The 72,089-nt window shown below is 38.1% G+C and overlaps 2 non-coding genes across 2 annotated transcripts; one reads left to right on the top strand and one right to left on the bottom strand.

Annotated features, from left to right (window-relative positions):
* Window positions 1–16,141: 16,141 nt before the first annotated feature.
* LOC136210206 (small nucleolar RNA Z247) lies at window positions 16,142–16,278 on the bottom strand. The gene has a single exon (XR_010677916.1). It is a non-coding gene; the product is annotated as a small nucleolar RNA Z247 (small nucleolar RNA).
* A 33,390-nt stretch (window positions 16,279–49,668) lies between these two features.
* On the top strand, window positions 49,669–49,775 carry LOC136210051 (small nucleolar RNA R71). Its single transcript, XR_010677762.1, has one exon. It is a non-coding gene; the product is annotated as a small nucleolar RNA R71 (small nucleolar RNA).
* The last annotated feature ends 22,314 nt before the right edge of the window (window positions 49,776–72,089 follow it).

Below are 72,089 nucleotides of genomic sequence, written 5' to 3'. Positions count from 1 at the left end.
ATTAGTTCCAAGGGGGGGTTAGGAACTAATATAACTTTTTAAAATTTGATTAAGCTGACTTAATATATTTTCTTAAGTTTGTCAACTCAGCTTTGGTCAGCACGGCCGATTGTAACGTAAGATAGCTTTAGCCAGATATTGACTAGAACTATTTTACATATAAGTTAGGAATTGACACTTTTGTGGTCAGCTTCCAACTTAGCACTCTTATTTACTCAATATCAATTTAGACAATTTATATGCTGAGTAAATATAACAAGCAACACATACAGATATATATATATATTGAGAGAGTTAGAGATTACTCAGCACGACTTATCCTGGTTCGGCCTCTCCGCCTACGTCCAGTCCCCAGAGTGCCTCCGCGTTTTTGAAATCCAATACTGAGCTCTTTAAAGGTAGAGCACAAACCGTTTACAAGGCAGTTAAATATGCAAGAGTACCGTCCTCTATTCGTCTACTCAACTCCACTAAGCGCTACAACCCAGCACTTAGATTTCTCTACCACTGAGTACCAAACCAAGTACTCAGCACAATTCTCTCAATAATACAATTGATACAGACTTGTTCTTTTTCAGACAAAGAACACTTTAGATGATTACAAAAATCACTCTAGCTTTTACACAAGAATGGACTTCTCCGAATGTCCTCTTGGAATTTTTATTTCTTTAGGCAATGTTGAGTTGTCTAAAATAGGTGTTTCTACAATATCTGCAGGAATAGATTGGTTAGCAAAGGTAATTTCAGGTTCGTGTTTACCTTTGGTCAGCCCTTGTACTGATGACTCAGTAGCTCCTGTTTGGTGAGCGGAAGCTGAGCTTGGTTCATCTTCGGCAGACTGAGTTGTCTTTCCTGCAGGGTCAGTTTCATCGAACTCTATATGGACAGACTCTTCAACAACTTGAGTTCCTTTATTATATGATCTATATGCTTTACTGTTAGTTGAGTACCCTAAAAAGATCGCTTCGTCAGCTTTAACATCAAATTTAGCAAGGTTATCTTTTGTATTGAGTATAAAACATTTACACCCAAAGGCACGAAAGTAGTCAATGTTGGGCTTTCGTCTTTTCCAAAGTTCGTATGGGGTTTTCTTAAGAATAGGTCTAACTAAAGCCCTATTGAGTATGTAGCATGTTGTTTGGACAGCTTCACCCCAGAAATACTTTGGAAGCCTATTTTCACTCAGCATTGTCCTAGCAATTTCGACAATTGTTCTGTTATTCCTTTCAACCACCCCATTTTGTTGAGGCGTTCTAGGAGCTGAGAAGTTGTGGTCAATACCACTGGTTTCACAGAATTCGTCAAACTATTGGTTTTTGAATTCTCCACCATTGTCGCTTCTAATATGAGCTACTTTTAGGTCTTTGTCATTTTCAAGCTTTTTAATCAATGTGGTGAACATCTCAAAAGTTTCATCCTTGCTACTCAGCAAGATGATCCAAGTATACCGAGAGAAATCATCTACAATGACTAAGGAAAATTTCTTACCGCCCAAGCTGAGTGGCTGGACAGGTCCGAAAAGGTCCAAATGTAGTAATTCCAATGGTCTTTTGGTTGAGACAATGTTTTTACTTTGAAAAGACTTTTTCGTTTGTTTACCTTGCTGACAAGCATTACACAATTGATCTTTTTCAAATTTCAATTTGGGCAATCCCTCAACTAATTTCTTTCTAGCTAATTTGGCAAGGAGGTCCATGCTTACATGAGCAAGTCTCCTATGCCATAGCCAGGAGTTATCCTCTTTAGATACTAAGCATATATTTTTGGAAAACTATTTTTCTAAACTCATTGTCAACACGAGGGGCAGTTAAAATCAAGTTATTTGTTTTTCCCTCGAGTATCCGACACTGAGTAGCATCAAATATAACCTGTCTACCGTTATCACAAAGCTGAGCTGCGCTCAATAGGTTATATTTGAGACACTTAACTAAGGAGACTGACTCAATAGTGGGGTTACTTCCGATAGTACCTGATCCTACTGTCTTACCCTTCTTATTGTCTCCAAAGCTTACGTTTCCACCTCGTTTAAGCTCAAGTGTGATGAACTGAGTTTCATCACCAGTCATATGCCTCGAGCATGCGCTATCAATATACCACAGTTTTGACTTCTCCACGCACCTCAGGCTCACCTGCATTTTGAATCATTCATCTTTAGGTACCCAATTCTTTTTGGGTCCTCGTTTGTTAGCATAAACAGGTGCAAAGTCATGTTTTAATTTGTGACGACATATATTTATAGTGTGGCCTTGTTTACCACAAAAGTCACCATGAGTTACCCTTTTTGAATGACTCTGTTTTTGGTCAGCACCATTGTGCTGAGCATGCCAACATACCTTAGTGGTATGCCCTTTCTTTCCGCAGAAGTCAAATTGGACAATCCGCTTGTTATACCAACACACATCTCTTGTGTGTCCCCTTTTTCCACAACAGTCACATTAAGTGAACTGTCTATGCTGACTAGTACCTGAGTACTCAGCATGGGATTTATTTTTGTTTGAGCCTTTAGTTTGGCTCTGAAGATTTGTCACATCCTTTCTTAGTTTCTTTGAATCTGATTGGACCTCCGAGACAAACTTATGCATAATTTCCATGTTGCTATGCAAAGTTGAGTTGTCTTGGAGAAGATATCGGAGGTCACTAAGTTTGACCTCTTCAATCTCGTCACACCGCCTGCTGAGTGCCTTTATTTTCTTGTTACACTTTTTAGTTAGTGTATATAAATCACTCAGGGCGTTAATCATTTCTTTTCTAAGCGAATGTAAGGATGTTACCTCATTTGAGTATTCCTCCTGTTCAGATTCTTCAGAGAGGTCAGCATGCTCAGATTGAGTGTGGTCAGCAGCGTCATCGGCCATGAAGCATATGTTTGCCGACTCAGTGGCTTCAGCTTCTGACGATGTTGAGTCGTCGCTGTCACTCCATGTGGCCACCATTGCCTTTTTACATCCCTTCTTGTCTTTCTTTAGATTAGGGCAGCTTGACTTAATGTGCCCAGTTTGATGGCACTCAAAGCATGTGACAGATTTGGAGCTGTCCTTTTTGTATTTGTCACTGGACTCAGCTTTGTACCTGTCGCCTCTTCTGAATGGCCTCTTGCTGTTCTTTTCATTCTTTCTAAACAGCTTCTTCATCTTCCTTATGAACATGGCCATTTCCTCATCGTCCGATGAGTCAGCTTCGGTTGAGTCAGCTTTCATGACAAGTGATTTTTGCTTCTTGTCTTCTGACTTTTCTTTTGCTTCAAAATTTTTCATAGAGATCTCATTAGTCAGCAGAGATCCGATCAGCTCGTCATATTTATATGTGGTCAAGTCTTGAGCCTCCTCCACGACAGTTTTCTTAGCTTGCCAAATCTTTGGTAAGCTTCTCATGATTTTCTTCACCTGCTCTTCTTCAGTGAAGTTCTTGCCGAGCCTCTTTAGCTCATTTATGATGTTGGTGAATCTAGCGTTCATTCCAGAGATGTCCTCATTTTCGTTCATCTCGAACAGTTCATATAATCTCATATGTTGGTTCACCTTTGACTCCTTGACCTTGCTTGTACCTTCGTAGGTTACTTCGAGCTTCTTCCAAATTTCCTGTGCTGACTCGCAACATGAAATCTTATTGTATTCTGCAGCATCTAACGCACAGTGAAGCATATTGATAGCCGAAGCATTGTTTTATAATTTTTTAAGGTCATCTTCTGACCACTCAGTTTCACTCTTAACAATTTTCTCATTGTCAACAGTTTTATAAGGCACATATGGGCCTCGAACTATTGCAAGCCATGCACTCATGTTTGTGGCTTGAATGAAGTTCTTCATCCTATTCTTCCAAAACGTATAATTAGATCCAAAGAATAGGGGAGGCCGACTAATTGATAATCCCTCTGGGAGTATCTGTGTTGTTTGGTTCCCGGGAAGGAAACGAGTGTTGTTCTCAGCCATTTATCAGGATCAGCTTAAGATTGTTAAATCTTTGAGTAGTGAGCTATATGGCTCTGATACCACTTGTTGGTCCCGTGTGATTAGTTCCAAGGGGGGGGGGGGGGGTTAGAAACTAATATAACTTTTGAAAATTTGATTAAGCTGACTTAATATATTTTCTTAAGTTTATCAACTCAGCTTTGGTCAGCACGGCCGATTGTAACGTAAGATAGCTTTAGCCAGATATTGACTAAAACTATTTTACATATAAGTTGGGAATTGACACTTTTGTGGTCAGCTTCCAACTTAGCACTCTTATTTACTCAATATCAATTTAGACAATTTATATGCTGAGTAAATATAACAAGCAACACATACAGATATATATATATATATATATATATATATATATATATATATATATATATATATATATATATTGAGAGAGCTAGAGATTACTCAGCATGACTTATCCTGGTTCGGCCTCTCCGCCTACGTCCAGTCCCCAGAGTCCCTTCAGGCTTTTGAAATCCAATACTGAGCTCTTTAAAGGTAGAGCACAAACCGTTTACAAGGCAGTTGAATATGCAAGAGTACCGTCCTCTATTCGTCTACTCAACTCCACTAAGCGCTACAACCCAGCACTTAGATTTCTCTACCACTGAGTACCAAACCAAGTACTCAGCACAATTCTCTCAATAATACAATTGATACAGACTTGTTCTTTTTCAGACAAAGAACACTTTAGATGATTACAAAAATCACTCTAGCTTTTACCCAAGAATAGAAAGTTGGTGTAAGATCTATTTTTGTTTTGATGTGCTTTTTACTTGTATTTTTCTCTCTTGTATTTTCTGTAATTCGGCTATGATCCAAGAGGTATACTTGTCCCTTTATAGTTGCAATCTGAAGATCAAATCATTTGAATTTGATTTGCCCGTTGAATCCAAAATGGCTCTTTTGGGGACAATGTTCTGGTCAGCTTCAGATATGCAGGCCAATCCTGTCGTCTGAATTCTACAGTCGTCAGGTTTGTCTTCTTCTAGCAGGTTTCGTCTTTTTGTGCCAGTTTGTCTTTTAGCAACGGAACAGTTGACCCATGCATCTCGAAATTGGATTTTGCGTAATTCCAAGGTTTCTATTATTGGTGCAGACAGTTGTCGGGCTTGTCTTTTAGCTAACGGATCATTCATGCTGTCCTGAAGATTACTCAGCTTGACTTTGATGTCCGTTGTCTTTGATTGTTGCCAATTCAGATACTGAGTTCTCTTTTACTCAGCTTCTATGGTCAGCTTCGTTCTGCAAGACATAGTTCTGACGAAGACTCTTCTATTTTTGATACTGAGTTTCGTTCCACTCAGCTTCTTGATCTTTAAGCTTCTGTTCTAAAGATGACTTATCTTCTGTCATGCTGAGTTCCACTCTACTCAGCTTGTGCTGTGATCTTATGATGACTTCGTCCTGTCTTACTTTTTATTTCTATTTGTATTTATTTTTATACTCAACATTATACAAACATATTAGTACAATTAAATCAAAGCACTTAAATTTAATTGTCCCTTAATCATGGATTAACTTAAATGATTTTGTCAAATCAAAATCATGTGGAAAGGTGTTTCAACAAACTCCCCCATTTTGATGTTGGTAAAATATTTAATTGATGGAACTCAGCATTGAGATTCCCCATAATTGAAATTCTTTTTATTGCTTCTGAAATTACTCCCCCGTAAGGGTTGCATCTATTGACTTAACTTAACTCTAAACCTTCTAAGATTCAATTGAGTAAAATTAAGGCATGCTTATACTGACTTAGTTCAATTCTAGACCTTCCAAGATCTAATTCAGATGAGCCTAGGTCAGCTTTTCAGAAGAGGTTAAAGTGTGGAATATGTTTTGATTCAGTTTTGATACATGGTTGGTTTGATAACAGAGTTATGGGAAAACTTTTTCAGAGCAAATGTATCAAGTCTAATGTGTACTGAGTTTATTCCTTTTTCTTTTGTTTGTTTGTTCAATTAAGACAGATCAGCATAAAACACAATACGTAAGTAAGCATCGCATACGATTAATCAATTTGGAATAAAAGATGCATAATTTATAGATAGTCAGCAAGACAAAATACGCATAGAAAATACAAGTGAAGAATAAACCCTAGCAAATCTAGCCAGACTATTTCTTCCTATTGACTTGGACTTGGGCAGGATTGATTTTGCCTTTTCCCTTTTGTTGATGCTGACTACCAGAAGCTTCTCATGTGTGCTGAGTTCTATCCGCTTGTTCTTTCTCCCCCGTTTTGCCACCATCGGGCGGAGGAGGAACGAACGTGTCGTTGACAGCAGCACGATTTAATCGGACTGAATACGCCTTGAGCCTTTTCGTGCTTTCCCATAGACCATCAAAAACTGGAATACCATCGTCCAAGGTATCACGGGGAATTCGGATGGAGGCACTGAACATACTCAATATATATTCTTGAGATTTTCCTACCCATGTAATGGTGTCAGTTAGCATGGCATATGCTTGATGGTACATCTTAAGCAAAGCCGAATCATAAAACTGACGTTGAGCATTTGTGTGGCGCACATGTTTGTAGGTGGCTCTGGAGTATTGCAACAGCTCATTCGTCTTGAGTTGATCAGTTTCCATTTCCTCCTTACTCAAGTTGAGTAAACGGACAGCTTCGCTAATTTGTTCGATCGAACATTGAGAAGTTGAGGAGATTAGCTCGCGAGTGCCGGTCAGCTCGGAGTTCAACTTGGTAAAATGTTGATTCAACTCAGCAGAGGTAGCATAGCCTGTGTTAACTGTAGAAAGAGCATTACTTTGGCCTTGAAGGGAAACCATATGATTCACCATCATTAACTGCAGTTCGGCCAGCTTGACGATGGATTCTTGCTTGGGTTGCTGTGTTTGGACCGTTGCCATTACACTTACCAGATCTTTGAGACCATTGATCTCATTGAGGAGCCGAGTGATAGATGAGATTTGTGGTGGCTCAACATTTGCAGACCCAGCAGCATCGGCATGAGAAGTATTCAAATCATGAAGAATAGTTTGAGCGGACTCAATAATGCGACGCTCGGACTCAATAGTATGAAGATAGGCATATGTGGTTTCAGGAATTGTCTCAGGTGCCGGAATTCGAGTAGAATCAGAGGGGCCAGCATGGTCAACAACTGGGCTTTTATTTAGGTCAGCTACAGGGACTGGCTTATCAACATTCTGCGATATTGGAGTGGAAGGAGGGGGATCAGCAGAAGTATTGGCCTGCTCAATGTTGGTTTGAGTTGGTGCAGGAGGAGTCAACTCAGTTTGAGCAGGAATTTCCTTTGCATGCTTTTCATGTTGAGCAGCTTGGACTTCGAGCTCTTGCTCGGCAGGAATTGGATTTTCTGGAGACTTGGCTTGTTCCTCAGGATGAGTAACAGAGGCTTGTTTTTCTGAAGTTCTGCTAGAGAAGGCTCGGTAGGGTTGGAGAAGAATTTAAACTGCATGTTCGATAGATCAGTAATGGGATCCCGCAGAGGAGAATCGTCCAGAAGGTCAATAACTGGCGATTTGTGGGCCTTTTTGTTAAGTCTTCTCAATTTCTTAGCCTTTGGAGGAGAGGGGTCAGCTTGAATAGATTCAAGAGATTCGGAAGGTGAGTTTACCCCTAGGCCAGCATGTTCCTTTGCTGTGGGCTCAGCTTGTTCTTTAACCAGCTCAGTATTAACTCCCTCATATTGCTCAACATTTGCTGTCTCCTTGGCATGATCTTCTTGACATGGCTCAACATCATCATGCTGACCTTCATCGTTTCTTAGTTCTTCTGCTTCTTGGTCAGCAGGGATTTTCTCAATGTCAATCTCTTGGCTTCTAATGAAGTGGGAATCATCAGAAACAGCAAAACCAAGAGGGACATCATCAATTGGACTTAAACCAGAGGATCTCTTCTTCTTCTTTTTCTGCAATGGTTGCTCTGGAGTTTCCTCACTCTCTTCTTCAGTCTCAACTTGCCTTTTTCTTTTCTCTGCTGACTTAGTTGTGTCCTGAGTTTGTCCAGCATCAACTTTCTTCCCCTTAGATACAATCCGGATTTTCTTTGGAACAACATCAACATCTTTGGAACAGGTTTGTATTGCTTTCCTCTTCTTCTCTCGTTTAGCTTGGTCAGCAGGTTCAGTCACGGTGTTTTTCCCTTCTTTGGATTGCACATCCTGTACATCATCAACTCGTTCCTCATTTTCCTCGATGACCTCTTTTCCCTTCTTAGACTTGAGGGGTTGGTCGTATACTAACCCGAACAGCAGAGCCGCTGTGATTTCAGTTCCGCAAGACTCAGTCTCATTAATCAAGTCTATTTGATGATCTTCAAGGATTCTGGTAATGAGGGACCCCAACCTGAGTTTCCCAGTACTTCGTTGAAGTGCACCAATAAGAAACACCAGCATGTTGAGTGGTTGATAGGTCAGTATGTGCCAGATGAAGCACTGTTCGAAGTTTGAAGTTGATGATGCTGAGTTGATTTTTGGGAAGATAAAGTTAGTCAAGAGGTAGTGAGCCATCTTTTGATTCTGACCCATGCATATGCTCGCTATTTCCCTTTTGTGGTCTGCTGGCTTATAGAACGTCACGACGTGGTCAAGTTTCTCTTTTGTGGTTCTGAATTCTTTCCCTTTGGCTGGCAGGTTTAGCAGAGTTGCTAGATAGGATGGGGTAATCGTTATCTTTTGGCCTTTGACATGGGTTACCAGATGGTCAGCATCTTCTTCGTCAACACAGAGGTTGGAATAGAATTCCCTTACTAACCTATGGTAGGCTTTACCAGGAAGGGAGAAGAGTCCGGCCTATTCATTCTTCGAGATCCATTCACAGAACGGTTGCTCAACTATTACGAAGCTCGGAGAAAACCATCGACAGCGAAGTACCTCATGGTTCTTAACACTTTTGTAGACTTTGAGGAAAAACTTTTCCTTGGGCTGCTTGTCCTTCTTTTTCTTCTTCTTTTTCGAAGAGGTTGCGAGGTCAGCTTGAGGGCTTCTTGGAGTTTGGTCATGCTGACCTTGTCCTTTGGAGGGTGTCTCGCTAAATTCTTGCTAAGGATGAGACTTAGGGTTTTCATCTGAGTGATTCTTATCGTAATCACCACCGGAGATATTCTGAGAATCCGACATGATTTTCTCAGAGATTTTCGAGAGGTTTTGGAATTTGGAGAGCGAAAGATTTGAATGCCAGAGAATTCGAGTGTAAAGAAAGTTAAGTGGGAAATCTTCCACTATTTATAGAGGTTCGAATTGATCCTATTCGTTGAACTAGCCGTTTTACCTCGAGATGATCAATCGACAAAGATCCTGGCATTTATGACATATTCTGCGCATATGTTTTCTCATTGTTTCTTACGTCATCTTAGGTGGCTATTTAATTCGCGTGCTAGCATTTAATGTTGCAAGTGGGTTTTACTCAGTTTGTTAGAATACTAAACGTTTGTGGTACTGAGTGCACGATTTTACATAGAGGGTTTTCATACTGCTTTAGTAACTCAGCCTAAGATAATCACTCAGCATGTATGTCTTACTCAGCATAAGGTGACTTTCTATAACACATTTTAAGCTCAGCATGTAGAAGTTACTAAATTTTCACAAGTTACTCAGCATGGTAATCACTCAGCATTCAATTAAGCACATAGTATTATTGAAGAGGATTAGACATACCGATTGCTTCCCTTAATATGCTGAATTGCTCACGAGCTAAAGGCTTAGTGAAGATATCTGCAAGTTGTTCATCTGTTGGTATATAGGTCAGCTTGATCTGACCCTTGAGTACATGATCTCTAATGAAGTGATGCCTTATGCTGACATGCTTCATCCTGTTGTGTTGGATTGGATTTTTAGATAGGTCAATAGCGCTTTTGTTATCGCATTTGACTTCAATTGTCTCTGTTTTGACTCCGTAATCCTTAAGCTGTTGCTTAATCCATAGGACTTGAGCCACACAGCTTCCAGCAGCAATGTACTCAACTTCAGTTGTAGACAGGGCAACTGATGACTGCTTCTTGCTGAACCAAGATACTAGACAACTTCCAAGGAAGTGACATCCTCCTGAAGTACTCTTACGTTCTAGCTTATCTCGTCCATAGTCAGCATCAGTGTATCCAATGAGTGTGAAGTCATTTGAATTTGGATACCATAAACCTGCATAAACTGAGCTCTGCAAATATCTAAAAATTCATTTTACAGCTACAAGGTGAGATTCCCTAGGGTCAGCTTGATATCTAGCGCAATAGCATATTGAGTACTGAATATCAGGTCTACTAGTAGTAAGATAGAGTAAAGAGCCAATCATACCTCGATATAGTTTACTATCTACTGACTTACCTTTCTCATCCGTGTATAGGACAGTGTCAGTACCCATTGGGGTTGATATGGGTTTACAATCTTTCATATCGAACTTTTTGAGCATTTCCTTTGCGTACTTGGACTGACTAATAAAGATGACATTCTTACCTTGCTTGATTTGAAGTCTAAGGAAGAAGTTGAGTTCGCCCATCATAGATATCTCGAACTCAGTTTGCATCTGTTTACTAAATTTTTTGCGCATAGATTCGTCAGTAGCACCAAAGATTATATCATCTACGTAAATTTGTGCTAGCAATGTATTTTTACCCTTTTTCTTAATGAACAAGGTTATGTCAGCTTTGCCTCTGATATAGTTCCTGGTCAGCAGGAAGTTGGTCAACCTCTCATACCAAGCACGTGGTGCTTGCTTTAGGCCGTACAGGGCCTTCTTGAGTTTATAAACGTGGTTTGGAAATTTTGGATCTTCAAACCCTGGAGGCTGACTAACATATACCTCTTCGTTTATAAAGCCATTAAGAAAAGCACTTTTAACATCCATTTGATATAGTTTAAAATTCATATAGCTAGCCTATGCACACAATATACGTATAGCCTCTAACCTAGCAACAGAAGCAAAGGTCTCACCATAGTCAATGCCCTCTTGCTGACTATAGCCTTGGGCTACGAGTCGGGCTTTGTTTCTGACTACGTTGCCTTGCTCATCTAGTTTATTTCTAAAGACCCACTTAGTTCCTATAGTCTTTTGATTCCTAGGTTTTGGTACTAAATCCCATACCTCATTTCTTGTGAATTGATCAAGCTCCTCTTGCATAGCATTGATCCAATATTCATCGTGCTCAACATCGGCGAAGTTCTTTGGCTCATTTACTGAGACAAATGCAACATTCTCGAGATACTTTCTAAGCTGATCTCTCGTCATCAGCTTGTTATCAGCGGCATCAAGAATGGACTTCTCCGAATGTCCTCTTGGAATTTTTATTTCTTTAGGCAATGTTGAGTTGTCTAAAATAGGTGTTTCTACAATATCTGCAGGAATAGATTGGTTAGCAAAGGTAATTTCAGGTTCGTGTTTACCTTTGGTCAGCCCTTGTACTGATGACTCAGTAGCTCCTGTTTGGTGAGCGGAAGCTGAGCTTGGTTCATCTTCGGCAGACTGAGTTGTCTTTCCTGCAGGGTCAGTTTCATCGAACTCTATATGGACAGACTCTTCAACAACTTGAGTTCCTTTATTATATGATCTATATGCTTTACTGTTAGTTGAGTACCCTAAAAAGATCGCTTCGTCAGCTTTAACATCAAATTTAGCAAGGTTATCTTTTGTATTGAGTATAAAACATTTACACCCAAAGGCACGAAAGTAGTCAATGTTGGGCTTTCGTCTTTTCCAAAGTTCGTATGGGGTTTTCTTAAGAATAGGTCTAACTAAAGCCCTATTGAGTATGTAGCATGTTGTTTGGACAGCTTCACCCCAGAAATACTTTGGAAGCCTATTTTCACTCAGCATTGTCCTAGCAATTTCGACAATTGTTCTGTTATTCCTTTCAACCACCCCATTTTGTTGAGGCGTTCTAGGAGCTGAGAAGTTGTGGTCAATACCACTGGTTTCACAGAATTCGTCAAACTATTGGTTTTTGAATTCTCCACCATTGTCGCTTCTAATATGAGCTACTTTTAGGTCTTTGTCATTTTCAAGCTTTTTAATCAATGTGGTGAACATCTCAAAAGTTTCATCCTTGCTACTCAGCAAGATGATCCAAGTATACCGAGAGAAATCATCTACAATGACTAAGGAAAATTTCTTACCGCCCAAGCTGAGTGGCTGGACAGGTCCGAAAAGGTCCAAATGTAGTAATTCCAATGGTCTTTTGGTTGAGACAATGTTTTTACTTTGAAAAGACTTTTTCGTTTGTTTACCTTGCTGACAAGCATTACACAATTGATCTTTTTCAAATTTCAATTTGGGCAATCCCTCAACTAATTTCTTTCTAGCTAATTTGGCAAGGAGGTCCATGCTTACATGAGCAAGTCTCCTATGCCATAGCCAGGAGTTATCCTCTTTAGATACTAAGCATATATTTTTGGAAAACTATTTTTCTAAACTCATTGTCAACACGAGGGGCAGTTAAAATCAAGTTATTTGTTTTTCCCTCGAGTATCCGACACTGAGTAGCATCAAATATAACCTGTCTACCGTTATCACAAAGCTGAGCTGCGCTCAATAGGTTATATTTGAGACACTTAACTAAGGAGACTGACTCAATAGTGGGGTTACTTCCGATAGTACCTGATCCTACTGTCTTACCCTTCTTATTGTCTCCAAAGCTTACGTTTCCACCTCGTTTAAGCTCAAGTGTGATGAACTGAGTTTCATCACCAGTCATATGCCTCGAGCATGCGCTATCAATATACCACAGTTTTGACTTCTCCACGCACCTCAGGCTCACCTGCATTTTGAATCATTCATCTTTAGGTACCCAATTCTTTTTGGGTCCTCGTTTGTTAGCATAAACAGGTGCAAAGTCATGTTTTAATTTGTGACGACATATATTTATAGTGTGGCCTTGTTTACCACAAAAGTCACCATGAGTTACCCTTTTTGAATGACTCTGTTTTTTGTCAGCACCATTGTGCTGAGCATGCCAACATACCTTAGTGGTATGCCCTTTCTTTCCGCAGAAGTCAAATTGGACAATCCGCTTGTTATACCAACACACATCTCTTGTGTGTCCCCTTTTTCCACAACAGTCACATTAAGTGAACTGTCTATGCTGACTAGTACCTGAGTACTCAGCATGGGATTTATTTTTGTTTGAGCCTTTAGTTTGGCTCTGAAGATTTGTCACATCCTTTCTTAGTTTCTTTGAATCTGATTGGACCTCCGAGACAAACTTATGCATAATTTCCATGTTGCTATGCAAAGTTGAGTTGTCTTGGAGAAGATATCGGAGGTCACTAAGTTTGACCTCTTCAATCTCGTCACACCGCCTGCTGAGTGCCTTTATTTTCTTGTTACACTTTTTAGTTAGTGTATATAAATCACTCAGGGCGTTAATCATTTCTTTTCTAAGCGAATGTAAGGATGTTACCTCATTTGAGTATTCCTCCTGTTCAGATTCTTCAGAGAGGTCAGCATGCTCAGATTGAGTGTGGTCAGCAGCGTCATCGGCCATGAAGCATATGTTTGCCGACTCAGTGGCTTCAGCTTCTGACGATGTTGAGTCGTCGCTGTCACTCCATGTGGCCACCATTGCCTTTTTACATCCCTTCTTGTCTTTCTTTAGATTAGGGCAGCTTGACTTAATGTGCCCAGTTTGATGGCACTCAAAGCATGTGACAGATTTGGAGCTGTCCTTTTTGTATTTGTCACTGGACTCAGCTTTGTACCTGTCGCCTCTTCTGAATGGCCTCTTGCTGTTCTTTTCATTCTTTCTAAACAGCTTCTTCATCTTCCTTATGAACATGGCCATTTCCTCATCGTCCGATGAGTCAGCTTCGGTTGAGTCAGCTTTCATGACAAGTGATTTTTGCTTCTTGTCTTCTGACTTTTCTTTTGCTTCAAAATTTTTCATAGAGATCTCATTAGTCAGCAGAGATCCGATCAGCTCGTCATATTTATATGTGGTCAAGTCTTGAGCCTCCTCCACGACAGTTTTCTTAGCTTGCCAAATCTTTGGTAAGCTTCTCATGATTTTCTTCACCTGCTCTTCTTCAGTGAAGTTCTTGCCGAGCCTCTTTAGCTCATTTATGATGTTGGTGAATCTAGCGTTCATTCCAGAGATGTCCTCATTTTCGTTCATCTCGAACAGTTCATATAATCTCATATGTTGGTTCACCTTTGACTCCTTGACCTTGCTTGTACCTTCGTAGGTTACTTCGAGCTTCTTCCAAATTTCCTGTGCTGACTCGCAACATGAAATCTTATTGTATTCTGCAGCATCTAACGCACAGTGAAGCATATTGATAGCCGAAGCATTGTTTTATAATTTTTTAAGGTCATCTTCTGACCACTCAGTTTCACTCTTAACAATTTTCTCATTGTCAACAGTTTTATAAGGCACATATGGGCCTCGAACTATTGCAAGCCATGCACTCATGTTTGTGGCTTGAATGAAGTTCTTCATCCTATTCTTCCAAAACGTATAATTAGATCCAAAGAATAGGGGAGGCCGACTAATTGATAATCCCTCTGGGAGTATCTGTGTTGTTTGGTTCCCGGGAAGGAAACGAGTGTTGTTCTCAGCCATTTATCAGGATCAGCTTAAGATTGTTAAATCTTTGAGTAGTGAGCTATATGGCTCTGATACCACTTGTTGGTCCCGTGTGATTAGTTCCAAGGGGGGGGGGGTTAGAAACTAATATAACTTTTGAAAATTTGATTAAGCTGACTTAATATATTTTCTTAAGTTTATCAACTCAGCTTTGGTCAGCACGGCCGATTGTAACGTAAGATAGCTTTAGCCAGATATTGACTAAAACTATTTTACATATAAGTTGGGAATTGACACTTTTGTGGTCAGCTTCCAACTTAGCACTCTTATTTACTCAATATCAATTTAGACAATTTATATGCTGAGTAAATATAACAAGCAACACATACAGATATATATATATATATATATATATATATATATATATATATATATATATTGAGAGAGCTAGAGATTACTCAGCATGACTTATCCTGGTTCGGCCTCTCCGCCTACGTCCAGTCCCCAGAGTCCCTTCAGGCTTTTGAAATCCAATACTGAGCTCTTTAAAGGTAGAGCACAAACCGTTTACAAGGCAGTTGAATATGCAAGAGTACCGTCCTCTATTCGTCTACTCAACTCCACTAAGCGCTACAACCCAGCACTTAGATTTCTCTACCACTGAGTACCAAACCAAGTACTCAGCACAATTCTCTCAATAATACAATTGATACAGACTTGTTCTTTTTCAGACAAAGAACACTTTAGATGATTACAAAAATCACTCTAGCTTTTACCCAAGAATAGAAAGTTGGTGTAAGATCTCTTTTTGTTTTGATGTGCTTTTTACTTGTATTTTTCTCTCTTGTATTTTCTGTAATTCGGCTATGATCCAAGAGGTATACTTGTCCCTTTATAGTTGCAATCTGAAGATCAAATCATTTGAATTTGATTTGCCCGTTGAATCCAAAATGGCTCTTTTGGGGACAATGTTCTGGTCAGCTTCAGATATGCAGGCCAATCCTGTCGTCTGAATTCTACAGTCGTCAGGTTTGTCTTCTTCTAGCAGGTTTCGTCTTTTTGTGCCAGTTTGTCTTTTAGCAACGGAACAGTTGACCCATGCATCTCGAAATTGGATTTTGCGTAATTCCAAGGTTTCTATTATTGGTGCAGACAGTTGTCGGGCTTGTCTTTTAGCTAACGGATCATTCATGCTGTCCTGAAGATTACTCAGCTTGACTTTGATGTCCGTTGTCTTTGATTGTTGCCAATTCAGATACTGAGTTCTCTTTTACTCAGCTTCTATGGTCAGCTTCGTTCTGCAAGACATAGTTCTGACGAAGACTCTTCTATTTTTGATACTGAGTTTCGTTCCACTCAGCTTCTTGATCTTTAAGCTCCTGTTCTAAAGATGACTTATCTTCTGTCATGCTGAGTTCCACTCTACTCAGCTTGTGCTGTGATCTTATGATGACTTCGTCCTGTCTTACTTTTTATTTCTATTTGTATTTATTTTTATACTCAACATTGTACAAACATATTAGTATAATTAAATCAAAGCACTTAAATTTAATTGTCCCTTAATCATGGATTAACTTAAATGATTTTGTCAAATCAAAATCATGTGGAAAGGTGTTTCAACAGGGAGGTGGCAGCAAAAGCAGTGGCGAGAAGAGAAGAGTTATGATGACTTTGCTTAATACTAAGTTCTCGATTTATCAGCTGCTCATGTAGTTCATCAAAAGAAATAGGATTGTCTCTTGCATTAACAGACTCAATTACAGAGTTGTAATTAGTGTCAAGACCATGGAGAACGCGATCAATGAGATCCTTATGTTCAATAGTCTTGCTCCAGGAAGCAAGCTAGTCTGCACAAGCTTTAATAGTCTGCATATATTCCGTGATGGTGTTGTTGCCTTTTGAGATTCGGTGAAATTGGTCTTTCAATTGTTTGATGGGGCCCCTGCTGGGTTTGGCGTATGTATTTGCAAGGATATCCCAGATATCTTTGGTAGTTTTGGCATTAGAAATTAATGGAATAAGAGATTGGGAAAGAGAACCAACCAAGGCACCAAATAGAAGTTTGTCTTGTCGATTCCAGAATTTGAGGGCTGGATTTGATTTCCCAACCCCATCGATAGCAATAGTAGCAGGAGGAGAGGGAAGACTGCTGTAGGTGCCACGGCCTCGCCCGGGCAGACCGGGGGGTGGACACCGTCGACGACAGATGCTGTGATTGGTGCCAAAAGCAACCAATCGCGGAATCAAGCTGCTCGGCAGGGCTGGAGCTCGGAGTATGGAAGAGTCGCCACCCACGAATGGGAAAATGAACACCGATCCCTTGCGGGAGACCGGTGAGGGTTCGTGAAACTTAGGTACGAGTCGAGAAGGCTAGCTCCTTTCCGGAGAAAGGCTGCTAGGCACCCCGACATCGCCCGATTATGAACCACCGGCCTCCTACTTAGCGTGTTAGGCGATAACGGACTAATCGTATATTTATTTAAGTTTAAAATTCATTTGAAACCTTTTCTTTCTCGCTTTGAAAACCATTTTGAGCATGTTATTGAAAGCCATTTTAGTAAAGAATAACCCATTTTGCATGAATTTAAAGTATATAGGAGAGAGAGGGAGATAGAAGGAAGAATTGATTTATTTACAGTGTGATTTTATGCTTTATATTATACATTAAATCTACACTAATCTCACTCTCCCAAAAACGAGTTTATTTACATGGTTCGTACCTTAATCGTCGTTGGAACGATTTAAGTATGTTTCAAAACCCCGTTAATTTATATGATGTTCGCTCGAATCGCCGTTGGAACGACTCGAGCATTTGAAAACGTTGAACAAAAAGATTTAACCAAAAACGTGATTAAGCATACAAGTCCATTTATTTTTGTACAAAGCCGTTTATTTAGGAAAACGATTCAAAACTCTATTATTTACAATGAAAACGATTTTAATTATAAGGTTCACTTAATCCGTCGTTGGAACGAATTAAGGTTTTAAAACGTGATGTTTTAGGAAGTCGTTTGAAAATGATAAAGAACTAAAAGCCTTTTATTTACATTAGGAACCTCTAGAAACTTTAGTTTAAATAACCAAATTGAAATCTTTTTGTGGTTTACTTCTCCCATTTTCACTCACTTTAATCCTCACTTCCGTTTACTCAATGCCAACATAATTACAACAATTAGCAAATCAAGTCCAAAACTCACACCTTACTAATACATTTGAAATATATCTATATAAAAATCAAAAGAAATATATATATATATATATATATATATATATATATATATATATATATATAGTAAAAATGGTAATTATATCTATAGATTAAAAGTGAGGTAAATAATATATACTATGATTGTTAATAGGTAAAAATAGTAATAATATTCACAAAGGATAAAAAAATAACTTTTAACCCGAACTAGTTTTTACATAATAGATTCATAGAAAATAACCTCCAAAATAGTTTTTCCTACTAAATGTGCTAAACTAATCAACTAAATACTCCTCAAACATCAATAAATCCCAAAAGTAGTTAGAATGAAAAAGGCCCAAAAACAATACTATTCACACTATTAAATATATGTATATAACCAAGAAAAAGATTAAAACACAAAATAATACTCTAATATACCCTTATCTATAGATTTATCCCTAAAACACATCCTACAAACTAATAAAAGAACTCAACAACCAATAAAATGTAAAATATCCAAAACAGTCACTCCTCTCACAACAAATCCGAAAAGGACCCAAAATACCCAACCTAACTAAACCCATATATAAAATAAATATATACTACCCTTATACCCATACACAAATTAAATCACCTAAACTAATCACCTACATATAGTATAAATATATGACCAGTACCGCAGAAATGGAAAAAATCAGGATTAGTCCCTGTTTTTATTTTAAAAATAGAAAAATTGAACTAATCTATACTATTACAACTAAATCCCCCCATGATTAAATTTTGTCATTTAATCACACCATATACGTATATACATATATATATATATATATAAACAATACAACCAAAAAATGCCAAAATTCAAGATCAGTCCTTCCCTTTTTCAGATTTGTCAAAACTTGTTAGATCTACTCTATTTCATCGTTTTGATCCCCGAACTACCCAAATCGGGTCATGGTTTGTAACGGGGGACCTCAAAACGAAGTTTTATTCCCAAAAACAGTTTGAAAACATTTATAAACACACGGATCTACGACGCTTTAATCCCGAACTACCCCTAAATCGGGTCACGGTTCGTATTGGGATTTAAAACAAAGTTTTATTTTAGATCCAAACCCAAATATTAGTAGAATCAAAACAGAAAATTAATTTCACAAATCTAAACAATAAAAGAGTAAATGAAGAGATCTAAATAACAAAGATACAATGAAAGAGTAAACGGGTCTAGTTCCTCGGATTATTACCTCTCAATCGGTAATGGAAATGCCAAATCAAGTCGATTGATAGTGTTTTGAGTCGGATTTTTTTGTATTTTTTGCTTTGTTCGGGTCTCGTGGAATTTTTCCAGAGATTCCAGTGTCTTTTTTTCCTCCCCTATACCTTGGGCTCCATCCTATTTATAGGTAAATGGAGCCCCAAAAATATAATTTACCTTTGCTTGGAGCCAAGGTAGGCTCCAAGCAAAGGTTGGCAGCTCACCCTTACCTTGGAGCCAAGGGTAAGCTGCCAACATTTCATTTTAATTTTTTTTTTTTTTTAATATAAGGAAATTTGCACTTGGCTTCGGCCAAGTGCAGCAAAAATGCACTTGGCCAAAGCCAAGTGCCATGGGGCTGGCCGTCACGGGCCGTCCAACGGCCCGTGACAAAAATAGCGGTCCCCGACGGGACCACATTTGTATAAAAATAACTAAATAAATAAAATACACTTAAAATAACCAAAACTAAAAAATATGATTTTTATCAAAAATGATTTTTACCAAAACCGATTTTATAAAATTAGCTTTTATAAAATCGGTGTTTTTACAAAACTCTCTTTTTATTTTTCGAGTTCTAAAACAAAACCCTTATTGATCCGAAATTTTATTAATAAGAAAATGGCACGGAATACTCCGAGCTCTGCGAGACGGTTTAAGATTTCATTCGCGGAACTGATTCGACCGTCGCTCGATTTAATTTCCGAATTCAATCAAGCCGGCTTCCACGATTCCTTCGAACAACGTTTTTACTTATTATTTTTATTGACTCATCGTTTATTTTAATCGACTAATTTGGATCCCTTTTTATAATTTTTTTCATCGGTCCTCCAACCCCGGTGTCTACAACTGCCATCAACGAATTGATAGAGGTGATGCCCTATTAAAATGGCTTGGATTTGCAATGGTAGAGGTGAGCTTGATTGTGTTTGAGATGGTTATGAAGGTAAAAGGTTTGGTGGGATCATCTTTGTTGGGAATTAGGGAAGATGAGATGCTGTTGGCCATGGAGGTTACATGAGATTTGATGGAAGAAGATGAAGAAGAATTTTTCAAGAGAGAAAGAGGATCAAAAAATTCTGATGCCATATAGGGAAATTGAAGAAGTGATTATTATTGATCGTAAATAAAGTATAAATAGAGGTACAACCATAGAGGAACCCTGGAGGATACAGAGAGATAAGCTAGAATAACAGAAAGATATTACAACTGGTTACATTAGATAAATACAATATAAAATAATATATTTAATAGATAAAATAATAATAGAATTAGTTTGATTTGATTTGTTAATCCTTATCACTATCATCCTAAACTCTGTTGACTTGTGTATTATTGTGGCGTCGCCGGTCAACGGCTTCGTCTTGATCTTTTTTCTGTCTTGCTTCAGCCAAGTAGTTCCCATCGTTGTCGGAGCACTACCGCACACATTCACTTTTATCAAATTGGTACATTGAGCATCGATCGAACCAAATAAGCGACTATGGCTCATAAGGAAAATTTAACAGACTTATTGTCCTCACGATGTACCCAGGAACCTAGAACACCATTTGACACTAGTGGTAATCCATGAGGTCTCCTCCAAGTCTCCCATGACCTCAATAAATGTATCGAGGAGTGCTTGGATCCTTGTAGTAGGGAATTCATGGGGCGTACAACCAATCAGTTTCTTTATAATGTTAGCATCGTGCAACATGCCACGAATGAGAACGCTATAGCGGTGGCTAAATTACAAGAAAAGTTAGACACCATTGAGGAAGCTATTAGGTTGGAAAAAAATACAAGTCTTTATTGCTTGTTCTACCAGAAAGCACACTGTTTGTAGTTGTCCTAATAGGAAGAACTGGTTGCTAGAATAACGACGGGAGGAGAAAAAGAGCCAAAGAGAAACAACGAACTCCTCGTAAAAATTATCACACTTGGTCGCTCTCTTCCTCCCTCCCCCCCAAAGCCTGTCGTGGAAAGATGCGGTCGGGTCTAAATCCCCTTCAGATCTGATTGTATTGGAATAAAACACATGCGGGACACATGGATCCATAAGATGCATTATGAATCCTCTTCAAATCATGACCTTTGATTCACGCATAGGATTAAGGAATCTAAATTTCGTTATATTACTAACTCCTAAAATATGTCCACCACTCGAAAGCCAACATTTGATCTCCAAGGAAGTTATGGCGAACATCTTCACTGACTACCAGATTTTTCCTAGACACCCTATAAATAGAATGTGACTTCATAGTATACAGACATCTATTACAATTTACTCTCAATTATTCAGTCATCTCATCTAAAACTCTGCTAACTTAGATATCAGAGTGGAGTCGTCGGCCAATGAACTCATCTTGATCCTTTTTCAGTCTTGCTTCACGCATCAAAAGAGTTCTCACCTTTGTCAGAGCACTATCGCACAAATTTAGTCGTATAACTTACATAAAGAGCATTTTATTCACTCTTCACTAAGACGATTTCGCATACTAGCAGGCAACCTGGTCCTTAGGAGGCTGGAATAGTGGCTCCTTGCATTATCTCGAATTTGGGTACATGAGAGGCTCAACGTCTCGACAAGAATTAGGATCAGAGTATCGAGGTGGACTTAAATTTGAGTAAGCAGTGGAATATCCATTGGAGCAATATGGAGTCGCTAAACACCAACACTTATTGGAGATGTCAGATTCTCTTTTCTCTCAGCATATACTAATATCAAGGTTGTAAAAAATAATAGGCGATATTCGAGCAGATAAGGGCTTTAAAATTACTCGGAAATTAGACAGGAATTAATCAGATTTGTATTTCTTATTCATAAATTATTATATAAAAGTAATTAAAATATGTATTATGTTATTTATAAGAAATAATTTAATATAGAAAAATTAATTGATTGATTTTGTGGTTTGAGATTGGGAATACTCTCACTTGTTTATCAAGATTCATGCTTTTCTACAATTCAAAATAATCCACTTCAAATTTAACATTCTAAGGAAAAGCATAAATGGAGCTTTCTTGGGCTCTCCCAAACCAGGCTTCAAAGATAGAAATTGAGGAATAGAAGAAAGGGAAAATTACACAGAAATTCATCTTTTAAAAACTATTTACAACTATGTCAAGTCATAATTTTGTATTATATCAAACTAGTAAAATCAGTACTTTTAATATATTTTAAGGATTGAAATTTATAAATTAGAAGTCTAGAATATATTTTCTAGACTTTATGATTTATGAATTGGAGTCTAGAGTTCTTAAATTATGGTATAAAATCATAATATATAGAGAATAATGACATATTAAGAATTAAATTTGGTGATATGATTTAATTGTAATTTTGTACTTAATTATGATATTCATGTATTTGACTCATAGAAGAAACCAAGCCCTATTTATCATAATTTATAAGATCCAACATGACTAGTTACAAAGAAATAAATAAATGCATAAGCACAGTCACGAATCCACGTCCCAGGAGGCTAATTTTAACCCTATCATTTGGAGAGAAATTTTGTTCGGAAACAATTTTTTTAGATTTCAGCAATCTAAAATTTCATCATTTTAACGACTTCATTAAAAGTAATTAATAATAATAACATACTTATTTACTACCCTTCCTGTTTCCCCTAGTTTCATCTCTCATCTTCTCTTAGAAGATAGGATTGGGGTTAGCTTCTCTAGGCTAATTCCTGGGTAGTTTGTTGTTGTTCGTTTTTCTTTTCCTTTTCTACCAAAAAAAAGATATAATTATTAACTTATCATCTAAAAAAAAAAAGAAGAATTTATGACTCTTTACATTAAAATAACGCAACCCTAGACAGACTCCGCTAATAAACACAGTTACGCATCAATAGCTTAAGGGGAAAAAAAGCAGAGTCCGAAAAATGGAAATTCTATAGAGATTACAGATTGCCATTTTTTGTCAAAGTTATTGTACATTTGTCAGGCTCGGCCTTGGGCCTTTGATTCATGGGATGCAGGCCCAGGACCCAGAAATTTAAGGGCTCAAAAGAATTTAATTTACTTTATAGAGAAAATTACGTGCAATGCAAGGAAATTTTAAACTGCATCTCATTGTAATTTGGGTTAATTTCAAATAAAACCTATGTGATTTCATATTTCTGCAAATTGGTACTTGTAGTTTTTTTTACAAAACAAACCATGCGTTGACATCGTTAGCTATTTTGGGTTCAGTTTGCCAATTTTATCCGATAATAATCTTAAAATAAAAAATTTTAAGAATTAAAGTTGTTTAGTATCATATTTACTATGAAACCACATTTTTTATTTTTCAAAATCATCATGTTGGAGTTTTCTCTCTCTAAATATTAAATACCTAAATGACCTCAAATCTAAAAAATTGAAGAACTAAAATTGCTTAAAATAGCATTTAATTTTTTAAAATTTTCATTTTGATATCGTTATCGGTCAAATTTAGAAAATTCAACCTAAAATGGCTAACGATGCCAACACATGATTTGTTGTGTAACAAAAAAAAAACCACGACGTGAAACCACAGAAGTTTTATTTGAATTTAACCCTTAAAATTTTGCAGTGTTTACGGTTCTAAACTATACCAAAATTGGTAAAATAAACTGTGTTAAAAGTAATTTTTTTCATAATTGAGAAAAGAAGTACTATATCAAATTTCACAAACATTAAAGGATTTTACAGAGATGAAACTAATTTCTATGAGAAAAAAATTGAGAGAGAAAATTTTCAAATCCAAACCGATTTATGGGTGTGGCAATATTTATCGCTTTTTTTGTTTTTAGATTTGTGTGGACTTTTAAAGACATCAGATTCGTGGGTGCTTGACTCGTTGATCACATATCAAAACTTTTCAAATATCTGTGCTACCAGATGTAAACATAAAAAACTAGAATACTTTAATTGGTTTTATCATTTGACAAATAAAATTGGATGCGTGATATTTAATTGGTAGGGCTGACTCTAGAGGGAGCCGGCATAGACAGCCGTTTAGGACCTTTTATTTATGAGAGCGGGGTCTCCAGTTTAAAAGTTATTTCATTTGCCGCTTTATCAGGTGTTATGTTAACTTTTGAATTTACTTAAAATGTATACTCGTCATTTGAATTTATTTAAAATGATATACGGTATTTTTCTAACGTAAAAACCTCATACATATATTTCAAAAAACCGTATAATCAGAGTTTTTTTTTTAATTTATTGAAGTTATAAATCACATACTAGTAATATTTATTTACGAAGAGTCCAGGAAAAGCAGGTGTGGATAATTTCAAAGATATATATCATATCTTTCAACGAAAACATCAGTTCCTACTTTGTTGGCAACATGTCCATTAAAGAATGTGATTAGTTTTGCTAATTCAACTCACTTTTTTATTTTTTATTTTATTTGTTTATTTGTTTGTTTCTTGGCCCGTCTAACTATTTATTTATTTATTTTCATTATTTATCTTGTGAAGCCGACTAAAAATAAAATAAAATGGAGCCACAAACAACATTTTCCAGTGTGGGCACATACATGCAAAATGTGACATGTCAAATAAATAGCCATCATTGTCTTCTTTCTATCTAGAACTATAATAATTTTAACGTTTCTAAGTAATATTTTTTAAACATTTATATTTTTCTATTATAAGTAATAAATTTATCAAAATTTTATAAACTTAAAGATTAATCAATTCCATCCCAAATTACTTAATTATGTCAAACATATGCGAATGCATTTATTATCAACAAATTCATTAAAGTTACGATGTAAAATATTTTGTTTGGAATTTTTACATATAACGGTGTTTATTTATTTTTAGCCAAAATTATTACTATTATTTTCATACAAAAAACCGTTAATCCAGGGGTAGGGTCGTGTTAGTTCGGGATCGGTTCCATCACGAATAAAATGACCATATGACCCCAAATTCATAAAAAAAAAATAAAAAAAAAATCAAACAAGACCAACTTCAGGCCCATTCACATAGTCCATTAACAAATTAAGCTTTGGGTTAGTTACATGAATATCATGATTAACTATAAAATTACGACTAAATCAGATGTAAATTTAATTCTGCATATGTAATTATTTTCTATATATGACAAATAAAGTATGTTGTCTGTTACACCATAATTTAAAAATTCTAAACTCAAATTCATATATCATAAATCCTGAACAATATATCCTAGACCTATGATTTATAAACTTCAATTCTTAAAATAGATTAAAAGTAATGATTTTTTTAGTTTGATATAAATCAAAATTAGGACTTGACATAATTGTAGATAGTTTTTCAAATGTGAATTTATATGTAAATGTCTCTTAAGTTTTAGAGTCTAATCAGTTGTTTTAGCCAGTATGCAGCTTTTGTATAAATTAAAGATCAATATTATTAGAACCGGACCGGATATCAAATCAAATTTAGATTATGTTAGTTATTTGATTATCTTGAATAAGTCTTTTAGCTGTTAAAAAAGTCATGCTTTTTTAGGAAGACTTATTATTCAGGAATAACAAGAGTTTGTTTTCTTTCTGCTTTATCTCTATGATCTTAGCCTGTTAAGCGTAGTTTCTATTTTGTTGTCCGGCTATTTATAGCCTCTTTATTATTGAATAACATTATCCCTTTCAGCTATTTCAAGTGTTATATTGAATCTAACATTTGGTATCAGAGTTGCACAAGGAGACAAATTGAGTGTGTAAAATTGAGAGAGTGCGTTTAACAAAAATAACGTAATGGCAATTTCAGAAAATTTTATGCAACCAACCATTTCGAAATTCGATGGCCATTATGATTATTGGTCAATGATGATAGAGACCTTCATAAGGAGCAAGAAGATGCGGAACCTAGAAGGAGTTCTTGTAGCAGCAGTTGGGACAGCTCTAGCAAGTGAAGTGTAGAGGAAGACAGTGGAAGAGACCAAACTCAAAGATATGAAGGTTAAGAATTTTCTGTTTCAAGCAATTGACAAAGAAATTCTTGAAATAATTATTGATAAGAGGACATCGAAGGCAATTTGGGATTAAATGAAGCAGAAGTATCAAGGATCCACCGAGGTGAAAAGAGAACAACTTCATGTGTTGAGAAGAGAGTTTGAGTTGCTGGTCATGAAAGAAATAGAGAAAGTAGACTACTTTTTCGGGTGAACCTTAACCGTGGTGAAAAAATGAAATCAAATGGTGAAAAAATGGAGCAGAGTACAATGGTTAGTAAAATACTTAGATCACTAACTGACAAATTTAATTATGTTGTGTGCTCAATAGAGGAATCAAATGATCTCAGTACTTTGAGTATTGATGAGTTAAATGGAAGTTTGTTGTTTCATGAACAATGGATGCAAGGATATCAAGAGGAACAAGTGCTAAAAGTAACTCAAGATGATAGATCAAGCAGAGGAAGAGGCCGAGGCATGTTCAGAGGAGGCCGTAGCAGAGGTAAAGGAAGACAGCCCCTAAACAAAGACATAATTGCATGTTTCAAATGTCATAATTTGGGACATTTTCAATATGAGTTCCCGGAATGGGAAAAGAAAGCTAATTATGCAGAAGACGAAGAGCTCTTGTTGATGTCCTATGTAGAATTTTATCAAACAATGAGAGAAGATATATGGTTTCTTGATTCAGGATGCAACAATCATATGACGGGGAATAAAGAATGGTTCTCAGATTTGAAAGAAAATTTTAATCGAACAGTAAACCCGGGCAATGATACGAGAATTGCAACAGTAGGAAAAAAGGAGTGTGAGGGTGCAAGTAAATGGTATAATTTAGGTAATATTTGATGTGTATTATATCCATGAACAGTGTTCTAAAAATCGGCTGAGGCGGCCGTCTAGGCGGCGCCTGGGCGGGGATTTTTAGAACACCGTCCGATTTTCACTAATCGGGCGGCATAAATCGGTTGACCGATTTTTGGCCACCTAGACGGTCTCAGGCGGCTCCTAGGCGGTCCCAGGCGCTCCTAGGCGGTTTCCAGGCGGCCTTCTTGAAAAAATCGGTCCTTAAATTTTATGTCAACTTTTTTAATTTTAAAAAAAAATATTAAATAACAAAAAAAAAAACTTAAACTATTAAATTTATTTTTAAGAATATTAATATTAATTTTATCTTTCAAAAAAAAATATTTATTTTATTTTATTTTGACACATTTTGTTATAAATATTATTTTTATTGATCTATTTGTTATTTTTTTAAGGACATTAATATAAATAATATTAAAATATATATGTTTTTATATCCTGAATATTTTAAATTATTATTTTTACATAGTATAATTCATATATTAATGGTATTTATATAATCCTTTATTTAATAAAAATAAATAAATATAAAAAATACAAATCCGATTAATCAGTAAGGGCCCTCTCCGCCCGACTAGCGTCTAGCGTCTTTTACAACCTTGTCCATGAACTTAAAAAAAAACTATTGAGCATAGGACAACTTCAAGAAAAATGGGTTAGCTATTTTAATTTAGCAAGGTACTTGTAAAGTATATCATCCTAAGAAGGGCGTGATTATGCAAACTAATAGAATGTTTTTCTTGTTAACATCCATGCCACATAAAAAAAAAGCCATGTGTTTGCAAACTGAAGATGTATCTGATAAAAAAGCTTGCATGTGGCACTGTCGATTTGGGCACCTGAATCAAAATGAACTGAGAACATTGGCCTTCAATAAAATGGTGGTTGGCTTACCTGTTTTGAAGTCTCCTAAGGAGATATATACAACATGCCTAACGGGGAAACAACATCCAGAATCCATGCCAAGGAAGAGTCTATGGAGAGCTTCGAAACCACTTCAACTAGTACACTCGGATATATGCGAACCAATCAAACCAGCCTCACATAGTGATAAAAGGTATATCCTAAGTTTTATTGATGACTTTACTCGTAAAACTTGGATTTACTTCTTACATGAAAAATCTGAAGCTTTTGTTATCTTTAAAAATTATAAAGCTGATGTTGAAAAAGAGATAGGTGCATTCATAATGTGTTTGAGGACCGATAGAGGTGGCAAGTTCACCTCATTTGAGTTTGGAGAATTTTGTAAATCACGTGGAATTAACAAACAATTGACGGTTGCCTATTGTTGAGCGATTTCCGTAAGTGCACGGTATACGCTTGTAGTAATAAAAGATATCGATCCCTCAGGGAACGTTTTTCAACAAAAACTTATTTATAATCGGTTAAATTTACTTTAAGGTTTATAATATAGAAAATCGTTTAATCGGTTTTGGTTTTGAAATTGCTAGAATAAGAATTAAATTAGAGTGTGAAGATGTTAGAAGATATCTGATTTAAGAATGAATTTGCAAAACAGGAACGTTTTAGTACTTTAGAAAAGTAAACAAGTATATTTGTTTGCATTAAGCAAAGAAAACAACTTTAAACTTTGTACGAATTATAAAGATGAAATAAATGACGGAACCTCTAATTAATTGGCTTTGAACGCGACAAAACCCTTTCGGGATAAATTGCCCTTAATCAAATTAAAACTCTTTTGAGATAATAATTTGCCTAAGTGTTCAACAAAGTTTCCTTGTAAAGATTTTGTATTAAATACGTTTTAATGAAAACACCAGCAGTCACTTTAGTGGATTGGTTACCATAAGCGCTGCATAAAAATCTATCGAATAGAACGGACTTTATTAGATGAAATATAAATTGATACAAGTTTACAGAGAACATGGAGCATTGAATTCTTCGACGGCGTGCAAGTGAACGGGTTGTCAATCCTTTCCTTGGGTTTCGTTAGAGTTTGTCAGGCTCAGGGGCGAATCCTCTACTCAATCTTCTCGTTGAATCTTCGTAATAGAGACTGGGTCGGTCCACTACCAAAATGAAAACTAAACTGGAACAATGTCTAAACGCTACTGAATTTGTTATTATTTAGTAAACAATGTGTGTACATCATATTGCTTTTGAACAGAATCGAAATCTAACTTCTGAATCACTAGATTCGGAATTTCTGCATAAATTCTACACTAATCTCTTTCTTCTACACATATAACATTATATTTCAACTCTCCATCAACTCTTTATTTATAAATGTTGAAGAGTCTTGATTGAAGTGTCGTGTCCGTTGTGAAGGATCGTGTCCGCTGCGAAAGGACGTCTTTATCCACCCGAACGATCGCGTTTCGTCGAAAACGAAAGTGTGTAACTAGGCTTCTAAAATCTCCTGCTCGTACCGAGAATGGGGGAGCATCAATTTGTACCTCGGACGAAGGGAAGGAGGGGCTAAGGGACGCGTGTCGCGACCGTGAATAGTGGGGGCCGCGGTCGCGGCACGGAGCATTTTTCACTTCTTTGGCTCTCGTTCGTGTCCTCGACTTGGCGTTATTAATTTTCGTCGTCTTTGACTCCTTTTGTAGGGCTTTTCTTCTATTTTTGAGCTCTTTTTACTCCAATTTGGATTTTACCAAATATTTATGTACCTTGCATGAAAGAAACATATTCGAGAGTAAAAGTATTTTAAATAGTTATAAATATCATAAATTCGTAGCAATATTGATGTAATTATTGATGATATTTTAGGTATATTTTGGGCTTAACAAATCTCCACACTTAATCTTTTGCTAGTCCCGAGCAAAATTTCACTGAACTTATTCTCTAACTAATCTCTTTATGAAAATAGAACATATATCTCTGTATTACCTTTTAAATTAGTTAAGCCGAAAAGACTTACTTCGGATGGCAAATTTATACGCAAAATATCAAACTAACTTAATATAATATACGATATATCATTCGTCTTGTATTTTCAATTTTGAATCGAAGCATTCGGGACAATGTAAGCACGTATGTTATTGAGTCTTTCGTCTCAAGGCATTTCAAAACACTAAATTTCCTTTCCCAAACCTAAACTAATATATGAGATATATTGTATATTTAAATAAGTACTTGGGTTAATTATTTGCTTAGTTACGCCCGAGATAAGGGTGGTCTTGATCGTAACTTTATACGTATTTTATTGCTTGGTGTTTGCTTAAGAGGTACCGACTATGCCATGGGTGGACGCAATCGTTACTTTAAACTTATACACGCTTATTTTATTTTTTTTGCTTTAAACGTTCCTTCCATACCTCGATTGTGATAAGGGTGGTCGCAACCGTGGCCAAAAGTAAACGGTACTTAATTTTCTTCCCTTTCATACCTCGATTGTGATAAGGTTGGTCTCAATCGTGGCCAAAAGTTAAGAATTCAACTAATTGATTAATTAATATGAAATATAATATTGAAATTGGGAAAAAGAAAGATAGCACATTCATCCTATATTGACTTAAAATTTAACATGTATTATGGCTAAAGTTTCCTTAAAAACTTCAATTGGTGTTAATGTAAGACGAAATCAAACCGAGCTAAAATTGTTAGTTCAATTTAATGCCTATAAACCTAATTGAAAATTTAAAATAAGATTTATTGTAGCATGAATTGCATGATATAAAATAGAGATAGAATAAAGAAAATTTTTACTTAAATACATTCACTCGAGACAATTTTACTTAAAATCGTATCGGAGATTTGTGAAAAATTTGAAAAAATTACCCGTATAGAAATATCATTTCTAACGATAATGATAACCTAAAAATAATCATAAGTTTAAAAATATCATATAAAAATGTAACATTATGAAAAATAATGTTTAATAAATTGTGTTGCACTTTATGTTGCATTTGTTATAAATGATTCGTTGCATTTGTTATTTGTGCTAGAAAAACGAAATTGATGTTACATCTCCTCCCACACTTAAATTGGACCATGTCCTCATTGGTGCAAAAGCGAGATAGGAAGAATAATAAGCACAAAAACGAAGCATACGAAAAATAAAAATAGGAATGGTGCAAATGAAACATTCAACAGAAAATTAAAAATTGAAAATTGTACCAAACATATGAAAATGAAAATTGTACCAAATTATAACAAGATAATAAAATGAAAGAAAACAACCTAAGCTTGAGGTGGGGAATCGGGAGGTGTAGGTGACGTCTCCACATTGCGGCATCGGAAAAAGGAAAGCATCCGATGCCGAGTCGATCGATGTTCACGCCTCAAAAGATTGAGGTTGTCATTCATCACCATATTGTTTTTCGACCAAATCATCAATTCTTAAATTCATTTGACGATTGTTTGAATTGATTTGGTTCAAAATCCTCCACAAATCTACCGGATCATCCTCCGCTTGAGGTGCTTAGGGTTGTTCTGGAGCCGGTGGTTCATCCTCCTCGCCTTCCGCCTCTCCGCCGCCTTCGGTACCTACAAATTGAGAACTTGAAGCGCCACCACCCATAGTGCCACGAAGATGGGCAATTCGGGTAGCATAGGAAATAAAGACGGGAGGTCCTTGTGGAAGCAATAAATGAGCTCGCTCAAGAGCCGAGATGTCCAAAAGCGGAACATACCCACGGTAGGTGGACATGTCATATTCGGCCAATTCACCCCGTGCGCCCAACACAATAGCGGTGATAAAATTACAAAGAGGGATTTGAATGGTACTAGCCCTCGAAGCACGGAACAAATTATCAAACAAAATACCAATGCTATCAATCCGCAAGCCTTTAAGCAAACTATCCAAAACATACAAATCCCGAACCTGAATCTTGGAACTCTCAACACGACCAAACAAGGAGAAACACAAAAACTTATGAAAGAAGAACACACAATTGTCCTTAATCAACTTGCTTGAAGTGTTTTTCGAATTAAAATAATCTTGGTCCGAAAGAGTTTGCCAAACCGCATCATTATCAAAATCTTTAGGCTTATCATAAAAATTAGAAGTAGGGAAACCAAACATATTTCCCATTGCTTCATAGTCAATGGTGTATGTGATACCATTATTCCTAAAAGAGATTGAAGTTTTCTTCTTGTTCATGGTCAAAGTGACCAAAAATTCCACTACATATTCATTAATACGCGGGAAATGCATATTAACGAATTCTTGCCAACCCAAAGCTTCAATAAAGGCATCAATTCGAGTAGAGAAATTTAATGCTCTTACCGAATGGAAGTCTAAGAAGTGCATATCAACAAATTGGCGGTCGGCTTGAGAAAAATGTTTGAAACGAGCGGCTTCCTCCTCTGAATAGATGTCGAAATAAGCTCCACATTGAACCCGAAGGCGATTAGCTTCCGTAACGGCAGGCTTGTTACCAACACGCTTAGTCCTAACCATGGTGATGGTGTTTTGTGTGTTTAGGGTTTGAGAAGAAGAAGAAGAAGAAAAAGGAATTGAGAGAAAAAGTAAAGCTTGAAGATGAGTTTGGGGGTGTTGAATTGGAAGTGATTGAAAATAGAAAAGATAGAAATTGGAGTGAATAAATTGGGAAGAGTAAAAGTAGATTTTTGGGGAAGAGTTTAGAGTAAGGGATTGGGTAAAAATAGAGGTGATGTGAGGTTTGTGTAAGAGGTAGGTTTATATAGGGTTGTATTGGTAGGTGAATATGTAGAATAGGAATAGGAATAGGAATAGGCAAAATTTGGTGTCAAAATCGGATTGAAAAGGGCAAATTATACGCGTGTCGCGACCGCGGCACGCGAACTTCAGGCAGTTTTTGTTGGTCCCTTGTAAGGTTGCAAATATAGTTCCAAGGGGGGGTTAGGAACTATTTTACCTTTTTTTAAAATAATTTGGGCAGATTTCTTTTCTTTAAGAAAAGTTTATATAACAGCGGCTCTTAACACTCAGCAAGACACTGGCTTAGTCAACTGGTGACTAGGACAGCTTCGTTGCTTAGGTCAGGAAATAGCACTTAGAGTCTATTCCTGAACCAACTTATTGGTAGCGCACAACTCAGCTTGACCTCTCTTACTTGGTCAGTTTTAGTTTATTTTAAGCAAGCAATATAAATAAGGAGTTAAGGTTTAGAAATACTTCACTCAGCAGATTTATCCAGGTTCGGCTTCTTCTAAGCCTACGTCCTGTCCCCGGAACACTTCCGAGATTTCAAATCCTCTACTGAGCTCTTTAAAGGTATAGCCTCAAACCTTTTACAAAATCAGAAGCTGAGTATAACAAGAGTACCTTCCTCTATACCTCTACTCACTTCTATTCTAATTCACTAAGTACTAAAACCGAGTACTCAGCTTCTCCTTTCTACTTCTAGAAATGATAAAGATTTTGTCCTAAACAACAATTGCTAGAACACCTTAGATGATTGAAAAACAATCACTCTAGACTTTTACACAAATGAATAGACTTTGTAGTGTAAGAATTTGCTTTGCTTTTGATGGAGAACTTTTGTATACGTTTGGTCAGCGTAACGGCTTTTGCTCAAAGTTCTCTATTGAATGTGGATTCTGAATGCTCTATTTATAGAGAGCTGTGAGAGCTTCTGGTTATTTCGAATTTCGAAATAACCGTTGGAGGGAAACGGCTACAGGTCGTTTTCACTCAGTCTGCCAGCAGTTCTCTTAGCCAGTCAGATTCCAGCGTCTTCTGTTCTTCGGTCAGTGTGACAGTATGTTCCTCCATTTTGGGTAACGTCAACCAGACAGCTTGCTGTGTCTTCTGATCTTTACTTAAAGAGGAAATACTTTGTCTGGAAGCTGTCTTATGGTCAGCGGCTGTCTTGTACGTTTTGTCGAGACAGCTCAGCAGCTTCATACCGAAGTTGTCTACGTGGATCTTCTCGATCCTTCTTTACTCAGCATGCGTTTCATTACTTCAACGGCGACGTTTTGGGAATACGCGGGCTGAGTGATCTTGGTCTTGTTTGACTTGGGCCTTGACTTCCGTATAGGGCTTGAGCCTTATGATCTTTATGTCTTATGATAAATTATAAACTCAACATTGAACAAACACATTAGTGACAATAAATCAAAGCATTTAAACTTAGTGTGTTGTAGAATATTTATTTTCACTTAATTAATTTTGTCAAATCAAAATCTTGTGGAAAGGTGTTTCAACAAACTCCCCCATTTTGATGTTGGCAAAACTAATCAGCAAGGAACTCAGTATGAGCTCCCCCATGATAGTTGACCTTTTTAATTAAGTGAACTCCCCCGTAAGGGCAGAACTACTGACTTAGTTTTATTCTAAACATTCTAAGGTTTAACTGAATAAGTCTAAGATCAGTTTTCAGGTATAGGTCAGCTTATGGGTCATATTCTATTTTACTCAGTATTCAGCGGAAGTAATGTATAGTGACAGAGCGCTGAGTAATTTATTTGTTCAATGGTTTATATTTGACAAGTTCACACATTTATATGCAGCATGCATTCATATAATACTTAGCATTTAAAGGATGAATAATCAAAAGTTAAATCTGAATGCAAGTACTGTAGAAATAACAGAAGTTAGGCATATTGTTTAAGACAAGAAAAACAAACAGGACAAACAAGACAGGGCAAAAAAAAAAACAATTCTTCTTCCTAACTTCTAACTCTCTAGATTCTAGCTTAGAGTTCCTTCTCCTTAGTTGCCACTTTTCTCCCCCGTTTTGCCAGCATCAGCAGTAGGCAAATTGACGGTAGGGGCAGGAGACTTGGCCTGATCTTGCAGCAGACGAATTTGACCTTCCAAGGAATTCATGTGGTTGACCATAGTCAACATGAGTTCGGTCATTCTGGTCATTTGAGCCTGTGTTGGTTGCTGCGTCTGAACCGAAGAGAAGTGGTTGATCAAGTCATGGATTTCACGCAGAATTTGGTGAGTTACAGGTGGATGAGAGGACTGGTCATGGTTTGGTGGAGGATGAGCTTGTTCTTGAAGCAGATTGTTAGCTGAGGCAATGACACGCCGTCCTGATTCAGTAGCACCTAGGTGTGCAAATTTGGCAGGAGTGGGCTCGCACTGAGTCCCTTGAGTAGCAACAGGACTACGGGGTGTGTTGACTTCAGGTGCTGAGTTGCTGTGAGGTGGGAGTTGAGCTTCTTTTGGACTAGCAGGGGTTTTGGCTTGTTTCTCACTTTGAGGAACAGAGGCTTGTTTTTATGGAGACCCATCTTGGGTAATGTGGGGCTCAAGAACAGGTTCTTCTTCTGTTCTCAGTTTCTTCTCAGCTGACTCAGCTAGGTCCTGATCAGCTTTCCTCTTGTTTCTTTCCATTAGCCTTACCTTTCTCGGGACAGTACGAATATCCTTCGAGCATGCTCCCTTTTTCTTCTTCTTCTCAGCTTCAGCAATCTCAGATGGCACAGTAGAAGTATACTCAGTTTGAGGTTCATTGGTCGGTTCTGTACCCTCATCAGGTTGAGCAGCTTCAGCCATAACATCATCTATTATATTCTTCAGATTTGTCAGATTTTCCATTTCTCCAATGGGTTGCTCAAACTCAGCCATAAGATCCTCCTCCTCAGTGGTTTCATTTTCGTCATATCCTTTCAGGGGTTGGCTATGTGATAGTCCATTCAACAGACGTGCAGTGATAACAGTTCCTGTTGAACTTATTTCACCAACAGTCTCTATGTTCTTGTCCTGTATTATCCTTGTGATGAGAGAACCTAAACGGAGCTTCCTTCCACTTCTTTGAAAAGCACCGACCAGAAATACAGGCATATTGAAAGGAGTGCTGGTCAGCATATGCCAGATGAAACATTGTTCAAAATTAAAGGCGGATGAGGGAGAGCTGAGTTTAGGGAAGATGAAGTTGGTCAGCAAGAAATGGACCATCTTCTGATTTTTGCCCATGCAGGTGTTGGGTACTTCTCCTTTGTAGTCTTTGGGTTTACAGAACCCCTTCATCTTTTCTGCGATGGCTTTTGGTATCGGCTCCTTTGTTGTCCTGAACTGGATCCCTGTATTTGGTATTTCTAGCAGTGTTGCTAGATATTCAGGGGTTATCACTATCTTTTGACCTTTAATTGTGGTTTCTAGGTAGTCAGAGTCATCTGCATCAACGTGCAGGTTGGAGTAGAACTCTCTTACCATCGTAGGATAGGTTTGTCCGGAAAGAGAGAAGAGACCCTTCCAGTTGTTCTTTTTGATCCATTCACAGAATGGTGTCTCTGAAGAGATGAAATTGGAGTGGAAGTATCGACTCCTTAGTACCTCTTGATTCTTGGTGCAAGAGGGTACCTTGATCATATTTCTCATGATGCTGGTTGAAGGACCAGCCTGGTCAGAGGATTTGAGAGTTGGAGAGAAAGTGCTTTCGTTGAAAGACATTTTTGGAGTTCTAAAGCTCTTAGGTGTTAAAGGAAAAATTCTGAAGCTTTCTTAAAGTTCAGTGCGCATGTAAAGAGGGTAGTGGGTTAGTATCCACTATTTATGGATTTTTAGTTTAGGGTGCCGTTTGAATTTAAGCCGGTTTTGCCCTTGGGTTGTCCAATCGGCAGAAACCCTGACACTTATGACGCTTTTAAGACGTATTCGGCGCATGCGCAGTACAGGTGTCATTTCGCGTGTGGTGGCATTAAATGCTAATAAGTGCTTTTACTCAGCGTTTGTTGATATAAACGTTTCATATTCTGAGTAGTCAGTTTTGGTTCAATGGATAGTTTTAAGTTCAAGTTCTAAACTAATTTACTCAGTGTGCAAGATTACTCAGTATTGTATATTCAGTCAGTTTCAATGACATACTCAGCAAACAATAAATCATTCAGCATGTAATTCACTCAGCATTCAATATTCATTTAGCGCAGAAGTTTACTGAAGAGGATTAAACATACCGATTGCTTCTCTCAGTATGCTAAATTGCTCTCATGCTAGAGGCTTTGTAAAGATATCAGCAAGCTGCTCATCTGTTGGCACATGAGTCAGCTTAATTTCTTTCTTGAGTACATGATCTCTGATGAAGTGATGTCTTATGCTGACATGCTTCATCCTGCTGTGCTGGATTGGGTTCTTTGAGAGGTCAATTGCACTTTTGTTGTCGCATTTGACTTCAATTGTCTTTGTTTGAACACCATAATCTTCAAGCTGTTGCTTAATCCAAAGGACTTGAGCAACATAGCTTCCAGCAGCAATGTACTCAGCTTCAGTTGTGGACAGGGCTACTGACGTCTGCTTCTTGCTGAACCAGGATACAAGACAGCTTCCTAGGAAATGGCATCCTCCAGAGGTGCTTTTTCGTTCCAGCTTGTCTCGTCCATAGTCAGCGTCAGTGTATCCAATGAGTGTGAAGTCATGAGTATTTGGATACCACAAACCTGCATTTACTGAGCTTTGCAAATATCTAAGGATCCTTTTTACAGCTATGTAATGGGATTCCTTAGGGTTAGCTTGATATCTAGCACAATAACATACTGAGAACTGAATGTCCGGTCTACTTGCTGTTAAGTAAAGTAAAGAGCCAATCATACCTCGGTATAAATTGCTGTCTACTGACTTACCATTTTCATCAGCACAAAGGACAGTGTCAGTGCCCATAGGAGTGGATATTGGCTTACAATGTTCTAGTTCATATTTCTTCAATATCTCCTTGGCATATTTAGCTTGACTGATGAATATGCCATTCTTTCCTTGCTTAATTTGAAGTCCGAGGAAGAAGTTGAGTTCTCCCATCATTGACATTTCGAATTCAGTCTGCATTTGTTTGCTAAATTCCTTGCACATAGATTCATTAGTAGCACCAAATATAATGTCATCTACATATATTTGTGCCAGCAGGGTATCTTTACCCTTTCTCTTAATGAATAAGGTTGTATCAGCTTGACCCCTGACGTAATCTCTAGTCAGTAAAAAATTGGTCAGCCTCTCATACCAAGCACGTGGTGCTTGCTTGAGGCCATACAGAGCCTTTTTGAGTTTGTAAACGTGGTTTGGGAACTTAGAATCCTCAAACCCTGGAGGCTGATTGACGTAGACCTCCTCGTTTATTACTCCATTAAGAAATGCACTTTTAACATCCATTTGAAACAGTTTAAAGTTCATATATGATGCATATGCGCATAAAATCCTAATTGCTTCTAGCCTTGCCACTGGGGCAAAGGTCTCACCGTAGTCAATACCTTCTTGCTGACTGTAGCCCTGAGCTACAAGTCTTGCCTTGTTTCTGACTACGTTTCCTTGCTCATCTAGCTTGTTCCTGAAGACCCATCTCGTTCCAATGGTCTTTTGGCTCCTAGGATGTGGCACTAGCTCCCATACATTATTCCTCCTGAACTGATTGAGTTCCTCTTGCATGGCATTCATCCAGAATTCGTCATCCTCAGCTTCGGCAAAGTTCTTCGGCTCCAGTACTGAGACAAAAGCTACATTGCCGAGATACTTCCTTAGTTGATTTCTTGTCATCAGCGTATTTCCAGTTGAGTCAAGAATTGCATTTTCTGAATGCCCTCTTGGGACTCTTATCTCCTTTGGTAGATTTATGTCTTGTTCTATCTGTGTTTCAACATTCTCTGCAGAAGTAGATGGGTCAGTGAAAGTAATTTTAGGTTCACTCTTACTCTTGGTCAGCCGTTTTATGAAGGACTCAGTAGCTGGTTCTTGATCAGCAGGTGCTGAGTTTGGTTCATCTTCTATCGGCGGCTGGTATCTTCCTGCAGGGTCAGTTTCATCGAACTCTACATGTATTGACTCTTCTAAAACTTGAGTTCGCTTATTAAAAACTCTGTATGCTTTGCTGTTTGTTGAGTAGCCCAGAAAGATAGCTTCATCAGCTTTTGAATCAAACTTTGCTAAGCTATCTTTGGTATTTAAAATAAAACATCTACAGCCAAAGGCACGAAAGTATCCAATATTGGGCTTTCGTCCTTTCCAAAGTTCATAGGGGGTTTTCTTGAGTATAGGTCTAACTAGAGCCCTATTAAGAATGTAGCATGCTGTGTTAACAGCCTCACCCCAAAAATACTTTGGAAGCCTATGCTCATCCAGCATTGTCCTGGCTATTTCAACCAGAGTTCTGTTCTTCCTTTCTACAACCCCATTTTGCTGAGGTGTTCTAGGAGCAGAAAAATTGTGGTCAATGCCGCTGGCTTCACAGAATTCAACAAACTTTTGGTTTTTGAATTCTCCACCGTTATCACTACGGATATGAGCTAATTTTAGGTCTTTTTCATTTTCAATTTTTCTAACCAAATTTGAAAATGTCTCAAAGGTCTCATCCTTGCTGGTCAGCAAGATAACCCACGTATACCGAGAGAAATCATCTACAATGACCAAGGAAAATCTTCTTCCACCCAGACTCAGCGGCTGGACTGGACCAAAGAGATCCAAGTGTAGTAATTCTAACGGACGTTTAGTTGAGACAATGTTTTTACTGTGAAAAGATTGTTTGGTTTGTTTTCCAGCTTGGCAAGCGTGGCATAATTGATCTTTTTGGAATTTAAGTTCAGGCAGTCCCTCAACCAATTGCTTTCTTGCTAATTTGGCCAGGAGGTCCATGCTTACATGACAAAGTCTCCTGTGCCATAGCCAGGAATTTTCTTCCTTTGTGACTAAGCATACAGTTTTTGAAAACTTCTTTTCTAGGTTTAGCATGAAGACATTGTCTATCCGAGGGGCAGTTAAGATTAACGCATTTGTTTTTCCCTCATATATTTTACATCCAGTATCGTCAAATATAACTTTTCTCCCATTATCACATAGCTGAGCTACGCTGAGTAAGTTATATTTGAGTCCGCTGACTAGGGAGACAGATTCAATAGTGGGATTACCTCCAACGGTGCCTGATCCTACTATCTTACCCTTTTTGTTGTCTCCAAAACTTACGCTTCCTCCTCATTTACGTTCAAACGTGATGAATTGAGTTTCATCACCCGTCATATGCCTTGAGCATGCGCTGTCAATATACCACATTTTTTACTTCTCGGCACATCTCAGGCTTACCTGCATTGTGATCAGTTTCCTTTAGGTACCCAATTCTTTTTGGGTCCTGACTTGTTAGGTTCAACAGGTAAAGCATCATATTTTATTTTGTGGCGGCATATATTAACAATATGGCCACTTTTTCCACAGAAGTCACAACTGACTTTCTGTTTAGGACTCTTTACTGACTTGTCAGCACCCCAGTGCTGAGCGTGCCAGCACACCTTAGTGGTGTGTCCTAACTTCCCACAAAAGTCACACTGGACTCTTCGCTGGGGATTTCATCTCTGCTAAGTACCTTGGTACTGAGTACCTTGATACTGAGTTCTCAGAGGAAAATTGTTTTTGTTTGGAAACTTTAGTTGGTTCTGAATGGTTGTGACATCCTTCCTCAGTTTCTTGGAAACTGACTGGACTTCAACGACAGACTCATGAATGGTTTTCATATTTTCATGCAAAACTGAGTTGTCTTGAAGAAGGTATCTGAGGTCACTTAGTTTGACCTCTTCCACCTCATCACAACGCCGGCTGAGTGTTTTAATCTTTTTGTTACACTTTTTGACAAGTGTATAAAGATCACTCAGGGCATTAGCCATTTCATTTCTGAGTTGAGAGAGTGAGATTACCTCATTTGATTGCTCTTCATTATCTGTCTCATCAGATTGGTCAGCATGCTCGGAAATGCATGGCTCAGCAAGTTCGTCAGCCATGAAACATATCTTTGCTGACTCTGTGGCCTCAGCTTCAGTTGATGAAGAATCATCGCTGTCACTCCATGTCGCCACCATTGCCTTCTTTTTGTCTTTCCTCAGAGTTGGGCAGCTTGACTTGATGTGTCCGGTTTGATGGCACTCAAAGCATGTAATGGGCTTCGAGTTGTCCTTCTTGAATTTGCTGTCACTTGAGTCAGCCTTATATTTGTCAAATTTTCTATAAGGCTTTTTGGAGTATTTGTCATTCTTTTTGAACAGCCTCTTCATTTTCCTCGTGAACATTGCCATCTCCTCATCGTCAGTTGAGCCATCATCAGTTGAGTCGGCTTTCATGACAAGTGATTTTTGCTTCTTGTCTTCGGATTTTTCCTTCACCTCGAAATTCTTCATGGATATCTCATGGGTCAGCAGTGAGCCGATGAGTTCATCATATTTATAGGTGGTTAAATCCTGAGCTTCTTCAACGGCTGTCTTCTTGGCTTGCCAGTCCTTAAGAAGACTTCTGAGTATCTTCTTGACTTGTTCTTCCTCAGTGAAGATTTTTCCAAGTCTTTTGAGCTCATTTATGATGTTGGTGAATCTTGCATTCATCTCAGAGATCCCCTCATCATTGTTCATTTCGAACAGCTCATACAATCTCATTTGCTGGTTGACCTTGGACTCCTTCACCTTGTTGGTTCCTTCGTAGGTCACCTCCAGCTTCTTCCAGATCTCCTGTGCGGATTCACAACCTAATATTTTGTTGTATTCTGCAGCATCCAGCGCACAATGAAGCATATTTATAGCCGAAGCATGGTTTTGTAGCTTCTTGAGATCATCCTCTGTCCATTCAACCTCAGCTTTAACAACTGACTGGCCAGCAACAACTTTCACAGGTACAAACGGACCTTGGACTATAGATAGCCAGACACTCATGTTTGTAGCTTGAATGAAGTTCTTCATCCTATTCTTCCAAAAGGTATAGTTTGACCCGAAGAATAGGGGAGGCCTGGTAATGGACAGCCCCTCAGGTAATATCTGAGTTGTCTGGTTTCCAGGGAGAAACCGAGTGCTGTTTTCACCCATGGTATGGATCAACTCAAGGTTATTAGACCTTTAGTAATGAGCTATTAAGCTCTGATACCACTTGTTGGTCCCTTGTAAGGTTGCAAATATAGTTCCAAGGGGGGGTTAGGAACTATTTTACCTTTTTTTAAAATAATTTGGGCAGATTTCTTTTCTTTAAGAAAAGTTTATATAACAGCGGCTCTTAACACTCAGCAAGACACTGGCTTAGTCAACTGGTAACTAGGACAGCTTCATTGCTTAGGTCAGGAAATAGCACTTAGAGTCTATTCCTGAACCAACTTGTTGGTAACGCACAACTCAGCTTGACCTCTCTTACTTGGTCAGTTTTAGTTTATTTTAAGCAAGCAATATAAATAAGGAGTTAAGGTTTAGAAATACTTCACTCAGCAGATTTATCCAGGTTCGGCTTCTTCTAAGCCTATGTCCTGTCCCTGGAACACTTCCGAGATTTCAAATCCTCTACTGAGCTCTTTAAAGGTAGAGCCTCAAACCTTTTACAAAATCAGAAGCTGAGTATAACAAGAGTACCTTCCTCTATACCTCTACTCACTTCTATTCTAATTCACTAAGTACTAAAACCGAGTACTCAGCTTCTCCTTTCTACTTCTAGAAATGATAAAGATTTTGTCCTAAACAACAATTGCTAGAACACCTTAGATGATTGAAAAACAATCACTCTAGACTTTTACACAAATGAATAGACTTTGTAGTGTAAGAATTTGCTTTGCTTTTGATGGAGAACTTTTGTATACGTTTGGTCAGCGTAACGGCTTTTGCTCAAAGTTCTCTATTGAATGTGGATTCTGAATGCTCTATTTATAGAGAGCTGTGAGAGCTTCTGGTTATTTCGAATTTCGAAATAACCGTTGGAGGGAAACGGCTACAGGTCGTTTTCACTCAGTCTGCCAGCAGTTCTTTTAGCCAGTCAGATTCCAGCGTCTTCTGTTCTTCGGTCAGTGTGACAGTATGTTCCTCCATTTTGGGTAACGTCAACCAGACAGCTTGCTGTGTCTTCTGATCTTTACTTAAAGAGGAAATACTTTGTCTGGAAGCTGTCTTATGGTCAGCGGCTGTCTTGTACGTTTTGTCGAGACAGCTCAGCAGCTTCATACCGAAGTTGTCTACGTGGATCTTCTCGATCCTTCTTTACTCAGCATGCGTTTCATTACTTCAACGGCGACATTTTGGGAATACGCGGGCTGAGTGATCTTGGTCTTGTTTGACTTGGGCCTTGACTTCCGTATAGGGCTTGAGGCTTATGATCTTTATGTCTTATGATAAATTATAAACTCAACATTGAACAAATACATTAGTGACAATAAATCAAAGCATTTAAACTTAGTGTGTTGTAGAATATTTATTTTCACTTAATTAATTTTGTCAAATCAAAATCTTGTGGAAAGGTGTTTCAACAGTTTTCGCCCTGAAAATTGGCCGAACTTGTTGCTCATACCGAGAATTATTAATTCTCGGTAGAGAATTGGTAAAAATGGCCTATTTGGGTGCCTTTTGACTTGGTTTGTGCAATTATGTTGATGATTTGGTTCCTGAACTTAATATAAAGTGTCCCTGTACTAAAAAACTTAAATAAATGACATTAATTGCAAGGAAAACCAAAGGTTTGAACTTAATAAATTGAATTAAAGTGAGATAAATTGGTTTATGAGTAATTAATGAAACTTAAATGTTCATTTATGCATATAAGTTAAGAAAACCATAATAAATGCATAATAAGTGCATGTTAATACATATTTAATACATGAATTGAAATGATAAAAAGATAATGTAATTCATTGAAAATAAATTGAGTTACAAATAGAATTAAATGTGGATATATGTGTGGAAAAATAGAAAACCATATTAGTTCATGTGAATCCTTTTTATCTTAATTTGAGTAAGAATAATTAGAATTGAATATGAAATATGCTAAGTATAGATAATGGATCAAATGGATAAAAATTAAGAATTGAACTAAATAAGATCTTTATTATTTTAACATATGTACAAATAATGAAAACAAACCAATAATTAATACAAAACAAAATATATACAAAAATAAAATGAAGAAAAGAAAAAAAAAACATAAACTATTCTACATATTCATCCCTGTCTAACGGGATATTTCTAGCCTTAATACGATCAATTTGAAACTGCACGAAAGTTTCACGTTCCGGTGCAGATAAAAATTGAGGCCCTGCTCGAAAGACACGTTTCACAAGTCCTTCGTGCTCGAGAAATTCATAGTCAATTGTCGGGAAGAATTCATCATCACTCCAGGGAACATCAATGGTACCCTTTGAACCGAGAATTATTCCACATATTATATTGCCGAACCCAATCTTCTTATCTTTGGATCGAGAAGCGGCGACAAGACCCTCCATCAGAATTTTGGAAGAATCCACTGCATTTCCCTGGAATATATCCCCAAGAACATACAAATCTGTGTCACGGACCACACTACTGAATGTGCGCCCGAATAAACTGTGACACAGGAATTTGTGCAGATACAGCATGGAGTTGGAGCGAAAAGAGTGATTATAGGCGAGTTTTGAATTGAATCGCCAGAATCCAGTGAGCATTCTCCAAATGTCCGAGGATGTCATGTCTCGTCCAGGATGACGTTTAATTGTATCCCTTGGGGGAAAACCAAACCAAGCATGCAACTCAGGATAGCCGAAAGTGAAGATTTCGCCTTCTCGACGAAAATTGAGACGTACTCGTCGTTTATTAGTGAAACGCACGGTACAGAAAAATTCGAGTATCCAGTCGCCTATTATTGGAAATCGCATTTGGGCGAATTTTGTCCACCCTAGGCGCTCCATATAGCGGCTCATGTCATCAGAAATGCCTAATTGGCTATTAAGAAATTCATCCATATACAACATTCCGGTGAAGAATTTGTAACGGTGATTCCAATAACGCCTACCTTCATCGTGACTGAAGATAGGAAAAGGCGCCCCATATCTCTTGGATAAGTCTGGGCGTTTGTTGATTGAGGCAGCATTGTGCCTAGATGGTTTGTTCTTGGTAGGCATGGTGCAAAGTTTGTGTTACTTTAGCAAAGAACGGTGTTTGCGAAGAAAATCAGAGTTCTGACAAAGATGAAAAGAATTGTAACAGAACTTGAATCCTCAAGGATTAATTTATAAGAGGTGAAGATGAAAAGAGGTGTTGTTTAAATTATGAAAAGGTATAAAATTACACCTTTCGGGAATGAAGAAACTTAATGTTTCGTTTGCCAAGAGGTTCGTCGAAAGGGTTAGGAAGTTTCAGACCTGATAGCGCAGAAATTACGCGTGTCGCGACCGAGAATGGCTAAGCCGCGGTCGCGACACGCGATTTCCTTACGGAAATCAGGCAACGATAGCTCTTCCCGATTCACGGTAGAGAATTTAAAATTCTCGGTATGAACAGAGAAATCCTAACCTATTTGGACTGTTCTAAAAAAAAAGAGGATTCTCGGCAGGGAATTCTAAATTCTCGGCAGAGAATTGCCTGAAACTTCAAATTCATCTTAATTTCCTACAAATTAAATCTAAAATCATGAAATAAAAATATTTTATGTATTGAAATCATAACATAAAGTCATCTAATCATAAAAAATGGCGTTTTTGGAAAAATAAAATTAAACTAAAATAAAAAAATGAACAAAAAAAAAACAAAAACAATAAAACAAAAGAAACTGTGTAAGATATACTGAGTAATTTATTGGTCAGATAATCTTGTTACGAACGGAATTTCTATTTGTGAAATATTTTCGTAATAGATTTTACATCGATTACCATTAACTTTGAATCGAACTCCGGTAGGACCTTCCAGTTCTAAAGAACCATAATCGAATGTTTTGACGACTAAATATGGTCCTAACCATCTGGACTTAAGTTTTCCTGGAAATAAACGAAGTCGTGAATTAAATAACAGCACTTTATCCCCAACATTAAAGTGTTTGACTTTAATTTTGGCATCTTGCCATTTTTTCACTTTTTCTTTATAAATCTTTGCATTTTCGTAAGATAGATGACGTAACTCATCTAACTCATTCAAATTGAGCAAACGTTTCTTACCTGCTTGTCGTAAATCAAAGTTTAGTTCTCTAATAGCCCAATAGGCTTTATGTTCTAATTCGACAGGCAAATGACATGCCTTCCCATACACTAAACGGTACGGAGTCATTCCTATTGGTGTTTTAAATGCAGTACGGTATGCCCATAATGCATTATTGAGTTTAGAAGACCAATCTTTTCTAGAAGATGAAACTGTTTTCTCGAGAATCCATTTGAGTTCTCTATTTGATATCTCCGCCTGACCATTTGACTGAGGATGGTACGGCGTTGATACGCGGTGGCGTACTCCATATTTTTTCATAAGCGTTTCAAAACTCTTGTTTATAAAATGAGTACCGCCATCACTAACGATAACTCTTGGACAACCAAATCTACAGAATATATCGTCAAGAAAATTAACGACAACTTTAGAATCGTTCGTCGGGGTTGCAATTGCTTCAACCCACTTTGAAACATAATCAACAGCAACTAATATGTAAGTTTTACCATTGGAAGGGGGAAAAGGTCCCATGAAATCTATTCCCCACATATCGAAGACGTCAACTTCTAATATGGTTGTGAGGGGCATCTCATCTTTCCTTCCTAGATTTCCTGTTCTTTGGCACTTATCACAACGAGTAATAAATGAACGGACGTCCTTAAACATCGTAGGCCAAAAGAAACCGCTTTCAAATATTCTAGCTGCTGTCTTGTTAACTCCATTATGTCCTCCATAAGAGCTAGAATGGCATTCCGACATTATGGATTCGTATTCATTTTCACCAACGCATCTCCTAATTATCCCGTCACCACAAGTCTTGAACAAAAAGGGATCTTCCCAAAAATATTGTTTAATATCGAAGAAAAATTTCTTCTTTTGTTGGAAATCTAATCCTTCCGGAACAATATTGGCTGCAAGATAATTAGCAATATCTGCATACCATGGTGACATGGCACTTTTTATTTGATAGAGGTGTTCATCAGGGAAATCATCTCGTATACCGGTAGTTTCACCTATAGGACCGTTTTCATCTTCAAGTCTTGATAGATGATCTGCGACAAGGTTTTCAACTCCCTTTTTGTCTTTTATTTCTATATCAAATTCTTGCAACAATAAAACCCATCTAATTAGACGCGGTTTTGCATCCTTTTTAGCAAATAGATATCTTAATGCAGCATGATTAGTATAAATAATAACTTTTGAACCTAATAAATATGACCTAAACTTGTCACATGCAAAAACTACGGCTAACATTTCTTTTTCTGGTGTGGTGTAGTTTAATTGTGCACCAGACAGTGTGTGACTTGCATAATAAATGACATGAAGTTTCTTATCTTTCCTTTGACCTAAAACACATCCGACAGCTAAATCACTTGCATCACACATAATTTCAAATGGTAAATCCCAATCGGGTTTAGCAATAACAGGTGCACTGACTAAAGCTGTTTTCAATGTTTCGAAAGCTTTAACGCATTCTTCATTAAAATCAAAGGTTGAATCTTTCATGAGTAAATTAGTAAGTGGTTTGGAAATTACAGAAATTTTTTTAATAAATCTTCTGTAAAAACCAGCATGTCCTAAGAATGATCTTACTCCCTTAATAGTAGTTGGAGGGGGTAATTTCTCTATTACTGAGGTTTTTGCTCTATCTACTTCTAATCCTTTTTCAGATATTTTGTGACCTAAAACAATTCCTTCGTCAACCATGAAATGACATTTTTCCCAGTTTAATACCAAATTTGTTTCTTCACACCTAGACAAAACTTTATCCAAATTTTCTAGGCACGAATCAAAAGAATCTCCATAAACTGAAAAATCGTCCATAAAAACTTCCATGATATCTTCAATGAAATCATTAAAAATCGCAGTCATACAACGTTGAAATGTTGCAGGTGCGTTACATAGACCAAAGGGCATTCTTCTATATGCAAATATTCCGTAAGGACATGTGAAGGTTGTTTTATCTTGGTCATCCGGGTAAATGTATATTTGAAAGAATCCGGAGTAACCATCAAGAAAATAGTAGAAAGCATGACCAGCTATCCTTTCGATCATTTGATCAATGAAAGGAAGAGGAAAATGATCTTTCCTAGTTGCTTTATTTAGATTTCTATAATCTATACAAACCCTCCAACCAGTGGTGGTTCGCGTAGGTATTAATTCACCTTCTTCATTCCTTACAACTGTTATGCCTCCCTTCTTAGGTACACAATGGATTGGATTAACCCATTCACTATCCGAGATAGGGTAGATGATTCCATTGTCCAGAAGTTTAGTAATCTCATTTTTTACTACTTCTTTCATGTTCGAATTTAGGCGTCTTTGCCTATCCGCTTTAGGTGGCTTATCTTCTTCTAAGTGAATTCTATGCATTACAATACTTGGATTAATACCTTTTAAGTCAGAAATTTGCCAACCCATACTTCATATCCTATTTCTAACAACTTCTTTCAATTTCTCTTCTTGGACTTGTGTTAATTTGTTAGAGATAATTATAGGTAGAGAATCGCCTTCGCCTAAGAAAGCGTACCTCAAATGACTTGGTAATTCTTTAAGTTCTAATTTAGGTGGAACTATAATTGAAGGCGGAACTAGTCCATCTTCTCGAATCAAAGGTTCTGGGTCCTTATCTTCTAGTTCCTCACTTATTATAGGTTCTATTATTTCTTCTTTTTGAACAATGTCATTTACACATTCTTCAATTAAATCAAGTTTCATACAAGCGAAATCCTCCATAGGATATTTTATCGCTTGATTCATATCAAACTCAATCTTATCATCGCCTATTCTTAAAACTACTTTCCCTTCCGAAACATCAACTAGAGCACGTCCCGTGTTCATGAACGGTCTACCAAAGATTAGTGGACAGTTTACATCATAAGCAAAATCTAAAATAACGAAATCGGTAGGAAAAATAAATTTGTCAACTTTAACTAAAACATCCTCAATTATACCGTATGGTCTTTTAGTGGTTTGATCCGTTAATTGCAAAACCATATTGGTACGTTTGATGTCTTCTTCTAAGCCTAACTTATTAAAAATAGATAATGGCATCAAGTTAATACTTGCTCCTAAATCACAGAGACAACTGGGAAATTCTATATCTCCCAATTTACACGAAATGGTAAAACATCCGGGATCTTTGAGTTTGGTGGGCAAATTGCTTGACACAATCGAACTGCAATCTTCAGTTAGTGAAATGGATGAAATTCCTTCCCAACTGATTTTCTTTGAAATTAAATCATTGAGGAATTTACCATAATTGGGAATTTGCGTAATTGCATCCATAAATGTCAAATTAATATGCAAATTTTTAAGTTTGTCTAAAAATGTTAAAAGTTGTTTGTCATAGTCCTTATTGCGGACTTTGTGTGGAAAAGGTGGTTTGGGTACAAAAGTTTTTGTACTAGAGTCAATCGGTGCATCTTTTTATTTTAATGTATCTTCTTTGGACTTTGATAAATCAGTTCCAGATAAAGTCGAATTTCCGGGCATTTCCGGGCCTAAGTAGTTTTTCCCTGAACGAAGAGTGATAGCCTTAACATGCTCTTTCGGATTTTCTTCCGTATGGCTTGGAAGACTTCCCTCTTTGCGGGATGGAATTGATTTAGCGAGTTGTCCAATTTGAATCTCCAAATTATGGATGCTAGATGATTGGTTTTTAATAAGCTGATCGAATTTATTCTCGATCCGTTTAAAACCATCGTCGTGATTACTTATTTTTCCGCTCATAGCATCAATGAATTTGTCGATTTTAGAAGATAAAGTGCTAATCGAATCTCTTGATTGATTTTGATAATTAATAGTACGATTTTGATTAGCATTAACATTATTGTTGTCTCTCCAGTTAAAGTAAGGATGATTTCTCCATCCAGGATTATATGTATTGGAATAAGGGTTATTATTTTGGTTTTGCCCTTCGACAAAATTTACCTGTTCAATTTCACTCATACCTTCGTAATCCACATCTGTTTGGATTGGTTGACCATTAGGATCACACGGTGCCATAAACCTATCAATTTTGTGCGATAAGGCAGAAAATTGGGCTTGCAACATCGCTACTGGATCACGATTCACTATACCTTTAACTGATGATGTAGTTGAGGATGATGGTTTCGCTACTGGTATGTGTCCACGTTCCGCGGGCCACATACTGCTGTTGATTGCCATTTCCTCCAAAAGTTCTCTTGCTTGGGCAGATGTTTTCTTCATGAATAACCCTCCAGACATAGCGTCCAATGAACCTCTAGTTGTAGGATTTAGTCCATTATAAAATGTTTGCATTAAAAGTTCAGCGGGCAATTGGTGGTGTGGGCATAAACGTTGAAGTTCTTTAAAACGTTCCCAAGCCTCATAAAGAGTTTCACTATCATTTTGAGAAAAAGATGTTAACTCTTTAATGACTCTTGCGGTTTTTGCTAAAGGGAAAAATTTTGATAAAAATGCTTAGGCTAATTGCTCCCAAGTCTCAATTGATGCGGCTGGCATAGAAGTTAACCATTCTTTGGCTCGATCCTTCAAGGTAAAAGGAAAAAGGCGAAGTTTGATTGCTTCTGCAGTTACATCAGTAATTTTAAAAGTGTCACAAATTTCTAAGAAATTTGTCAAATGGGTATTAGGATTTTCGTTAGGTAATCCGTAAAACGTTACATTATTTTGCAACATATTAAGCAACGCAGGCTTAATTTCAAAATGATGTGCATTAATTTGGGGTCTAACTATACTGTTTGTTACACCGGCCACTCCTGGCCTAGCGTAATCCATAAGTGTAGCCATAACTTCTGGCTTGGTAATTTTAGTTTTTATTGGGGTTTGGTTTTTCTTTTTCTTTTCTTTCTTGTTCTTTTTAAGAGTTCTTTCAATTTCTGGGTCAATAGGATCTGGTGACGTGCCCGAACTTCAAGAACTGCGCATGAACTTGAAATTTCGCACGAACAGAAACTACCTACAAAACAGAATTTTGAAAAATAAATATGTTAGTAATTAAAAATAAATAAAATGTAAAAGTTTGAATAAGTATGAATAAACCTAGATTCGTAATAAAACACGAAAAATTTAAAATTTTGTCAAAAATTTTGGCGTTCCCCGGCAACGGCGCCAAAAACTTGTTGAGCGATTTCCGCAAGTGCACGGTATACGCTTGTAGTAATAAAAGATATCGATCCCTCAGGGAACGTTTTTCAACAAAAACTTATTTATAATCAGTTAAATTTACTTTAAGGTTTATAATATAGAAAATCGTTTAATCGGTTTTGGTTTTGAAATTGCTAGAATAAGAATTAGATTAGAGTATGAAGATGTTAGAAGATATCTGATTTAAGAATGAATTTGCAAAACAGGAACGTTTTAGTACTATAGAAAAGTAAACAAGTATATTTGTTTGCATTAAGCAAAGAAAACAACTTTAAACTTTGTACGAATTATAAAGATGAAATAAATGACGGAACCTCTAATTAATTGGCTTTGAACGCGACAAAACCCTTTCGAGATAAATTGCCCTTAATCAAATTAAAACTCTTTTGAGATAATAATTTGCCTAAGTGTTCAACAAAGTTTCCTTGTAAAGATTTTGTATTAAATACGTTTTAATGAAAACACCAGCAGTCACTTTAGTGGATTGGTTACCATAAGCGCTGCATAAAAATCTATCGAATAGAACGGACTTTATTAGATGAAATATAAATTGATACAAGTTTACAGAGAACATGGAGCATTGAATTCTTCGACGGCGTGCAAGTGAACGGGTTGTCAATCCTTTCCTTGGGTTTCGTTAGAGTTTGTCAGGCTCAGGGGCGAATCCTCTACTCAATCTTCTCGTTGAATCTTCGTAATAGAGACTGGGTCGGTCCACTACCAAAATGAAAACTAAACTGGAACAATGTCTAAATGCTACTGAATTTGTTATTATTTAGTAAACAATGTGTGTACATCATATTGCTTTTGAACAGAATCGAAATCTAACTTCTGAACCACTAGATTCGAAATTTTTGCATAAATTCTACACTAATCTCTTTCTTCTACACATATAACATTATATTTCAACTCTCCATCAACTCTTTATTTATAGATGTTGAAGAGTCTTGATTGAAGTGTCGTGTCCGTTGTGAAGGATCGTGTCCGCTGTGAAAGGACGTCTTTATCCACCCGAACGATCGCGTTTCGTCGAAAACGAAAGTGTGTAACTAGGCTTCTAAAATCTCCTGCTCGTACCGAGAATGGGGGAGCATCAACTTGTACCTCGGACGAAGGGAAGGAGGGGCTAAGGGACGCGTGTCGCGACCGTGAATAGTGGGGGCCGCGGTCGCGGCACGGAGCATTTTTCACTTCTTTGGCTCTCGTTCGTGTCCTCGACTTGGCGTTATTAATTTTCGTCGTCTTTGACTCCTTTTGTAGGGCTTTTCTTCTATTTTTGAGCTCTTTTTACTCCTATTTGGATTTTACCAAATATTTATGTACCTTGCATGAAAGAAACATATTCGAGAGTAAAAGTATTTTAAATAGTTATAAATATCATAAATTCGTAGCAAGATTGATGTAATTATTGATGATATTTTAGGTATATTTTGGGCTTAACACCTATACACCTCAACAGAACAGTGTTGCCAAGAGAAAAAAACATGACAATAATGAATGTCGTTCGATCCATGCTAATTGAAAGAAAAGTTACCAAAACTTTCTGGTCTAAAGCAGCTAGATGGTGTGTGCACATTCAGAATCGATCTCCAACTACAGTTGTTAAAAATAAAACTCCAGAAGAGGCATGGAGTAATGAGAAACCTGTGGTAGAATACTTTCAAATCTTCTGATGTATGGCACATGTTCATATATCTAATAAAAAAAGGAGAAAATTGGATGATAAAAGCAAAATATGTGTTTTTCTAAGCGTCAACGATCAATCAAAGGCGTGGAGGCTTTATGATCTAATCTAAAAAAAATTATTGTCAGCAAGGATGTTGTCTTTGAAGAAGAAAAAAGCTGGGATTGGGGAAGATTTGATGAAGAAATAAGGTGAGATATACTAGAGTGGGGAGATGGGGATGGAGGCGACGTTTTAGATGATCAGAATGAAGAAGAATATGATGGAATAAACTCAAATAATTCCAGCAGCAGTTCTAGGAGTCCTAAAAATTCCAGCAGCAGTTCATGCAACTTAAGCAGTTGCTCCAGCAAATCGAGTACTATGGCAGGTTCACCTCTAAATGATCCAAATTATGATGATAACGAACCAGTTGAAAGGATGGGTGTACGAGGAAGAAGAACACCCAAATGGATGGAAGAGTATGTGACCGGAGAAGGCTTTTCTGATGAAGAAAATGCTTTGATGATGGTGACTGAGAATGATTCAACTTTGTTTGAGCAAGCAGTAAAAGCAAAAAATGGAAGGAAGCCATGTCATCCGAAATTGAAGCTATTGAGCGAAACCAAACTCGGGAACTTACTGTGGCTCCTAAAGGAATCAAGCCTATTGGAGTCAAGTGGGTTTTCAAGACAAAACTTAATGAAGATGGTGATGTTAAAAAATTCAAAGTGAGGCTGGTGACGAAAGGGTATGCACAACGTCATAGAGTAGATTATACCGAAGTATTTACTCTAGTGGTAAGATTCGATACGATTCGTATAATTCTTGTTATAGCTTCTCGGTTCAGTTGGGAAGTATTTCAACTCGATGTAAAAAGTGTGTTTCTTCATGGGGATCTTAAGGAGGAAGTGTTTGTACAACAACCTGAGGGGTTTATAAAGAAAGGAAAAGAAGAGAATGTTTATAGGCTGAAAAGGCATTGTATGGCCTTAAATAGGCACCCCAAGCTTGGTATAGTAGAATTGAAGCCTATTTCATACGAGAAGAGTTTGAAAGATGTCCCAACAAACATACTTTGTTCACAAAATCCAAAGGAGGTAAAATCTTAATCGTCAGTCTTTATGTTGATGACTTAATATTTACTGGCAATGATAAAAAAAAATATACATGATGATTTCAAAAATTAAATGATGTTGGAGTTTGATATGTCTGATTTGGGAAAGGTGAAGCATTTTTTTGGAGTAAAAGTGAAACAGTGTTCAAGGCGAATCTTTATTTGTCAGAGAAGATATGCAAGAGAAGTCTTAGCAATATTTGACATGGAGGACAATAATGCTGTGAAGACCCAATGGTGCTGGGAACTAAATTGCGTAAAGATGAAGGTGGTGCTAGAGTTCATGAAACTCTATTCAAACAAATGGTTGGAAGTCTTATGTATTAGACTGTGTCTAGACCAAACTTAATGTTTGGAGTTAGTTTAATTGGCAGATTTATGAAAAATCTCACTATGTCACACTAGTTGGCAGCAAATAGAATTTTGAGGTACTTAAAAGGAACAATAATCTAGGAATTCTTTACAAGAAAGGAGAAAGTAACATGAAGCTCATGGCCTTCACTGATAGTGATTATGTCGGTGACTTAGATGATCGAAGAAGTACTTCCAGATATGTTTTCAAGTTGGGATCTAGAGCAATCTCTTGGGCCTCAAAGAAACAACATGTAGTCGCTCTTTCAATGACGAAAGTAGAATACATAGCAACAATGTTATATGTGTGTCAATGTATTTGGCTCATAAGAGTTTTACAAAAGCTTGGAGTTAAAGAAAAGATAGAAACTGTAATTTTATGTGATAACAGTTCTACTATAGAGTTGTCCAAAAATCCTGTCTTCCATGGAAAAAGTAAACATATTGATGTGAAATTCCATTTTCTTAGAGACTTAGCGAATGATGGAGTTGTTAAGCTGGGCCACTGTGCTTCAGGGAACCAAGTTGTAGATATCATGACGAAGCCTTTGAAGTTGGAGCAGATTGAAAAACTTCGTAGCATGCTTGGAGTTATGAATGTTACTAAGATAAGCTAAGTGCATACGTATTAGCTTAACGGAGAGATTGTAAGTTATTTGATTATTTTGAATAAATCTTTTAGCCGTTAAGAAAGTCTTGCTTTTTAGGAAGACCTAATGTTCAGGAATAACAAAGTTTGTTTTCTTTCTGTGTTTATCTCCATGATCTTAGCCCGTTAAGCATGGTTTCTGTTTTGTTGTCTGGCTATTTATAACCAATTTATTGAATAACATTATCCCTTTTAGTTGTTTCATTTTACATTTTTCATTTTTTAATAATTTTTTAAAAATAAAAATAAAAACCAGGTTCATTCTAGTATCCGGTTGGATCACTGGTTCCGAACCGATTCCAATTCAAATCGGATGATTGAAGATTTATAAAACCATAAAGACCCGAACTAAAGACATGGTTTGTTTTCGGTGCCATCCGTCCGTTCCGGTTGTGACAACATTGTTAAAAAGACAATAGGAAGGATAAAAAAGGGGTGAATGCATGAGAAAAAAAGTTAAAAACGTCAAAATTGTAGTAATTTAAGTTGAAGTTTCAAACATGAATTATTAATGTTATAATTGGAATTGTGAAAAGGAGGTGGGGTGTTGTCGGCTAGCCTATGATAATGATAGGCATAGCCCTCAAGATGGGAAAATTTGAGCTTTTGTATTTCTTAGCTGTAAAATGAATGTGTATATGACAGATTTATTTGATAGATGATGTGAACTTACTTTTTTTTTTTTTTTAATTTATTTTATATCATTTCTTTATTTTCTTCTATGACTGTCTTTTCTCCCAATAATACTATTCTATTTTGATTTATTAGGCTTCTCCATCTCATGTATTCTTGCTCTTACATGGCCCCCAATTTCCCAAAATCATGCACCAAACTAAGTCTTACAAAATTGTACGTTTTCCATAAGGCTTAATATATCAGTTGGATTCGCTTTCTGAACTTTCAAAATGTCTCGATAACCCTCTCAATTTGGATAAAATATTCAGTTAACCCCATGAACTTGCATAAAATATAATCAATTAATTACTCGGTTGCAAAAAAATAAGTTAAATGCGAAAAAATTATTACACGTGTCTTAAAAAAAGTAAAACGATCAATTTAGCAGGGGCAAAGGTTGAATTCGGTCATCACAACCACGACGCCTAAGGGCAGTGGAAATCTTATCTCTCACTCCAGGTGTTGAGTGAATATCCTAATCTAGTGGAGGAGGGAGAAAGATTGGCCCTTTCGCTACTATCTGAAAGTGAATGGTCATTTGCCGGAGCCAAGCGTGTTATTCTTCAAGGACTCTTAGGCGAAAGGCAGTTAAGGTGGAAGGTTATTCAGGAACTTTAGGGTTGATTTTTCGAGGTTCAACCACTTTCTCAACATCGTCAACATCAATTGTGGTCGGTTGTTTGTTAATGTGAACCTTCTTTGTTCCATTTTTAGATGACGAAGGAGCCATTTGAGTACAAGAAATGAAGGAACTTAAATGAAAAAGGAGAAAGCACATAACTTATAGTTTTTCACAATGGTAGAAATCACAAAAGCAAGAAGCGGAGAAGATGAGGATTTGGCCTTTTCTTTAATTTATGGAAGGCTGATGAAAGAGGAAGCGTCTGGAAAACTTTATTATTCTTAGGTTAGTAATAATTGTTAATCCAAAGAAACTGACTAATTAATGATTTCAGGATGATGTCATGGGTGTCAGACATGTCTACTCAGCATTCTGATTGATGAAACCCAAAAGGATTTCATTATGAGACTAGGGGGGTAATCTGATACCATATCATTTGAATGAGCTTTAAATCAATGGGTTTCAGCTGTATTCTGAAGCCAGCATTTGAGCCCAATCTCATTAAGATCCATGAACATACTTCTCTTCGGCCGAAACTAACCTTCAATTACTTGGCATCAGGAGGAATCTCTTCCAGAGCTGTCTAGGATGACATGTGGACTAATGATCACACTGGATTCTAAAGGCACACTCTCCAAGTTCACATCTATTGCTGAACGAAAATATAGGGTCCGAAAACCAATTAAACATCGCCACATGTCTATGTACATATTATTTTGCCTATAAATATCTTGATAATCAGCAGTTACAGGTACATAACTTCATAACTCATTTTATTACTTCCTTGCTCTAAGTTGGTCTAATATTTCCTCAAATATTCACTGACTTTAGAATCACAGAGGGTTCACGGGAACTCCGGCCCCCTTTTTTGATAAATGTTATCATCTCAAGTCACCAGGGTACAGTAGGTAGAGAAGATTTCAGAAAGATAGACATCACTCCTCTTAATGGTCATTAATTGTCATTGAAGTGTATCCATTTACTTTTGAAGAAATTATGAAGGCACCATTTAATCTCCAATGTAATAGCCAAGATGAGATACGATGGCGGATACACTAACTGGCATATATCTTGGTCCCGACTATTTTCATCGTATCTTACATATATGGCGTATCTATCATGATCTGATATAGGTAACGTGACATAATGTTATAGGCTCATTATCTTTCTACACTATTACATGTTTGCCCTAGGAATAAATCCGGGTATTATCATGTATATTTTGATTATTTGGTAGCTAATCAGTAGGCTACATTTTAATTATTAGTTAGCTATTAGTAGACTACAAGCATGCTTGTATATCAGTATATATTTGTATCCATGAGAGGTAATAGACAAGCAAGCAAACTCTTACACAATCAAACTCTTTCAAAAAAGAATATGCCCATCAAATGTCCATAGACCACCATCAACGATTCATTTTAGGTCAAGCACATGATACAACTAGAACAAATATCAGCCTTCTCCCAAAACCCTAATGGTGATACTCTTCCTCGGGGGGCCACAAGGCAACCATCTGATGCTTCATGATCGAAAACTTGAAGAGCAACCGCCCCATACGATAGAAATCATTCAACTGTTCAGGTTCTCCAGTCACCTCTTTCCATACGCTTAACTCTTCAATTTCAACATGGCTCAAGGACATTCTCGCAAAACCCTCCTTTATAACGACGACGACTAAAGAAAATAGGGTTACAGAAAACTTCTCACAAAGGCAAATAGGCTACTCCTCTCAATGTATAGTGAGAGACTTTTATAACATATAGCAGAAATTGCTTTTGTCATAATATTTTGCTTTTGGTTTTACCATCTTAATCAATTAAAAAATAAATGCATATTGCTTCATAAAAAATTATTAAAAGATAAATATATATATATATATATATATTTATAAAAAGATGAGTTCCAACCTATAACCTTTCATTTCTGATTCCAGAGGTAATAAATATATACAAATAATGGTAAATTACATCAATGGTATCTGAACTTTAGCCTATTCACACTTTGGTACATAGATTGCATTTTGTCTCAAAAATATACCTAAAGTAACGATGACCGGATAATTTAGTGTATTTTACCAGTTAATGACAGGGCAACGTGAGTTTCATATGTTAATTACATCAATGGTACCTGAACTTTATCTTAATTCATATTTTGGTACCTGAATTTTATTTTATCCTAAAAACATAACTAAAGTAAAGGTGACTGAAAAAATTAGTTCATTTGATTAGTTAGTGATCGGATAAGGTGAGTTTGACCATTTTAAACTAAACATTAGGACTCACCATACACTCAATGAACATAAAATTATAATATTGTCATTTAATACACACACACACACACACACACACACACATATATATATATATATATATATATATATATATATATATATAGAGCTAAATAGTAGTATTGTAATTTTAAGTTAATTGAGTGTGTGATGGGTGCAATTTTTAGTTTAAAATGGTCAACTCGCATTGACCGATTACTAATCGATCAAATGTACTAAAATATTGGGTCATCTTTACTTGATGTGTATTTTTGGAGAAAATGAAACCTAGGTACCAAAGTGTGAATTAGGGTAAAGTTCAGGTACCATCAGTGCAATTTACTCGTCAAACTCGTATTGACTGGCCACTGACCGGTTGTTAGACGAGGTGCCGCGGCCTCGCCCGGGCGGACCGGGGGGTGGACACCTCATGGCGACGCAAGCGGTGATTGGCGCCGAAAGCAACCAATCGTGGAATCAAGCTGCTCGGCAGGACCGAAGCTCGGAGATATGGAAGAGTCGCCACCCACGAATGGGAAAATGAACACCGATCCCTTGCGGGAGACCGGTGAGGGTTCGGGAAACTTAGGTACGAGCCGAGAAGGCTAGCTCCTTTCCGGAGAAAGGCTACTAGGCACCCCGACATCGCCCGGTTATGAACCACCGGCCTCCTACTCAGCGTGTTAGGCGATAACGGACTAATCACATATTTCTTTAAGTTTAAAATTCATTTGAAACCTTTTCTTTCTCGCTTTGAAAACCGTTTTGAGCATGTTATTTGAAAGCCATTTCAGTAAATAATCACCCATTTTGCATAAATTTAAAGTATATAGGAGAGAGAGGGGGAGAAGAAAGAATTGATTTATTCACAGTGTGATTTTATGTTTTAGACTATATTACATCTATGCTAATCTCACTCCCAAAAACGAGTTTATTTACATGGTTCGTACCTTAATCGCCGTTGGAACGATTTAGGTACGTTTCAAAGCCCTGTTAATGATGATTACTCGAATCGCCGTTGGAACGACTTGAGCATTTGAAAACGTTGAGCAAACAGTTTTAGTCTAAAAACGTGATTAAGCATACAAGTCAATTTATTTTGTACAAAACCATTTAGTTATGAAAGCAATTCAAAACTTCATTATTTACAACGAAACAATTTACAATGTTCGCTTAATCCGTCGTTGGAACGGATTAAGGTTTCAACACGTGATGTTTTGGAAACGGTTTAAAAATGACAAAAAAAGTTATTTACACTTTAGGAATATCTAGAAAAACTTTTAATTTAGACAAACAACTTGAAATCTCTTTTTGTCTTTTATTTTCCCCTTTTCACTCAATTAACCTTTATTTGAATATATTTACAAGAATGGACCATTTAAATCCCCAAAATTCACCAAATAAAACAAATTTGAAATATATACATATAAAGGTCAAAAAGTGAAGTGAATATATATATATATATACATTTTTATCTAAAAATAAGGATATATCTATAGATTAAAAAAAATAAATAAAAGATACTAAATATATGTATAATAATGATAATGAAAAATATTAAGTATAATACACTTTTATCCTAATTAAAAATATGTAAAGCAATGAATAAAGTTCATTAAGAATAAGAAAATAAACCTTATATCCCAAAATAACTATTATAATAAATATATAGAAAATAACTCTCCCCAAATATACATTAAACATCAAAATAACATCTAATTATCCCCAAAACGTCTACTAATTAATTACCCCAAAATGCCCAAGTAAATAACCCTCTAAAATAATACCCAATATAGTTTAAATGAGTTAAAAGAAAATATATACATATAGTTTTGCAAAATCAAATTAATGAAAAGGATAGCCAAATGTACAAAATAAATAAATACATAATAAGTAATTATTAGTTATATACCTCAAAAATAATTTTAAAAAACATATTGCATAATTATACATATACATATACATATACAAGAATAAATGTCAAAAAAGATGAGAAAAAGGTTGAAAATGGGTTTTTTTTAAGTTCCAGCAGCTTTACCGACGGAAATTCCGTCACTAAACTGCCTTTACCGACAGAAACGGAAGAATTACAGAAACAGCTCCTATATTTTCCAGATTTATTAAAAAGCTTTAGATCTGATCTAATCTATCATTTTGGCCACCGAACTACCCAAATCGGGTCATAGTCTATAACGGAGCATCCCAAAATGATGTTTTATTTCAAAACGTTAATCAAAAACATTTTTAAATTTTAGATCTACAACGTTTTAGTCCTGAACTACCCTTAAATCGGGTCACGGTTCGTATTGGGACTTAAAACGAGGTTTTCCGTTTCAAATCAAAACCAAAGATTTATTTAATGAAAACATGAAATTAATTCAACAAATCTAAACAATAAAAATGCAAAAACAAATAAATAAATGGATCTAAACAACAAAAAGAGATGAATAAATAAACGGGTCTAGTTCCTCGGATTATTACCTCTCAATCGGTAATAGGAATGCCAAATCAAGTCGATTGATAGTGTTTTGAGTCGGATTTTTTTGTGTTTTTGCTTTGTTCGGGTCTCGGGGAATTTTTCCAGGGGTTCGGGTTTTTTTCTCTCCTCTCTAATGCTTTGGACTCCATCCTATTTATAGGCAAATGGAGCCCTAAGCTTAATTTATTTTTGGCTCCAAGCCAACTTGGAGCCAAAGACAAGCTAAATTAGCTTAGAAAATTACATAGCAATTTCCTTTTCATCATTAATCATCATTATTATTATTATTTGTTATTTTATTTATTTTTTATTTTCTTTAAAAACAAATTAAAGCACTTGGCCAAAGCCAAGTGCAATTAGGTTGGGCTTGGGCGGCCCAACCCCGTCACGGGCCGTCCAACGGCCCGTGATGAAAATAGCGGCCCCCGACGGGGCCGAGTTTATATTTGTAATAAAAAAAATAAAAGTAAAAAATATTTAAACAAATAAAATCTACCTAAAATTAACCGAAATAAAAAAAAAAAGATTTTTGTCAAAACCGATTTTATAAAATTAGCTTTTATAAAATCGATCTTTTTACAAAACTATTTTTTTATTGCTCAAATTCTACAACCAAAACCCCTATCGATCCGAGATTTCATTAATAATGAAACACCCCGAACTCGGCGAGACGATTTAAGATTTCATTCCTGGAACCGATTCGCCCGTCATCTCGATTCGATTTTCGAATTCGATCAAACCGGTCTCCACGGTTCCTTTGAACAACGTTTTTTTTTATATTTATTATTTTTATTGACTCATCATTTATTTTAATCGACTGATTTGGATTCCTTTTTATAATTTTTCTTCATCGGTCCTCCGACCCCGGTGTCTACAGTTGCCCCTACTTTCTATTTTTGGCTGTGACGTGTGTGCTTTTTCGAAAACCTCTTTTCGTGAATTCAACACATGCAATGCGAAATATATTAAAGTAAAAGACACCTATAGAGTGGGAGGAGAAATACCTGATCTCCATGTCGCAAGTTCCTATCTTGTCTTCAATCTTCACTTTGGCTGTCCCGTCCTTGCCTCTGAATCGGCTGCCGGCGAACGCTCCTTCTGGGCCTCCTAGTCTCTAAATTGACCGCAGGTAAAATGGCTCTTTCTAGCAACCCTAGTCTAAATCGACCGCATGTAAATGTCTTTTTCTAGCGACCCTAGTCTAAATCGACCGGAGGTAAATGGCTTTTTCTAGCGACCCTAGTCTTTATCTCGACCGCAGGTAAAGTTGCTTTTTCTAGCGACCCTAGTCTTTATCTCGACCGCATGTAAAGTTGCTTTTCCTAGCGACCCTAGTCTTTATCTCGACCGCAGGTAAAGTTGCTTTTTCTAGCGACCCTAGTCTTTATCTCGACCGCAGGTAAAGTTGCTTTTTCTAGCGACCCTAGTCTTTATCTCGACCGTAGGTGAAGTTGCTTTTTCTAGCGACCCTAGTCTTTATCTCGACCGCATGTAAAGTTGCTTTTTTCTAGCGACCCTAGTCTTTATCTCGACCGCATGTAAAGTTGCTTTTTCTAGCGACCCTAGTCTTTATCTCGACCGCAGGTAAAGTTGCTTTTTCTAGCGACCCTAGTCTTTATCTCGACCGCAGGTAAAGTTACTTTTTCTAGCGACCATAGTCTTTATCTCGACCGCAGGTGAAGTTGCTTTTTCTAGCGATCCTAGTCTTTATCTCGACCGCAGGTAAAGTTGCTTTTTCTAGCGACCCTAGTCTTTATCTCGACCGCAGGTAAAGTTGCTTTTTCTAGCGACCCTAGTCTTTATCTCGACCGCAGGTAAAGTTGCTTTTTCTAGTGACCTTAGTCTTTATCTCGACCGTAGGTGAAGGTGCTTTTTCTAGCGACCCTAGTCTTTATCTCGACCGCAGGTACTCTTTCGTTTTGAAATTAATCATTCAACCCTAATCTCCACATCGATCGCAGGCGTCCTTTCGTTTGCGTATCTCCACATCCATCGTTCGACCCTAATCTCTACATCGATCGCAGGCGTTTTCTTGTATTGCAGATCTCCAAATCGAACATCTGACCCTAATCTATACATCGATCGTAGGCGTTTGCTTGTTTCGCATATCTCCAAATCAACCGTTCGACCTTAATCTCTACATCGATCGCAGGTGCTCTTCGTTGATGATAGCTGGGCTTTATCACTCGTTCGAGAGTTGGAATTGAGACCTCGTCCAAGAGGTTTTGACCGCAGTCGCTTTGATATTTGGGCTTTATCACTCGTCCGAGAGTTTGTGATCGCAGTCGCTTCATACCGTAGACTGGAGTCCGTAGCGGGGCCTGTGCCCATTGATAATGCCGTAGACCGCAGTCCGTAGCGGGGCCTGTGCCCATTGATGATGCCATAGACCGCAGTCCGTAGCGGGGCCTGTGCCCATAGATCGAATCCTAATTTGCCTATCGAAGCCTGCCTAGACTTGCACAAATTTCATGGAGCTATCCAAGTATTTCTACGTGCGGCTTGACTTAAGTCACGCACATCATCTGGTGAGTATTGTATAACCTAGTGTAGTGATATGTATGCACATGATTATGAATGAATGTATGTATATTTTCTCTTTTTTTTTTTCTTCTTTCTCCTTTTTTACATTGCTTCCCTCCTATTTTTCTTTATAGGGAGGCCTCCATTCTATGGACCGAAGAGTACAGGAGGGCGTGGCGGCCGGGCGAGGAGAGTCACTACGGAATGATGACGCTCAGTTTTTACATCGTTATCGAGAGATGGAGGATGAGTGCTCCAGCTGGGAGGAGCGAGGTCGGGCAACCGAGGAGAGGAGCCGTGTGGATATAGAGGTCCAGCGAGCTGCTGAGGAGAGTTTGCGGATTGCGGTAAAGGGTCATCGGGTTGCCGAGGAGGCCTTAGCCGAGGAATGGGCACCTTACTTCAGAGGCTTTGATTCGCTTGAGGGCTTTTGGGACTTTGGGGTTCCTCCTCCTTGATAGTCCCGTCATTGTTTTGGTTTACAATTTTATTAGTACTATCGTGATGTATAGTGGGTATATGTGAAAAAGATGTTTGTGTAGGCTTTTTATTTGGTGGTGGGGAAAAGAAATGTATAACTCATGACTTGTAATACCATACATTCAGTCGATCATAATCATTTCAAACATTCTCTTCGAGTATATTCATGCCTTTATTTATTTACAAGCAACAGAAATACTTAGCCACTTACACATTATTTCCATAATTGCTCAAGATATAACTACTGTTACCAGAACCCGCCTTTTTTCGGTTTTCAGGTCCCAGCGATTTTTCAACTCTCCTTTTATTATCCCAGAATTTTCAAATGAGCGCCCTCTTGGGTTTTCACTCATTGGGATGTCCATTATTGTTGCATAGATCGCCCTTTGCGGGTTTTCAACCTATCGGGAATTTTTATTTCTTTTTTTTTACGAAAAGTATTTCTTAAGCCTATCCAGATTGGTAGGTTCGGAGAACTCAATGCCATCCATCGTGGTTAGTTTCACCGCCCCTTTGCTTAGGATCTTCTTCACGAGAAACGGTCCTTCCCAGTTTGGCCTAAACTTGCCCCTAGGGTCGGTGCGCGTCATTCGGATCTATTTCAGCACCATGTCTCCTTCTTTGATAGGACTGACCTTAACCCTTTCGTTGAAAGCCCGGGCCATCCTCCTTTGATATAGCTGTATGTGGGAAAAGGCCTCCATCCTCTTCTCGTCTACCAATGCCAGCTGTTCATAACGCTTCTTCACCCATTCCTCTTTAGGAATCTCTACTTCTACCGCGATTCTCAGCGATCGCTTCTCAACCTCAATAGGCAGAACCGCTTCTGCCCCATATACTAAGGAGAACGGTGTTGCCCCAGTAGACGTTCTAACCGTCATGCGATAAGCCCATAAAGCGAGCGGAAGTTGCTCGTTCCAATTCCGATGCGATTCCACTGTCTTTACGAGAATCCTCTTAAGGTTCTTATTGGTGGCCTCCACCGCACCGTTAGCTTGCGGGCGATATGGAGAAGACCTATGATGCTCGATACCGTATTCTTGGAGGAGACTTCTCACTTCCCTCTGAAACTGGACCCCATTATCCGTAATCACGTGGTGAGGCACTCCAAACCTGGTGATTGGGTGCTTTTCAATGAACTTCCTCATCTGCTTAGATCCTAACTTACTAAACGATTCTGCCTCTACCCACTTGGTGAAGTAATCAATGGCACCCGCGATGAATTTGTGCCCATTGGATGCATTAGGCCTCACTTCTCCGATGATATCAATGCCCCAAGCTGCAAACGGCCAAACGGGTGCCAACATGTGTAGTTCCATAGCTGGTAGGTGGTTATAATCCCCGTTGATTTGACAACCATGGCATTTCTTCATATATTCGTTTCAATCTCTTTCCATGGTGAGCCAATAGAAGCATTGCCTTACGATTTTCTTTGCTAATACTGCTCCTCCCATATTGGCTCCCCAAATTCCTGAGTGTACCGACTCCATTGCCTCACGGGCTTCTCCCTCGTCCAAGCATCTCAATTGTAATCCATCGGTGTGCCTTTTGTAAAGCAAATCATTGTGGATGACGAACTGATGAGCTAACCTCCTGATCACAGCCTGATCCCTAAGTTCTGATTCTGCTGGATAAGTCCCGTTTTTCATGAAATTCACAATGTCGAAGTACCAAGGCTTCTCGTCTACTCCTAACAACATTACATCTTCATAGCACGGTTTTGGGACCTTTTTAGCACCAAAGGCTTTGAGGCAAGATTCCGTGGATTATCCCACACCGACACCAAGGTGGCCAAAGCATCCGCTGCTTGGTTCTGTGCTCGGGGAATGTGATAAAAGCGGCACTCGCTGAATCTCTGTGCCAACCCCTCCAGCTGGTCTAGGTATGGGCGCAACCTTTCTTCCCTTACTTCCCAGTTTCCTTGTGCTTGTTTGATAATCAGCTTTAAGTCGCCCCAGATTTCAACGTACGATGGTCCCAATGCTGCTAAAGACTCTAACCCGTAGACGCACGCTTCATATTCGGCCGTATTATTAGTGAGAGGGAACGATAACTTCTTTGCCATTGGGATCCTTTCTCCTTCTGGCGAGATAAGTAACACTCCTACCCTTGCTCCACTTAAATTAACTGCGACGTCGAAGAACATTTTCCACGGTATAACCTCTATGGCGCTCAAATGCTCGTCGAGGAAATCATAGTTCGTCTCCTCTTCTTCTGCACTTAGGGGCTGATTGGCCAGAAATTCTGCTACGGCTCTCCCCTTGATAACCTTCTTCGTTACATATTCGATGTCGAATTCTGACAGAAGCAACAACCATCGGGCCAGCTTCCCGGTTATGGATGGAGTTCGGTACAGATACTTCACGGGATCCATCCGGGAAATAATGATCACTTTGTAAGACTGAAAATAGTGCCGCAGCTTCTTCGTTAGCCATACTACTGCCACGCACATCTTTTCGATCATATTATACTTAAGCTCGTATTCCAGGAACTTCTTACTCAGATAATACACTGCATGCTCTACACTAGTGTCCCCTTCCTGGGCCAACATTGCTCCAATGGATCGCTCCTCGATCGCTACATATAGGAGAAGTGCTTTTCTGAGTTTGGGTGGTCTCAAAACTGGCGGATTAATCAAATAGGTCCAGATGCTCTCCAAGGCTTGCTGACATTTATCATTCCAAATCGTGGGTTGATCTTTCCGTAGCAGCTTAAAGATCGGCTCGTAGATCGCAGTGAGTCGTGCTATGAACCGACTGATATACTGAACTTGCCCCAGGAATCCTCTCACTTCTTTCTCATTCTTGGGTGCTGGCATTTCATGTATGGCCTTTACTTTGTCGGGATCCACCTCAATCCCCTTGTTACTGATTACGTAGCCTAGGATTTTCCCCGACGAAACACCAAAGAAGCACTTCTTCGGGTTCAACCTTAGCTTGAATTCTGCGATTCGGGCCAAAAACTTCTCAAGTGCTATGAAGTGCCCTTCTCTTGTATCCGAATTGACCATCATGTCATCCCCATAGACCTCCACCTCTTTGTGTATCATGTCGTGGAATAGTGCCGTAGCCATTTGCTGATAAGTTGCCCGGCGTTTTTTTTTTAACCAAATGGCACTACTCTATAGCAACATGTCCCCCACTCAGTAGTGAACGAGGTCTTTGCTTTGTGCTTCTCGGCCATCTGAACCTGCATGTAGCCCATGAAGCCATCCACATTCGTGTGCAAGACGCTTGATGCTGCACTGTCGATCAATACATCGATGTGAGGCAATGCGAATTCATCTTTAAGCCTTGTTGAGATCTCTATAGTCGACGCACATTCGCACCTTACCGTCCTTCTTTGCGATTGGCACTACATTTGCCACCCACGGCGGATATTCAATTACTTCGATGAAACCTGCCTCTAACTGTTTCTTCACTTCTTCCCTGATCTTATCTACCCATTCTGGCCTCATGCGTCGGAGCTTTTGCTTTACGGGTTTAGCATCGGGGTATTTTGGAATACGGTGAGCTACGATGGATTTATCGGTTTCAGGCATGTCTTCGTACGTCCAAGCAAATACTATTTCGTATTTTTTTTTAATTATTCTCTCAAATTCTTTCCTCTCTTCAATAGTTAATTCTTGAGCAATTTGTATAAGTTTAGGATTTTCATCCGTGCCAAGATTGAAAGTTGACATTTCTATTGTATTGATTTGAAATGTAGGCATGTTATATGAATGAGAATGCATGGAATGATCAGAATCAACATCAAGCAAGTAAGCAAAATCAGAATTCATTTCATTGATAGTATTGGTGAGTACATCATCAGATTCAAACAAAGCGGTAATCTAGTTGTCATCAACAGGGTTCTCGAGTTTCTCATAAGTCTTAGAGGTACTGGGCTCATCCACCGCTCCCACAATGGCCTCAATAGTGATCACCTGGTCCTCAGCATTCAGGTCAAGCATCATGATCCCCTCTATGAAGCAGCTTGCCTTTCTTTTTCCCCAGTCAGTAACATCGTTGAAGATCTTAAATCCGGGCAGATTCTTTCCCTCGGTGCCTCGGCCCGACTCTACCATTATGGCAATTTCCGGCTCGTCATCAGACTCATCCCAGATATGGATTGGAGCTTTTTGATTGATACCTTCCTCTTCTGAGGAACTTCCCCAGATATCCACAACAATCAGATCCATCATGTGAGGGACGTTTGGATTTACGTAGGAAGGGTCCGACGATCCATACCGAGCCCATCCTATAACCTCATCATAATCCTTCAAGAACACCCTACTCAACCTCTTTGCCACAAGTGGAATAGCACCCTTTCGGATGCACATGAGTTGCTCCTGATCGCTCAAGGTGACCTGACATGAAGCATACTTGAACATCCGCCTTCTTGCGTAATCCACAAATGCTTCTTCGGGAAATTGCTTGATCCTTTCTAAATCTTCCAACGACCCCGTCCACGGAATGTACATCTCATACCTTTGCACAAAGGCCTCCATGAGGGACCCCCAGTCCCCTTTTGTCTTTGCCGAGAGCATTCGGTGCCACATCAAAGCTTCTTCTATGAGTGTCTTTGGAAAATGCTGAACCAACTCACTTCGATAGAGTCCCGCGTCAAACATGTAGGCACGGAAACGGTTTACATGATCGATGAGGTTCTCATCTCCCTTGTACTTAGCCATGGTTAATACTTCCTCAGGTGTCTCCTCATCGAGTGACTCAAGCATTTCCTCTGGATGTCCCCATGCGGTGCATTTCTTGATGAATCTCTTAGTCATTTCAGCCCAGTTCACCTTAACATTCATCGGAAGAGACATATACCACACCAGCGATTCTCCTGCCAACGAGTTGCAAAACAAACTCGTGATTTCCTCCCCTTTGAAGCCCAACGGCCCCATCACTGACAAGTAGAAGTGCAAATGCTCCGTAGGGTCTTTGTTGCCGTTATATTTACTAACTGCTGGCAACGGGCGCTTGATGGGCCCAACCTGCATTGCGCTACTTTTTGCCGCTCTCTCTTTAGCCTTTTTATACTTTTCCAAGAATAAACTTGCCAATTGTGACCAATCACCCTTGATGGAATCAGGCAAGGATCGGAACCACTCCAAAGGCTCGCCTATCAACGAAGGGTGGAACCACTGAGCGATCTCATTAATCCCAAACGGTTCAACAAACATAGCACACATATACTCATACAAGTGGACCTCAGGGTCCTCCACCCCACTGAATATCTTTAACTCAAGAATAATTCTCCGAGATGACCTCTGCCTGGTCTCTTCGGTGTCATCTTCGTCATATGGCGCTCCATCGCCCAATTCCTCATCTATCATCTCGCCCGCTGTTTCCTCTCCCAGAAAAGATACATACAATCCGCTTCCTATCGTCATTTTCTCATCGGAGTCCAACAGCTCCTCTTCATCCTCCTCAAAGGATTCTACCACCGTACTCTCCTCGACCCCGGATTCGATCATACTTACCCTATGATTAGGAAATGGATTGTGCCTAGTGGAAGGGTTTGCTGATGATGGATCAGCTATCTTTTTCTCCTCAATCAAATTTTGAATCTCATGCTTCAACCTCTCACAGTTCTCAATAGTGTGCCCGTAGTTGCTATGGAACTCACAGTACCCCCTAGCTTGCATCTGAGGAGTAGACGGTGCTTTGCCATTAGGAGTGAGGGCTTTCAACAATCCCCTTTTCTGCAATCGTTCGAAAACTTTTGTGTAGCTTTGATCAAACTTGGCGAACTGCCTCTTCTCGATAGCGTTAAGTTCAAGCACTTTCACTGCGACTGATTCTGTACTCGCACTTGGCCCTCCGGCACTATATCCAGACTTCGTCCACTTAGTGTAAGCTTTCTTCGGCTCTCCATCCCCCTCAACTGTCAAGGCACAACTATACATCTGATTGAAATCGGTAAAAGGCATATACCGCAGCTCATTCTTAATATACGGCAACGTGTTACCAACTACCATTCGGACCTGATCCTGCTCAAGCGGCTTCTGCTTCATAATTGCCGCCTTGGCTCTCCACCTCCTCATAAAATCGGAAAAAGACTCACCAGTTTGTTGCTTAGTACTCTCCAGCTCCTTCAGAGTAACCTCGAGCATAGTGTTGAAACTATATTGGGCGATGAATGACTTTGCCAACTCCTTCCAATCTCTCTTCGTCACCAGCGGCAACGCATGAAACCATACGAGGGCCGCTCCCTCCATATAGGTATTGAATAGTCCCAGGACTCGATCTTCAGTTAGGATCGTGTGCTTAATTACTGCGACATACTGATTCATGTGAGCCGTGGGATCCCCGGTTCCATCGAACTTTTTCATGTCCGGAAGCCGGAATTTCAAAGGCAAAGCAGTTGCCGACAAGCAGTTTTTCAAATTATAAAAGTCTTGACTCCCGAAACTTCCCCTATGCAGATCCTGCACTTCCTGAGTGATGTGCTGCTTCCACTCCTCTTTCTTAGCCTTCTCTTTCTCAAGCTGTTTCTGGATATAATCCTGATAGTCATCCTCGTTCCCGAAGCGGGGACCGGTGTTCACTTCATTCTCAGCGCGTTTGCTACCACTCTTGTTATCCTTCAACGCTAGCTCGGCGAGCTGGGCCAAAATTGCGGCCAACTGATCATTAATGTTGTTCACAGAGGTTTCTAATTCGGCCACTTTTTCGTCGGTCGTAGACATACTGGCAGAAGACCGAGTATACTCGGACGAAGGTGATTCAGAAGCCACAACTGCTGATTCGGAACTGTCAATCTGTAGCTGATCAAACTGCCTGACTAGCCGGTTACTCTCGCGAAACCACAACCGCTTAATGATGAAGTCTGCGCGAACGGTATCCATTAGTATGTATGCATGATTTTATATGCATGATTCGTGGTGTGTGCGTTTATTTATTTACGGATATATAAGATAAGAAGAACAAACGTCAGTCTAATTACACGTATCACAACATCTCTCTTCCACCCTTATTCCTCCACACACTCGATGGTCCAAGTCTCTTTCCTAGGATTTTGGTTTGGGGCTCACATTACGGTCCAAGGGACGCGTGATGCCATCGATTATTGCGGAAAAAGTAAATCATCCACCAGACAATACAGTTCATTTTGACATATCAACGTTTAGTGACTAAGATATCGACCAAATGGATTGTTCTTCCGAATAACTCGTCCCTCGTTATTTTTGCGAGATACTTCAATTCCGGTTTTGACACCCTTTGAACGCATCTCGGTTTTTAGACGTGGTACGAGTTATTCTTCTGGTTCAATCGTTCGTTATTGACAATGACTCGTTCCCTTTTATTCGCGTGGGTTCGTGTCTCGATTTTTGGATTACGACAGGATCTTTTGGATCTATCGAGAGACGTAACCACATGTTTATTTAGTGATGAAATCACTTTTGGATTTTGTTTTAGGGAACAGACTCATCGTGTAACGTGTTTGTTTTTAGCGTCAAGAATCCTGCTTGCTCGTTTTGGCTACGTGAAAAGACGGCGAGTCTTATTCGAGCGCACGATAATCTTTCGGCTAGCCACAAATTTTTATTTCTTCCAATTTACGGGATATACCATCCTGGCGTGGTTATAGAAAATCAACGTTTCGTTGAATCGCATGCTTATTCGAAGCAGGGATATTACCGTTCTTTTTCATTTAGGCACGAGTTAAGCAAACACGCGGATCGGGCCATATTTCTTGTAGTTTTGGTAACGGTCGAAATGATCGAGCCATTAGTCAAGCCCACAGTCTCGTCCATACGGCGCAATTATGCAGTTTAGCTTAATTCGGCTTTATGATTTTAAACGGCGTATATACCGACTTGAGGCACGTATTTAACGGCATTGGTTCATTTTCTTTAACTACCCTCGGGATGGATATACATCGTAGATACAAAATGACTTTGGTCGTTTGTTTATTTTCTTTTATTTTCTTTAGTCACTTTTGCGGATACATCCATTTCTCTTAAGAACAACGCAAGGCATAACGTAAGAGCTCGTCTTTTATTCGGAAGAGGCGGGCCATGTTTGCAAAACTCTTTACGTTACAACGGGGTCGTTCAAAACAGAAATGTTCTTCGTTTTCGTTTCGTCATAATCTCGTTTTATCCCAACCTATTTAAAGAATGTGAATAACGGCTACTGTTAATATAGTCTTTTGAATCGAGATATAACTATCCTAAATACCAAACCAATTCATACTAATACGTGCTTACGTCATAGCGCATTTCCTGGACATGTGCCTTCTTCGGGACACGGAAAGGGACCAGGCGGGTCGCACAAGTTCATTCATACGAGATGACTAAGTCGTCTTTAGTTCGAATCGTTTCGATGTTTTGGGGTAGTTTGTATATCGGTTTAAGAGTATATATTAACGTATCGTTTCATTTTCTTTACATATTTTAGGATTAGACACGTATCATGGCAATTTGAAAACACGAACTGATTCATTTATCACATCAAAAATGGTAACGGGTAATCCTATGGCAACTTCTAAGGCTACTATATGCTGACACGGCTGATCGCGGGACCTCACAGGACCGCACAAATTCTCCCCTAACGAATGGATGGGGACCCTTTGGCGCCTTACTGTAAGGGGGAACTTACACTAGCCTCTTTCGAGCGACGAATGGACTCTCGCTAGAGGTTTCGCGGAAATTACCCAAAAGGTTTGCAATAATGCATATGTATGCATACGAAAAGAAGTAAAACGATCCGTCCCCATTAAGGGCTTAATACACGCCTTCCGGAATCAAATTTCTCGCTTCCCCAGCAG

This window comes from Euphorbia lathyris, chromosome 10, assembly GCF_963576675.1.
Source record: "Euphorbia lathyris chromosome 10, ddEupLath1.1, whole genome shotgun sequence".
NCBI classification, from domain to species: domain Eukaryota; kingdom Viridiplantae; phylum Streptophyta; class Magnoliopsida; order Malpighiales; family Euphorbiaceae; genus Euphorbia; species Euphorbia lathyris.
Note: the sequence above shows the minus strand (reverse complement) of the source record. Positions and strands in the feature narration are given on the sequence as shown.